The 72,089-nt window shown below is 35.6% G+C and overlaps 1 non-coding gene across 1 annotated transcript; it reads left to right on the forward strand.

Moving 5' to 3' along the window:
* The first annotated feature begins 32,518 nt into the window (after positions 1-32,518).
* Positions 32,519-32,622, forward strand: LOC122100629. Its single transcript, XR_006146222.1, has one exon. It is a non-coding gene; the product is annotated as a U6 spliceosomal RNA (small nuclear RNA).
* The last annotated feature ends 39,467 nt before the right edge of the window (positions 32,623-72,089 follow it).

The following is a 72,089-nucleotide window of genomic DNA, read 5'->3' on the forward strand; positions in this document are numbered from 1 at the left end:
TGCCAAGATTTGGGACCAGCCTGTGACTCAGCATTGAAGAATGATAAATGAGTGATAGTGACCATGCCCCAGAGGTATAGTCTCACATTCTACAGAAGGATAGAGAATATGGAGCCAGAAACTTTGACAACACCTACAGTATAGGTACTGTGGTCTCCCTGGAAGCAGTGGCTGGCTGCTAGGTGTCCCATTAGGCTTCATTTATTAAATGGCAGAAAAGGATGCTATGTTCAAGCTTCCGGCTCAGACTTAGTACAATTCAAGGCTTGTCCCAGCTTGCCCAGGTTGGAGAGCTGGGCATGGGCAACTTGCTGAATGCTTTTCATCCATCCATCATCCATCCATACACAGAGACATGGAGTTATTGCCTCTATATTTGGGGTGGGGACAGTTCTAGGTTTGTACTATGAGCCTAGACCCTGTCCCTGAGCTCCTTTCCTCAAAGGTAGTGCTCAGCCCTTGAGCCACAGCCCAATTCATGTTCGTTTGTTTTTTCCCTGTGATCTCTTAGAAATAAGAATGTCTTGGACTTTCCTGTCCTGGTTGAATTCAAATTGGCCTTCTCTATATCTCAGCCTCCTGACGAGTTAGGATTACAGGCAGGAGCCCGTGACTCCTGGGTTTTTTTTCTTCTTGTTCTTTTTTGTAATCACAACAATCTGAAATCTTCACGCTGTCATTCCAATGGTTTGCATTATAAGTAAACTACCCAAGCCTGGAGTTCTAATGCCAAGACTGCCACCCACAAATTGAAGGTGATCCTGACAAACTCATTCCTATTCATGTGAATGCTAATGGAATGCTATAAAAGTAATAATTAAATTTGCAATTAATTCATGATTCTATTTTAGAATGCCACATAAAAATTATTGGATTTATATCTTCCATTCTAGCACCATGGTATGATTCCCTTAATGGAAGGTTATTGACTAATTTTTAATTAATGCTTTTATAAGTATTCAAACATGATACTTCATTAAATGGAGGCATAATTTGATAATAAATAATTGGTTATTATATATATATAATTTAATATCCTCACATTCCCTCTCTCTCTCTGCATATATATATCTACACGTCTATTTTTTATCTATCTATCTATCTATCTATCTATCTATCAATTCTATCTTTCTATCTATCTATCTATCTATCTATCTATCTATCTATCTATCTATCTATCTATCTATCTATCTCTCTATATTGAGTACTCCTGTGGATTGATCACAGGTCCTCAGAACTTTCTGGCAGCTCAGGTTGCTAGAGGCTTGTGTGCTAAGACTGTGACCCCATTTAAGGATTGGTCATTGTAGGCTATAAGATGAAATCTCAGCATGTCCAAAAATTTATTTGGAGTAAGAAGTCAATTTTGACACATTTTTTTTCTTTTCTGTGAAAGTCCTGGTTCTCAGTATGATGTATAATCCATATGCAAATATATTCTATGTGATATGATGTAATAAAAGATCTGTTATATGTGTAATAATACTAAATAAATAAGGGTAATAAACATCATATGAACTAAACCCATGTATGTAAATAGATCTCATATATTAATATTATTTTTCCAGTGCTGGGGCTTCATTTCAAGGTCTGGGAAGAGGTCTGAATTTCTTGTCTTCAAGGATGGTGAGCCTTTCCCCTTCATCCACAGTGCCACAAAGTTATCCAGACCCTGAGATCAAATACAAGGCCTGCCAGAAAAATAGTGCAAATTCCAAACAAGGGCATTAATATTATTATTATTGTTAGCTGAGCACAGGGCTTGCTCTCAGGTCTTGGCACCTCTGCCACAGCCAACCCTTGGATCCTAGGACCTCAGTTCAAATCTTGGGGCTGCTCCTTTTTGTTCCTTTGTATTGTGACCATCCTGGATGTAAATGACAAGACAAAGAAAGAGTACATGACCTTGCATTGCTGATGTTTCGCGGACTATTAAGGAAGCCATAGCCGAAACTGGCAAGTTAGGTGTGGATGACCACAGTGTACCTTGATAATGACGTTATAATGGAAAAGGAAAAAAGTTTAGATATATTTGAAGCTTTATTTCCCACATTGGATATGTAGTAATAGACAGCGTTGGATTATATACATCAAGAATAACAAGAGGAGAGTTTCAATATCAAGAAATACAATCACATAAACAGGTAGAGACAGTAAAAACCCCAATGTTATTCCTGCAGTCTCTCTAATGTATACTCACTTTTCATGGTGGTATTGTTTTCTTATAAATAAAATTATTTATTTCCACATTTTGATGGACTAAGATGTAGTTTTCAACTTAGTGTGATTAGTTCAAATAACATTCTCATATAGATACTATTCAATAACCAATGTTTTCTAATGATATATTGAAAGAATGCTCAATACAGCTGTATACACATGACATAATTTACCTAATAACATGTTCATATCTGTAGTTGCCTTAAAGGGACACAGTTCTTAGAGCCAGGAGCTAAAATTTATTTTTATTTCTGCATGAAACAATTTGTGACTTTATATCAGCAAACTGAATTTGACTCTTTCCTTATTTGTAAGGTAAGGTGGAAAATGTAAGGACTCTTCACTTTTCTTTTTTCTTGCTCTAGAAGTCAACAAATATATCCTTCAATATTTCTGGTAGATTACATCCATTTACAGATGAGAAATGTAAGGCCAACAGTCAATACTGAGTAAATAATGATAATAGAATTTGTGTCTGAGCTCTTCACTCTGTGTGCTTACAAGGAGAATAATTTGGTCATGGAGAGGACCAATATGAAAATACTATGGGGAAAAAGCATACTTTGTAAATAGTTGTTTTAGGACTAGGTGACCAGTGATTAGTACTTGAAACAGGCTCGTGTCAGGGGCATAAAAAGAAGTACATAGAAATCATATTAGTGAGAGAAATTGAGAAAACCTTCATCATACATCTGACCTAATGTACGGGAATAGAAGGGTAAGGAGAAATCTAAAGGGCTTCTACATCTCTGGCCAGGCAACTGTGTGAGTGATATTCTTGGTGATAAGGACTACATGTGCAAATGATGGATGCAGGGGGAAAACCCCTCTGATAGTTCTAAAGTTTTTATTGAACAGATGGAAAGATAGGTCTGTTTTGACATCATGAAAATATCCACGACCATGAATGTGAAAAACAGTAATAAAATCGGGTGAATTATTAAAGGGAAGAGGTAAAGGAAAGTTCTGACACAAGTGTGAGCAATATGAGCAACAGTGTGAACAATTTCGAAGAAAGAGATAAATAAGGAAACAAAAATGTAATAAAAACAGATTTACGGAAGTAAAGAAAGGATAGAATTTGCAGGAAGGTATTGGAGGAAATATACTATTTGGATATGAAAACTAAAAGGACATAAACAAGTTCAATAAGAACAGTGTTTTGGTGAAAGTCGTATTGATAAAATTTTGGGATATGAATATGAAAACATAAAATTCTTGATCCATGAATTCAACAGATCCTATTGATTTTAAGTGTTGGGAACAAATGCTTTTATCCTGACCTTAGAAGAATTATACAGATATAACTCTCATGAACTTTAATTAGAATTATTTTGCGAATATTTTTGAAGACTTTGTTTAGCCACGAGATTATAGATTGAACTACAGCACAAGTGACCCATGTATCCACATTTGTTTGGGATTTTATTGAAATATCTTTAGAAATGTTTGTTATCTTATCAGCCTACTTACTATAAACGTAGGAAAAGAAACACCAAGTATTTGGTTGAACATACAGCTTTACTGATGTTAATGAAAACTCCTCAAGTTGATTTTTCTTTAGAACAGAAAATGCCACAATAGCCATTGACCCATCATAAGTGCCATACACTCTACTTAAGTCAAGATATTGTTAGAGATATCTCCATACTGAAATAACCCTGTCAATCAACCTGCCAGAAATTATTATATGTAGGAAGTGCTCTTATATACTTCAAGCTTTTATTGAATGGAAGAGTTCAGACATTACCGTCCCCACTAAGATTAAATGCTTAAAAAGGTAAGACATTTTGCTTTAATGCCTTTCTTTCATTTTCTCATACACATTTGCAAGTAAGGAATGATTCTGATGTAATAATAATATAATGGTGACGTGTATCAACACAACATCTATGATCTAGTCTTAATTTGGTTAGTTACTAATTGGCTCCAAAGTTTGTGGATATTTATATTTTTCCTGGGCAAATTGAGCTACAAAAAATGTCCCAAAGGAGCGTTTCAATTCTAGTATCACTGTTTGTGTCAAACTGCTTTACATTCTACATCCTCTAATGTGGACATAGGGTTATACTGTGGAAGTTTTCTCCTCAGAGAGTGAGTACTACTCTATTGCTTAACATGGACAAAGTACCTTCTTACATAGACTGGGTGTGTGCAAACAAGAAGTGGTAGTTGAACCAGTTCTATAAACTGAAAAGGAATGTATAAAAAAGAAGGAAGGCACAAAGTCGAATGTGTCAAGGAAATGCTGAAGTGTGAATTCAAATAATGTGCTCAGGTATGATGGTGTTTTCAAAGTACAGCTTCAGAAAATGTAGTTGGATACCGTGAGGAAAACTGTTTTAAATTATTCTGAGTTAATTTTACAAATAGAAGCCCCTAACTCTGACTCTAATTAGCCAAAACATCATCAACATAGGGACTATTTTCCAAGTGCAAAGTGAGAAAAAGAGGGCTCATTACAGTTAGAGTTCAGGTTGAAGTAATGACAATCACATAACTTTTCTTATGTCTTCTTTATTTTGAAGCATTAAAGTAGGAAAAAGCCAAGTAAATATTTTGCATGTACCTAAATTTAGTGGGACATATTATATTGGTCTCTTTTTTACTTGGAATTTATAGATTATTTCTTTTGTACTCTAAGTTGGGACAATGATTTGCTGTCAGTTATTTTCTTCTCTCTAACATCTTTTACCCTTCCACTGACATAATTTTTATTTAAAGAGACATACTTGAACTTGCAATTCTAAATTCTTCAAAATTATCTGAATTTCTTCATACTTCTGGCAGCCTCCTATATTTTTCTCAAGGGAATAATCTTCACTACCATTTTTGTCCTATTTGATATTGGATTTCTTTCTGCCTAATTCAGTCCAAGATATACATTAGACTCATGCAGATATCTCAACACTTGTACTACCATAAAATCCTATCTTACTTAGAAATCGTGATTTTAGAACATCTGGAGAAGTGGCATTTGTCATGTTTGAATGACCCTAAGTGACACTTACATGCAATCAGGTTTTACACAAATATGCCACTCAGTCGATGACTGAATTGACAAAATATGATATATACACACACAGACACACACACACAGACACACACACACACACACACACACATATATATGTATACATACACATATATATGTACACAGTGGAATTCAATGCTTCTAATTCATAAGGAAATTGAAAGACTTGCAAAAATCCTACTAAGTAAAATAAACAAGACACAAAGAAACAGATTCCATTATTTCTGTCATTTGCAATAACTAGGAAATGTCTAGGATAGTCCTAGCAGATGAGCAGAATGTATCAATAGCTATGTATATATAACCATATAAGATGATGCTGAGCAAAATGAGGTCCTAGATATGGAAACAGAGTTTTTTCTTTGTCATTGTTCTTTTTAATGTACTATGTGATTTCTTTTTGTTTTTTGTTTTTCCCTATGGTTTATCCCCTGCTGTATTTGATTTCAGTATCCTGTGTATTTTATATACATTTATCTTAATTTGGCAAGGGAAGAGGAACAACAAAATGGAGAGACAAAGGACAAACCAATACAATAGAAATACTCACAAGACAACATATTGGAAATTTACATTACAACTTCTGAGGGGTATGAGGTGAGGGAAAATTGTGAGAAAAATGAGGGAGGGGCAAAATGTTTGACATATTATGTACTCACTACCTTACAAGTACTGCAACCCCATCTATATATCACCTTGACAATAAAATTAAATTAAAAAATAAGCTACAAATAATTTCACTGTAATGCTATAGTAAATGTCATTCTATGTGTATTAACTTTTTTAGAAAATGAACACTATATGGCTTCTAATTTGAATTAATTACCCCTTTTCAGAGGGTCATCAACTTGAATGTTATCTAAGTATACAATATTTTCACAATATATCTGCCATAATTTTGAAAAAAACATTATTTTAATACTGCCTCATACTAAACAGAAAACAGTTCAATTCTATGGACACTCCTAACTTTTAAAACTGAATAATTGTAAGAGGATAGAATATACGTGTTCTTCAAAATTCCTATGACTACTATTTATTCATTTTCAAATTCTGAACATGCCATACCAGAGACATTCAAAACAGTACCTATTTGCATTTTATTCAGTTCTGCAATAGATGCAGTTTCCAATGGGGCATTGCATATTTAAAAGAGAACAGAAAAAATAGCCACATTCTGGTAGAAGATAAAACTATGAAGTATATATAATAATTAATTCCTCAAGAGCACACATTCGTTCATCAAAGTAAGTTATTATTTCTATGACAATCAATCCCAAGGTTTTATGCCGTAAAGTCAAACTAGCCTAACAGGTTCCAACATGTAAGGTGCACCTTAAAATCCCTAAATTCACGTCATGACTAGCTTATCACTATTGTGAAAAAGTATTACACTTCTCCTAATGGGATGCTGTTCCTTTGGTGGAAAGAATGCTACACTAAACTTTTCTGCATCTCCTTTTCTCCCCAATGGTATTCTTGAAATCCGAACACTTGCAAATATTATATATACTTAGATATATTTTTTATCTATCATAGACATTCAGGAGGCTAAGATCTGAAAATTATGGTTCAAAGCCCACCGAGGCAGGAAGGTACCTTAGATTCTTATTTCCAATAAACTTCCCAGGAAAAGCCAGACACAAGTGGCACTGAGGTTCAAGTGAAAGAGCTGTAGCCTTGAGCAAAAACAAGCTCAGGGATAGTGCCCAGGGCCAGAGGATAAGCCCTAGGACAAACCAAACAACAACAACAAAAAAATAAAAACAAATCCCAAACCTAGCATTTTTTATCATTGTATACAAAGGTACATAATTAAGGAAATTTCTTCCTGTGTTAAGTGTAGGTAGAAAAAAAAAGATGTCACACAATTACACTCTTCATACCATGTTATACTAAAGTCTCAAAAATTGCTCTTTTTCTAAATTTATAAATTAGTATCATCCATTTGTTGGCAACTCTGTCTAGATTATCACATTATCATACTATATGTGAACTGTTGGAATTATCTATTAACTCAGTTCTAATTATATCTCACTTGAAAGAATATTCTAGGCAAATAGAATGCCAGAATTATTTCTGAATTTGCAAATTAAATCTTTTACTTGAAAAGAATTTTGTAATATCCAATAGAATATGAAATTACAAAGAAAAATATTTATTTTAAATCTAAATTCCAATTAGCCAGGTCTACAAATTCCTACATTAGAGGAACTTCTCTGTTTCTCCATGCTTAACATTTTGTAATCCTTCATCATTTCTTTGGAATCCAACAGAATGATACTTACTTTTTCAAATTTTTGGTTGGAAATCATGAACCATCTAGGAATATTCTGTAATGAAGAGAGCATTTAAAACACAACTGAGGATTATATATGAGTTGCATTTCAATAGGAAACTTGACTTCCCAAAACATAATGACAAACTTCCCAAGTCTGTATTATGTTCTTCTTTGGTTTGTTTTATTGACACGAAATTATACTACCTGGTCCAGGGAAGGTATCACTTTGTAATTCCACTCCTGTCTTAGTCTGAGTGCTAGAATTCCATACTTGTATCACATTGCCCTGCTATAGTTAGATGGTTTATTTAATCTAGAAACAGACTAGCAATTCTGAATTTCTCTGATGATCTTATCCACTAGACTGACTGCTCAGGATGTTTATGTACAATTTAAAAAACATGTTCTAACATTTAACACAGGATATTAATATTATCAGATGCATGTGCAGTGGTCTCTGATTCATTCCTCCATGGATGGATCTGATCCCTTATGATAACTTGATTTTCTTACTATCTCTGCGACCTATCTATGTAATATTTTCAACCTTTTTTGGGGAAAGTTCACTTAAGGACTTTTTTTATGTTTAGTTTTTTATATTGTGAAAATACCATACAGAGGGGTTACAATTACATTGGCAAGGTAATGAGTACATTATCAAGCATTGTTGCCTCCTACTTGACGACTTTCTAATATTAAAAATTATCACATGTTGTAGTCTTCCTCAGGACAAATTTTCTATCATTTTCTAACATTTATATACATTCTGAGAGTTGTTGCATATATGTGTTTGCACATATAAGTGCTTCTGTTTGTATGTGCATGTTTGTATGTATGTATGCAAAAACCTCAAGCTCTTATTCAGCAATCTTGCTCATAACTAGTACTCCATCACTTGAGTAATTCTTCCAATGCAGCTTTTGGCTGGTTAATGATAGGTAGTGTCTCAAAGACTGTTCTGCCCAGACTGGATGCAAACTGAACTTCCCAGACCTCTTTAAATTCTTAGGTTTTATTTTTACAGGAGTATCAACTTTTTAACTAGAAACATTTTTGTAAGTGTAAAGTCTAATCTGTAGCACAGATTTTTAACACAATAATTCATATAAAGTTAGATGAACATACACATTACATATCCTGAATGTACATTGTTAGAAATGTGATCTTAAGCCTGGTGCCAGTGACTCAGGCCTAATCCTAGCTACTCAGGAGGCTGAGATGTGAGGATTGCAATTCAAAGTTTCCGAGGCACTTATCTCCAATTAACCACCAGAATACTGGAATTGGCGCTGTGGCTCAAGTGATAGAGAGCTAGCCTTGAGCTGAACAGTGGAGGAACATTGCCCAGGCCCAGACTTCAAGCCCCACAACCATCAAAAAAAATAGGAAAAGGAAAAATGAAATGTGATCTTAGCAACCAGTTCATTGCTAGTATAATTGCTGCTCTCTCAACATGATATTATTTCCAGTTAAGTCCATGCTCTTATATCCGACATTCGTTGGAACCAGAATTATTCTTCCATTCTTCTTTTTACAAATTTTCATGATTAGCTACCATGATTTAGCCCTGGTAGATGAAAGAGAGTGGCTTCATCCTTCATGTTCCACTTAGTAGTAATGTCTCTCTATATCATTCTCATTAATCAACATACTGGTCTTAGCATTATTGTTTCAAAGTTGTCTTATATGCAAATTCTTCTAAAGTGGATTGAACCATTATACTTAAACACAGAGCTTCTCTTTCTCCTATGATTCCTATTGTTTTTCCTACTGTTAACTTATGTACCCTTGGGAAATAATGCACAACACACACATTCACCCACAAAATATATTTTTGAGAACCTTCTTCCCACTTAAAATTGGTTTTAATTTACAGAGCATTTATGAAATTTGAACATAATGTGCTCCAGGAAATGGTTTTTCACGCTTTTAAAAAAATAGTGTGCAGAGGGGTTAGAGTTACATAAGTAAGTTAATGATTACATTATCTATCAAGCATTGTTACCTCCTCTTTTGTTTTTCCCCTGCCATCCCTTTTCTTCTCACAGTCCCAACTCCCCCCTCCCTTCCCCAAGTTGTAAATTTTCTACATAGTGTCTTGTTCATCTCATTGTTACAATGGGTCATACTGTATCCATGTTTCAGCATTTTGTTATTTACCTTCCCCTCTCCGTATTAGAAAAATGTATATGCAAGGTACAGGTCAATGACATCAAATACAGTGAAAACAGGGGTATACCGTGGAGGAAGAAAATAGAAGAGAAACAAAAAAATCACATAGTATATGTTAGATACATTAAAAACAATAGCAAGAAAGAAGAAAACAAGTTTTGTCCCTATCTTGGGGTCCATTTCACTTAACATCATCTTATATGACCATATGTACTTAGATAATGTTTTATAAGCCATTTAAATATCATATTTCTCCTTACGAATTTTTTTCTGAAACACGTGTTACCTCATGTCCAAAAATATACTTGAGCTATTTCAGTGAGGCCAGAAAACATTCATTTTAACTGGAGAAGCACTATAGATTGTTAATGGAAGTAAGTGGAAAGAACTGTTACTGCAAGTGGAAACTGAATCCAAAAGAGGAATTGAACATAGAGAAATGAAAAATTCCAATTATTTTGTGCTGTCCTTTTACTGTACAAGAAAAGAATAGGCTTGAAGTAAATTCTATCCCTGACTTCTTGGAGTGTGGTTGCTCTTTACTCATATAAAACCTTTCTGTAAATTTCTAGTTGAAAGTATTACTAAAGAAAGGCCAGAATAGGAAAAATGGAAATAACAATGAGATGTACCAGAATTTATGTTGAAAACAAACTTTACAACTTTGGAGGGAGGGGTGGCAGTGAGGATGGGGAGGAAAGGGGAAGAGATGGAAAGGGGAAACAAAGGAGGAGGAAACAATGCTTGATAAGAAATGTACCCATTATCTTGGTCATGTAATTGTAAGCCTTCTGTACGGTATTTTCACAATAACAAAAAAGAAAAAGGTGAAAAACAAAACACTCAAACAAAAAAAGTGTTCTACTGCAAAGAAAGAAAGAAATGGTGGTTTTAAAGTGTCTTGTGCATGGATATTTCCCTCCTGAGATGATTCTCTTGTTGCAGAAGTCAGTTGTCCATTCCTTTAGTATGTTCCTGAGTTCTCTATAGTAATAAGGATTCCAAAAAGCAGGATCCAGTAAGTATGATCAACAAAATGATCCTCTTTTCAAACCAGTGTTTTAAGGAAGGTCCCAAAGAAATATGTGGGGGTTTTGTTTGTTTGTTTGTTTAGTTTGTGCTGGTTGTGGGGCTTGAACTCAGAGGCTGGACCCTGTCCTTGAACAGTTGTCTTTCTTGCCCACTTGCCCCAATGCTTGTACTCCACTGCTTGAGACAAAAATCCACTTCTGGCTTTTTTGGTGTTTAATTACAGATAAGAGTTTGACAGACTCTCCTTAATGGGTTGGCTTTGAACTAAGATTGTAAGAAAGCCAACTGACATCAACTCTAAAGACTTCTCTTTTGAAACAAGAAATATTAGATGAAGTTTATTATAAAGATAATATTTGACAATTTTAAAAGAAGAGAATACGTTCAGTAAAGAAGGCATATCTTAAATAACTCAGCAAAAGTAGGTGCACTGAATCATTTTAGAATTATATTTTTTTCTGCCTGGAAAGATTACTGTTGACCTTGTTGTTCCTTTTGGGGAAATTCAAAGTCATATTTGCACATTTTAGTTGGTTGTGGGATTTGAACGTTTATCCTGGGTGCTGTCCCTAAGCTATTCAGCTCAAATTGAATACTCTACCACTTTAGCTTCAGCACCACTTCCTTGGTTTCTGGGGGTTAATTGAAGATAAGAGTCTCATGGGCTTTCCTGACCAGGCTGACATTGAACCACAATCTTATGGTCTCAACTTCCTGAGTAGCTAGTATTACAGGCGTGAGCCACTAGTGTCTGGCTCATATGTCCATTTAATGCACTTAATGACACTATGAAGACAAAGAATGGAAATTTGAAGCAAAGGATGACATTGCAACTTTTCAGAAAAATTGAGGTAGTAACAAATAAGTCCTCCTTTTGCATGTTGTTTCATTAATGACTCATGAGCTATGAGACTCTTACATTACCATCCTCCACTGTCTGTGTATGTGAATATAGTATCAGATATTGTTCATATAAAAATAGAGAAAAACTGAGATTTTTAGAAAACAAAGTAGATCAGCTATAAAAGAACAGCATAGAAGGATATATCATTTATCACACAGAGAAATAGCCTAAGAGATTTAGAATTCTAAAGGCAATGAGGAATAAGCCTAGTTGATAACAAGTTCTTCAATAACCAAAAATGGTTCCCTAGAAGAGTTTCTGGTATGCGTTAGTTATTATTATTATTTATTCTTTCCATCTGGATTTATTCCTTCTCTTCTGTCAAAACTGTTTTTTACCCTCTGATTGACTTTCTTTTTTATATTCATAAGTTTATTTTTATTGTGAAAATACTGTACAGAGGGGTTACAATTTCATGAGCAAGGTAATGAGTACATTTATTATCAAGGATTGCTGCCTCATCCTTTGCTTCCCTTTACCATCCCTGCCCACGAATTTCCCCCCAATCCTCCCCCGCCTGCCCTGTGCCAAAGTTCTAAAGTTGCAATGGGAATTTTTAAGATGGCATTACTTTTTCATTCTTTTACTATATATTATAATTCAGACCAGGTGGTAGAAAAGGAAGTGGAAAACAATACTAAGTCCAGTAAGGCTGACATTCCTATCACATAACTAAGGAAATATAGTGTTACGAGCTGCAGGACTCATAGGACTGTTGTATGTGACATTATTATGGAAAACACTATTAACAGTCATCTCCAACATCCATAGCATTCTGCTTCCACTTTCAAAGACAAGAGTCAAATATCTTAGCCTTTTTATAGATTGGGTGTGTCCTGGGAAGGAAGAAGGAGGATGTAGAAGGTGATGGTGGAAAAATATGTATATTGGTTCCCTATCCACATTTTTTTGCATTTTTAAAAAGTGCTACTGATGAACTCCCACTTACATCTAATTGCCTATGCTCTCTGCACAAGATGCAGATAAATGAAGACATTTATTCTAGTGGATAGTCACATATATTAACAAAAACAAGTTCTGGAAAAAAAGATAATAGGTAAGAAAATATAAAGTGTTGTCTATAAAATGATTTCCGGAAGTGGCGCTGTAGCTCAAGTGGTAGAGCGCTCGCCTTGAGCTGAAGAGCTGAGGGACAGCGCCCAGGCCCAGAGTTCAAGCCCCACGACCGACAAAAAAAAAAATGATTTCCTTTCCTACCACAACAAAATGTAGTATTAAAATGCTTACTCCAGCTTTCTAGAGATTTTTTGCTGCCTCAGTATGCAAATGTTCTCTAATTCTTGTACTAGCCAAGAATAAAAGGCAGGATTTGAAGATCTCAGTACTTTTAGAAACAAAAGTAAATAATATCTTCCTTCCGGAAGTGACATGTTATGGCAAGTATGATTGATTGTATTATAGTTTCCTTCTTTTTCTTCCTTATGTCAAGTGTTGCATAACTTGGCATGTTACTTTATGTCCTGCTTCAGCTTCCCGTAGGTGAGATTTATCTCTACTCTGAAGTGTCAAGATAGGTCATGTGACTTACTTCAGGTTACAAATATAAACCATAAATGGTGAAAGGGTATATCTAGGGGAAGATTTTTATCTCATTGTCTGTGTCAAACAGCTGACTTGTTTTCAATTAGCTATAAAAATAGCATATTTCCAGAGGGAGTCTTCTTTCAACTTATATACTGGAAGAATATAGCATGTAAAATTGAGGCAAAACTCAAATACAGCCACATATATATAACAGGCAGCACTAAGCTAATATTAGAATTTGATATTAAGAAGTTAGTTGCGGGGCTGGGAAGGTGGCTCAGCGGTAGAGTGCTTGCATTGCATGCATGAGGCCCTGGGTTCGATTCCTCAGCACCACATAAGCAAAAAAGAAAAGGAAAAAGCCAGAAGTGGTGATGTGGCTCAAGTGGTAGAGGGCTAGCCTTGAGCTGAAGAGCTGAGGGAGAGTTCAGGCCCAGAGTTCAAGCCCCACAACCAGACCCCCCCCAAAAAAAGAAGTTAGTTGCTTACCATTCTTATATACCTTTATGATAGTTGACGATAGCACATCAGAATTTAACAAATACTAAACAAGAACTAAACAAATAGATAACATTTCCTGTTTGATGCTATTACATATTTTATAAATAAGCATTCTTCATGTGATCACTTGTGGGGTTATCTTTTTTTCTTTTTTTAGTTTTTATTTATTTTTTATTGTGAAAATACTGTACAGAGGGGTTACAATTAGATGGGCAAAATAATGAGTACATTTCTTATCAAGCATTGTAGCCTCCTCCCTTGTTTCCCCTTCCCATCCCTTCTCAGCATCCCCCACCCACCCTACCCTCCCCCCCACCAAAGTTGTAAAGTTCGTTTTCGACATGACAACTTGTACTTCTCATTGTTGCAACGGGTCCACCTGTATCCTTATTTAAATGACTTGTTTTTCCCCTTCCCCTCCACAAATTATACCGACATCAAATATAGTGAAAGCAGGGGTTATAGTGTGGGGGGGGACATACAAAGCAACAAAGAAATAATCTTATAAATGCGTTAGAAACAAATGCATGAAAGAAAAAAAAAACATTTGAATACAGATCTTAGGGTTTATTTTCCTAACATCACCTTATCTGACCTTTTCGGCTTGACTCATACATATACTAGATATTGTAAATAAGGGAAACCATGGGACCTATGTTTCTTTGGGCCTGGCTTATTTCACTTAATATAATTTTTTCCAAGTCTTTCCATTTCCTAACAATTGGGGCAATGTCATTCTTTCTGATGGAGGCATAGAATTCCATTATGTTTTTAATCACTCTAGAGCATGTATCTAAAATCCACAATCATTATCCAAACCTTGTGGTTGAGATGAGGAAGAACAAAATATCTAGAATTCTCCTTCTCTTTTCCTCTTCTCTTTTTCCTAGTGTGAATTCTCATCCTTTCTCCAAATTCTCCTATTAATAAAGGAAGAATGACACATTGTGGATATCAAGCAAAAGGCTTCACATCAAGAATTTCATTCTTCCAGAAATAGATGAAGTAAATTAGAGTGGCTCAAGGAAGTATAAAAACATGATTTTTTTTCTCTTTCTGGCTTCCACCACAAAGTCTGAACATGACTCTAAATATCTAATAAACCATTTGCCTTGGCTAACTCTTTAAAGCATAGTTTATTTCTCACTGTTTGTTGTCAGTCGTGGGGCTTGAAATCTGGGCCTGGACACTGTCCCTCAGCTCTTCAGATCAAGACTACTGCTCTTCCACTTGGACCACTGCCAGTTTTCTGGTGGCTAATTGGAGATTAGAATCTCACAGGCTTTCCTGCCTAGGCTGGTTTTGAACCATGATTTCAGCTCTCATACTCCTTAGTAGTTAGGGTTACAAGCATGAGTCACAGGCACCTGGCTACATAATTATGTTTTAACATATTTACATTTTATATTTTACATATTTACATATTCATTCATATGTTCTGTAATGATCAATCTACATCCATTAATTTCTGCATGTAACTTCTATTTTTAGTGAGAATTCTCAAAAACTTAGTTTCTGACTGTAATGAAATATCTATTCTTAACTAAAATCACTTTGCTTCTTGTGGTTTACAATTAATATATTTACTTTTATTCATGGATGTCTGCTAATCAAAATTATATAAAACATGAATTGTAACGTGAAAAAAAATCATGGTTCCTGTACTTGTATTAAGAAAATAATTATTCTTTTGTTTTCAATTATATTTCTGTGGGAGTGTGTAAAATTAATTGATTTAGCTGTTAAAATTGATAACAGTTACATTATATCAAGATGATTCAAACTTGTATTTGAAAATTTCACACTTAACACAAATATACTTCAACTTTCTTCTAACACATACTTAAAATAACAGTAAAGCAAAGGTTGGTGTTAGCCGTTTATGTGTAGAATCCTAGAAACTCGGGAGGCTAAAACCTAAAGATTTTGGTTCAATGTCAGTCCAAACAGAAAAAATATGAAAACTTATCTCCAATTATCCAGCAAGAAGGAGAAGATGAGGATGTGGCTCAAGGAATAGAGTGTCATCAGCCATGAGCAAAAAATACAAGGGAGCCCATTAAACATTTAGCTCAAGCCCTAAAAATGGCATATACACACAAGATAACAACAAAAACGTTCTATGGATATCAATAATGAAGACAAAATAGTAGGAAAAATCATGAGAAATGTATAATCAAATTTGAAGACAGAAATCATTTGACAGAATTTTGATTCATGAGAGGGAAAAGTCGCAGTCTCATTTGTACAATCTCTTCGTAATCATTTGCGTTGAAACCTGGCTATTGGGTAATGTGAAAGGGCATATTGGATTACCTGACATAGCAGACATTCCTGTGACTATGCACCATCCCACTCTGCAATCATGTAAAATCATGCTTGTTAATTTAAATAAAACCTCATGTTAGAGATCATTCCACACAGACTGGGGTCCTTAATTTGAGGCTTCAGACCAGTGCTTTTGTTTATAACCATTCCTGTTTTATTCCCCTTCCCTGGTGCAGATATACCTTACTTAGCTGGTACCAAGCCAAGACTTTGAACTAGACCCCCCTACCTTAATTCCTCCTTTCTCCAGTTAAAATTCATTTCACATGCTACCTCTGTCTTAGCATTAGCTGTTTTCATTCTAATCCCAACCAGAAAACTCTTGTATTCATGTCAACCCACTATAAATAACCTAGATAGAAAAGGGAGTAAGGATTTAGTATTGGGTGAGGCTTTCATCTATAGCTTTGCATCCAAATAAATCTGTACTACACTATCTCTTTTTTCTTCATTTCTTTTGAGTCTGACAAATGATTGATTTGGTTTGATGTAATCCCATTTATCCACAATTACATTGGAATTTTTGACCAGTGCCAAGGAGCCCTCCTGTTTCCCCTAACTCTTCCTGTAACAATCTCAAAGTATCTGGACTTACATTGAGGTCTTTGATCCATTTGGAATCAATTCTGGTGCAGACGGATATATAACGATCTAACTTCAGTTTTCTGTGTGCAGACAATTCTACCAGAACTCTTTTTTGAAGAGGCTGTTTTTCTTCCATCCTTCATTTCTGCTTCCTTATCAAAGATTATATGCCAATTTCTGGGTCTTCAATTCTGTTGCATTGTTGGAATTCTGTGCTTTCATTGGAAAGAATGGCATTACCCCATTCTTGAAGAAATGGAAAGCCTGGAAAAAAATGATATTAAGTGAAATAAGCCAGATCCAATTCAATATATGCTGCATGGTTTTCCTCATTTGTAATAACTAGACATGTCCATATATCTACAAGTTAATCCAATAGATAGTAAAAGACAAATAATTACAATTGGACATGCTTAACTAACAGCACTCTAAGCATTCACATGGCAAGAACAAGGGAAGCTATTCTTAGTAGAGGATCACAATGGCTCAGTAGCTCTGTGTATATGATCATATAAATGTTTCTTATTGAAATGAACTCTAAGAATCAATCATATATGTGAAATACATATATTGCTATATAATTTAAAAAGATGTCATAAAATAACCGACTTCTCTGTAAACTTAAAACCAAAATTCTAAGTTTAGAAGATAAAATTGAGGAAAAATTTCAACACATAAACTAAAATACATAGGGGGAAAGGTAGGAGAGAAAAGATAAGATGAAAAGTAGAATAGATAACTATTGAAGAATTCATAAACAATTTCTAAAACTATACAAAAGACCTGCAGGTACAGCTCAGTTGTAGAACTAGACTAATATATATATATATATATATATATATATATATATATATATATATATATATATATATATATTAGTCTCTCTCTCTCTATATATATATATATGTACAAAGCCATGGGTTCAATCTCCATGAAGGCCTAATAATAAGCTAATAAATAGTAGTAATAAAATAATTACTTGAAATAAATACTTTCATATTAGAGAGGCCTGAATCTAAAAACAGTAAACAAAATACTCTCAATTCTTGTACCCAATGACATGAAACTACAAGAATGAAGAGTAAATAGTTGCCTTTTTTATCCTTTCCTTTCCTTTTCTGTTGTCTTCTTTTCTTTTCCTTTGGCACTACTGGTGCTTGACGTTGCTAAGGCTTTAATCACTTTATATTATTTTTCAGGCCAAGCCTCCCTTAAGCAAAGATCTCTTTCCACAAATGTGAGATAACAGGGAAATTACCCTATATCTAGCTTTCTTTGTTTTTAGTTTCTCATGAATTTTCTTTTGTCAGAACTGTCTCATATCAGTCTTCTAAATCTTTGCCTTCCAATTATCAAGCTATATTTCAAGCTTGGTCCCCATTTATAAATGTAACTTCTGTTTTCTATATTTCATTAAGTTTTATTGAGGTTAGTATGGATCTTTATGATCTTAGAAGAACACAGAGAAATCTTTTGAATACTTTTCCAATTTATTTTAATATTTCTAGTATGATATCACAAGTGGGACACTAATATTTCACAAGTACCTTATGAATACTTCAGTTATTTTAATTATTTTCTAAATATATTAAGTCCAATATAATTTTTATCAACTCTATATGAATATACCATATTTACAGATACGTTTCTTTACCAAAAATGTCTGTCTCATGCTTCCCTTTTTGTAATTAAACCCACTACTTCTCATTCTCCCATCCCAAACCTGTTTCATCTTGGCAAACAACACATTTTTTTCTTTCTGACTTCTTGATCATGTAATAACTAAGCTTTTAAGATTGAATTCAAATCTATGGTAGATTATTCCCAGTTATTTTATGCTTTAATATTATACTGTATTCTGTCAAGTTGCTTTTTGTTTCTGTTATTAGAGAATGTTGCACAATTCATTTCCCACTCACTTGAAGAAAGCTTGAATTGATTTCCATTTCTTCGACTAGAGTACATAATGCTGCTATAATCCTCTGTGTTTTGGCTTTTGGGTGAATGTTACATTTTATTTCTATGAGACAAATCCTGAAGAGCTCAATTCCTATGCTCTACTGTGGGTATTTGCATATTCTTCCTTCTAGGAACCTGCCAAAACATTTTCAGGAGTGTCTTTCCCATTTGACATTCCTGCCAGGATCCAGTTTCTCTGTTTCTTGGTAGCGTTCAGTATGGTCATTATTGTATTATGTGAAGTAATACTCATACATGACTTACGATGTCATTTTAGTTTTAGTGTGCATTTATTTGATGACTGATGATGCTTTTCTTGTGTTTATTTTTCACAACATGTATTTTGGTGGTTTATACTTGGTGTTCTTTTTAACATTGTTTTGAGAGTCCTATACAGAGTCTAGATTTGAGACATTCTTTAGGTACAGGATTTGCAAATATTTTATCTTTGACTATGGATACCCTTCATCATAATCATCATCATCATCATCATCATCATCATCACCATCATCACTACTATTACTTTTGTACATGCATGTATGCTCCTGGGGATTGAACTCATGGTCCCTGAGATTTCTTGCAATTTGTTAACAATTTACCATTTGAGTCATGCCGCACTTATAGCTTTTTTGCTGTTAATCAGAGGTAAGATTCTCAGGGAGTTTCTTTTGTGGGCTGCCTTCAAACAGCAATACGCAAATCACAGCCTCCCAAATAGCTAGGATGAGATACATGAGCCCCCAACTTCCAACTTCTATTCACTACTTGCATATGAGCTTTCAAAGACCAAATTATTTTACACTTGTATTGAGTTCTGCTATATCAAGTTTTCCTTTCCTGTAATTTTAATGCCAAATTTAAGAGTGCTTCATCTCCAAAATTGTCGACATCTTTCTTTGCTTTACATTTACATCACTCTTTTTGTTTTATATGCCACATTTTAATCCTGCTTGAAGTTAACATTTGAATAAATTATGTTTAAGTCAATGTTCACTTTTTAATTCCCCCCAATATGGTCTACCTTATCACCACTTATTAAAGAGAATTTAATTCCACCAATGTTTTCTTTTACCCCTTATTAAATATCCCTTGATAATATTTATATGGATCTAATCTGGTGCCCTACAGACCCATTGAGCTGTATAATCTTCCCTTACAAATATAACAATTTTACACTTTCAGTTTTAATATTGGATAGAGAAATATATTCCAGTTTATTTTCTTTGTCAGTGAGCCAAAAATAGCTGGTCAGGTGTTTTTAGAAATTGTCATAAACTTATAAATGAAACTGTGAATCTGGGCAGTGTTGCCTAATGCTTATGATCCTAGCTCCATAGGAGGCTGAAATCTGAGGATTGTGGATCAAAGCCAGCTGAAACAGGAATGTCCGTGTGACTCTCATGTCAAATTAACCACCAGAAAACCAGTAGTGACACAGTTGCTCAATGAGTAGAAAACTCACTTTAAACTGAAGAGCTGAGTGAGAGTGCCCAGTACCAGATTTCAAGCCCAATGGATGACCAAAACAAAGGGGAGGGGACAATTTATATCTTTTTTCAATTGTATCATCCAATCCACAAGAATGATATATCTCTATTTGTTTAGATTTTTGCTTTTATGTTCAGCATTGTATAATTTTCAATGACAGAGGGTGCACAACACTATAATACATTTTGACATGTGTGAGGATAGCACAAAGAAGTTCACAGAAAACAGTTGAAAAATAAGGGGCAATGGGAATGGAGAAAGTCAGAAACAAGTTAATCAGGCCTTTGATCAATATGTGAGTGTGTAAAATATTTCAATAAGATTGCCTTTTACAAATAATATACTCCAATTAATAAATATCTTCTAAAGGCATTGATATTCATGTATGACATAAAGTATAAATACAGATTCTGTGGTGAAATGAAAGATAGATGAGAAAATACATACTTATATTAATTGTGTAAATGAGCTAAGAAATTTGGTCAACATCCTGAGGGCTCATGCCTCAAAGGAATAGAAAGTTATTGGTATCTAAGATAGTAGTAAAATGTTATACTTGAAACAATTTAATTTATAAAATCTGCTTTTTATCCCAAAATAAACAGCATGTAATTAACCGTTTAGTAAATGCAAGTTTGCAATTTTCACTTATCTGCATGTTCTCCATGCATGAATGAAACCAACAAATGAAGGGTCAGAAATAACCAGGTGAATCTGTTTGCATATGTAGTAAATATGTACACAAATGTTTTTCTCATTTTTTATGCATCATCAAATATCTATTTGCAAACAATTTACATTTAATTCTAACTATTCAAAAATTGATGTAACCAAAGGATGTCAATATATTTAAAAATGAATACTAGTATTTATAGTGCTATTAATATTACAGTTTTCATGTTATATTAATTATAATAAATTTTATTATGTATTTTATCAGAGAAATTATCATCCTCTGATTGTGATGTCTGTGGGAGTCCTAATAACAGACTGGAATTAAAATCAAGGACATCTAAATTTGTTGGCTCAAATGAATATTTCTGACAGCAAATAACTCATCGGAGATTATTCAAACACATCAGAAGGGCCTTAGAAAGGCTGTACCACATATAAATGATTACCTATGATGTGATTCAAGAACCACTAAGCAATCATACTTCACTTTGCCATCACTATAATTACTCCCATTTTAAGAAGAATCATTCACATAATTCACATGATATAAACTTGTCCTTAACTTATTATCTTCTATGAAATAATATCCAAATGACGCACCACACTGAGTTAAAGAAAAAGTTGCAAAGTGTATTGGACGATGTAACTCCTTCCAGATACACATGTTGAAAATCTATTATCCTGTCTGGTGACATTAGAATCATCCTTTCAGAGATGACCCTGCAATAATGATCTTGATAAAAGAAGTCCAATATAATTACTCTGCCATGTGAATGTCTAGCAAATAAATTTTAATGAACCAGAAAGCAGGCCCCCATAAAGCAAGGAATTGCTTTGAATAACCATTTTTATAATCAATATTCAACCTTCTGGAGAATGGATAATATACTCCTGATTTTTTAAGTCACTTTGAAATATTCTCTTATAACAGCCCAATGGCTGACATGAAGCAAAGTAGTTTTGATTCTAATTTCACAAATTCTGATAAAAAAGATTCATAATATTTAATTATTTGAATTTTTTCTCCAAACTACCAGGTTAAAAATAGTTTTAAATGTGAATTTAATTGAGGTTCAATTCTCTATTCAACTATCATAATTTTTGAATACTTTTATCTTTAATTATTTGTACAAAGGAGTTGCCATTCTCTGAAATAGTTTATGCATGCAGTGAATCTTGACCAATGTCACCCCTTTTAACATTCTCATCCACATCTCCCAATCAACCCCAATCCTTATGTATCCCAATATTATGTTATGGAATTACTTGCCATTTAACAAAGCAGTTTATGTGTACAGTGTACTTAGAATTGTGTTACCATTTCAAAATCTTCACTCCATTTCACACTACCCTTTCCTTTGTGTATTCCAATTCTGGGCACTATACAAGGAATTCTTGTCTGTATTCTATCCTTTTTCCCTTCAATTTCCTGCCCCTCTCACTTTTCCCCCACTTTCCTCTCCTGTACACTTTTACTGGTATTTAATTTGTTGGGCTTTGACTTAGTCTTTTAAGAGAATTATTGTATTTTCACTCTCCATGGACTCTGACACTTCAGATAATTCATTTGTACATCCTTGCATACCATCCAGTGTGTTTGCTTTTACATTTATAGGCACTTTCTCTGTACCACAAATGAGGAAAATCATGTAACCTAAGTTTCTCTGGGTCTAGTTTATTTCACTTAAGATTAATATTTTGTCTTTCACTTTCGTTAAGAATGGGGAAATATTATTCTTTCTGATGGATGAACAGAAGTACATTATGTATGTATAGCTGTATGTTTGTATGTAAATATATGTATATAAACACATACACACTTGTAAACAGGATTCAATAAAATAAAATATATATAAATTTATATATATATATATATATATATATATATATAAATTCTTGATCCCTTTTTACAATGAGAGGCATGTGGATTGATTCCATATTTTGGCTACAGAAAATAATGCAACAATTATCATGATTGTGCTGGCAGCTTCAGTGTGGCTTTATTTCTACTCTATTGGATAAATGCCTGTAAATGGATTTGCTGGATCATAAGTAGCTCTCTATTCAGTTTTGTGAGCAACTTCCATGGTGTTTCCCAAACTGCTTGAAGAATATTACATTCCTACCAACAGTTTAACAGAGTTTCCTTTGGTCGACATCTCTATCAGTATCTGTGATGGTTCATTTTTTCAAAAGACATTGTAACAGGGGTGAGATGAATCTCAGTGTTGTTTGGATTTGCATTTCTTTTATGGAGAGAGATATGTCTATTTGTCAATTTTCTTCTGAGAAGTTTCTCTTTAAGTGTTTATCCCATATATTAACTGGGTTCTTGTTTATTTTAGGGTTTATTTTCGTTGGGTTTAATTTTTTATCTTTAAATATGGGTTATGTTTGAAAACCCTTGTCTGATGCTTAGGTAGTAATAATCTTCTTCCAGGTGCCTCAGTGGTAGAGCACTTGCCTAGCATGCATGAGGCCCTGGGTTCGATTCCTCAGCACCACATTAGCAAAAAGAAAAAAAAATAATCCTCTTCCATTCTGTTGTATTAGAATGTGCCTCTAATTCTACAAGTAAACACACTTGGAAGGTAAAGGAGAAACCATTACACTTGGACATGATAAATTATATAGGATTCTAAACATTTACATACTAAGATCTAAGGAGGATGCCCTTTGGAGAGGATCACAAAGGCTCAATAGCTATATCAATATTATCATATAAAATAATGTTCATCCAAATGATCTCCAGGAAATGGATATGTAAGGTTTTATTTATTATTCTGCTTTTTCCCTTCTGCCTTCTGTTGCTGTTTTCTGTTTCTGCAACTTAGGTCGTATATGTCAGTTTGGAAAGGGCAATAGGGAACACAGACATAGTGGGACAAAGAGTCAACAAATGCAGCAGTGCAACTCAATAGACACTACATTGAAAATGAACTATACAACTTGTGGGGGAGGGAGGTTGGAAGGGAAAAACTGGGAGAACATTAGGGAAGACGTGCCACTGTTCAAAAAGAAATGTGCTCATTATCTGACTTATGTAATTGTAACAATTCTATACATCAACTTTACAAATGAAAAATCGACTTCGTAAACAGGCCTCAGTAGCTATACTAATATTGGATAAAATAGGTTTTAAATTCAAGTGGTATGAAAGTAAAAAGAGACAAAGAAGGACATTAAATATTGATAAAGAGAACTATCTGGAGATATAACAATTCTAAATATTAATGCCCTGAATCCTAGAGATCCCAAATTCATCAAACAAATGCGAATTGACATAAAAACATGCATACATCCAAACACATTGTTGGTTGCTTGAACACATCATTCTTACCTCTGGACAGGCCATCCAGGTCAAAACTTAGCAAAAAACTTCAGAACTAAATAACTGCATTGACAAGCTATACCTAACAGATATCTACAGAATATTTTACCTAGCAGAGTCACAATATATATTTCTCTCAGCAGCCCATGGAATGTTGTCCAAAATAGATCATATCGTAGATCACAAGGAAAATATGTGAAATTCAAAAATAAAAATGAAGTTATTCCTTGCATCCTGTCAGAACACGATGGGACCAAATTAGATCTCAAAATCAAAAGGCATCACAGAAAATTGCGAAACTCACAGAGACTGAATAACACATTGCGAAATCATCAATGAGTCACTGAAGAAATATGGAGGGAAGTTCCAGCATTTATGGAATTCAGTGCAAGTTAACACACAAAATTCTACCTCCTCTGTGACACAACAGCACAGGTAATACTCAGAGGAAAATTTATAGATTTGAGTATGTGAATTTCCCGTTCTTTTTGATATTTCAAATGGCTTGGAAGTAACATAAGAAATAATTCAAGTTGTTAAGAAAATTTAATTTAGAATAAGGAAACAAATAAGAGTCAACTCCATAGCATAACCTTTAGGAAAAATTAATTAAGAATATGGCATGTCCTTTGTAACTTAATATTAGACATTAGGGCAAATGTCAGAAACACTCTACAAGAAGCAAACAGAAGTCTTTGATAAGGTATATTAAAGACAAGTAATTTCACCTACATTTTGTATTTTATGACAGCATATTTTTGTTTGCTAATCAGAGAAACAAAAATATTTTTAAATATGATATGAAAAATGCATCATCATGAGTGAATGAAATCAGGGAATAGATAGCTCAGGAGCTGGGTGGTTCTGTTAAATATTCTCCTTTTTTAATGATCAGGTGTTTTTGCATGTTTGGAACTATAAATGTATTTTATGTCTGGGCAAGAATGTTTGATTATTAGATCATTGTCTGAGACCCAATATCAGGAACCTAACTCGAGTTAGAGTGGTAAATATATGTGTGTGTATGTGTGTGTGTGTGTGTGTGCTTTTGTGTGTGCGTGTGTACATGCCTGCAAGCATGTATTTAGAAGGAAGAATCTTCTTTCCATCACGATATATGCTTAATTGTATTAGTTATACTACATTAATGACAGCAGATAAAGGTAATTAACATTTTATGCCATATGTTTATGTCCTATGATTGCATGAACAAACTAAAAAGTTATGTTTGAAGTATGAGCTTTATGAAAGATCAGCTGAAAGTACAAACATTTGCAATCTTGAGAAAGATATCAATGGGAATGATTTTATTGTAGACCAATTTTAGACAACAATTGAAAGGATATGTAATCCAATATGAAAATGCAATATTTATTTATCTTTCCTTAGCTACACTATTCTATAAATTTGTAGGAAAACCAGTTAAAGTTGTGGACTGATTCTAATGTAAATAATATACTGTGTTTATGTAGAGAATTTGAGTATCCATAGTTTTAATATGCCTGTGGTTCTAAAACCAATACCTTATTGATATTGAGTGATAAATACAACTTCATATAAGTACAGAAGTTTTCCTTGTATCTTTTTAATATATATTTTTATTGTAAAGATACAGTACAGAGGGGTCACAGTTACATAACTAAGGTAATGAGTCCATTTCTTACTGAATATTTTTAAGCCCTCCTTTGTTTTTCCCCTCCCATCCCTTCCCTTTACACCTCCCCAACCCCTCCTCCACCATCCCTCTGATAGTGTGTCTTGTCGATATCATTGTTACAATGGGTCAATCTGTATCTTTTCCATTTATTTAAATGAAGAAATAATGGTTTGATTTAATCTGATTCTACTTGTGTAGACAGAAATAAAATCACTCGCCAAGTTCAAAAGCACATAAATGAAACGCACATCATTTTTTGTCAATTGCTTTAATTGTGTTCTACATATTTATTGACAGGTTATAAATAATTTTCAAATTTTAATACATTAAAAATACTTACTTTTTTTCTTATTTTCTTGGTCAGGAAATCAGCAAGACCTCAGTCAACATTTCTCACATAGGACTTTTCACATGCGTTGGTTAAATGTTGGCCTGAGCTCCAGTCTTCTGAGGACTCACTCATGTGCTTAGGAAATGATGCTGGCTGTTGGAAAAGAGGTCAAGGAAGGATGCCATTTAAAGCCTTATAACTTTATTCTATACCAGGATATTCTCCTGCTGCTTTGGTTGTTGAGAGTGTCTACAAGAGCAAGCATTCCATGCGAAGCAGGGAGTCAGCATATGACCTTTACTTACTGAGATTACTGATTAACTTGCTATCACTTGTACTGAACTTTGCAAGTCAATTTGTCAAAACCTACCAGTTTTAAGAGATAAGAGGAGTGGTAAAAGAACTCTTAGAGACAAATACATCTTCAACATATTTTGTTCCAAGCATTCCATCTAAGGCATATTCAGCAAGTAGTGAAATTTGTGTTGGCTGTGACTATGTGTCTTTCTCCAGGTGTGCATGTATACATGTGTAAATGTATGTGTGTATTTGTGTATATAGTAGCATAAATGTGTACATATATAATGGCATATACACATATATATGCATATACAAATATATATATATATATATATATATATAGTGCATATATATGAAATGTTCAGTGACTTAATCTCTAGTTCCCAGCACGTTGCCATTCTCACAAAGTGTTCATGATAAACTACTATGAGGATCTGTGCTCTATGATGGGCATCCTTTGTAGTTACTTCCCCCATTACCTTGTTTTTCATCCCTGTGAACAACTTCGGTCTAATTTCCATAGGATAGATTTGTTTTCATTACATGTATTTCCTTACTGATAATAAAATAAAAATGATGTTTTTAAAAGAAAAAGGACATTTAGGTCACAGGTTAAAAGTATCTTATCTGTCCCAATGATTCCTATGAGATAAAATATATAATACTTTATATAAAATATATAAAATTTATAATAGTAGTAAAAGTGAAAGGGAATTCTTGTCATTTAGAATGGCAAAGAATAATATCACGTCACTGTTACAACTCTCGAAGAATGCAAGGATAACTGATGGTCCCTATCATGTTCCCCCAAAACCAGTGGATAATGAAGTATAATAGTAGACCAGCAGAAATTCTAAGTAGAAGACATGGAGCCAGAAAGAGAAAGAGAATGAATGAGAAAGAAAAAAAGACAGAAAAATATCATAATACTGAAAGTGCATAACAGATAAGCAAGAGTTGTATGAGAATATTCATACTGCTATCTTTAGACCCTAAATGTACATTTGTCGGTATCTGATGTATGATAACATATCTACATAAAATGTAAAGTGATTTTGATAAAAAATAAAAATGACTAAGAAGAAATTATAAATGCAAAAACAATCTGCACAGAAGCAAACTCTCAGAGATATTTCATGACTTTGAAAAGGATAAAGTGGCCGTAGTTAATATAAATTTCGAAGTATGACAATTCACAAAAATATGAAAAGAGCTGGGTGCCAGCCCAGGCAGGAAAGTCCATGAGATTCTCATCTCCAATAAACCACTAGAAAACTGGAAGTGGCTCTGTGGCTCAAACGGTAGAGGGGTCGCCTTGAGCTGAAGATCATAAGGACAGTGCCCAAGCCAATAGTTCAAGCACCATATCAGACTATAGATAGATAGATAGATATAGATATATATTCATATTCATATATTTTATTTTATAACCCAAAGCAGAAAGCAAAAAATTTTTAGATTATTTTTTAAAACACAGTCTCTCAGAATCTGGGAAGGTTGCTCAGTGGTAGAGTACTTGTCTTGCATGCATGAGGTTCTGGGTTTAATTCCTCAGCACCACATAAGTAGAAAAAGATGAAAGTGGTGCTGTGGCTCAGGTGATAGCAGTAGCCTTGAGCTGAGGAAGAGTACCCAGGCCCCGGAGTTCAACCCCAATGATCAACAAAATCAAAATATAAAACAAAACAAAACAGAGTTTCTCACATTTGTGGCTTCAACTCTGTAATACCGCTGCTTCAGCCTAGGGCTAAGATTTTAGGTGTGGACATTTATCAATACTCCTGATTCACACTTTACTTGAAGATTTTTTAATACACATTTTGTTCTTAAATTTCCTCTTTATAAATTCACATGCACCTATAAAAAATGGTTTTGCCAACCCAGTAACCTTCTCAAAGTATCTCCTGATGATGACTTACAAAAAGTTGTATTATGTTACCAGGGAAACAATGCTACAAATAAAGAAAGCCAATGATTAAATATTAATGATTAATAAAATAAAAAAACAAAACAATTACCAGTTTTTTCAGTATTTGATGGTGTACTACATATTAGGTTTTACTATTTTCTCATATTCCTGTATATTTAAAACTGGCTAAGATTATGATGTTCAACAAGAGTTTTATAGGCTATGTGTAGTCTTTAAAGTTACCCACTAAGATGACTATGACTCATCTCCTGATTTTTATATGGCTTATATCATCATTTGTTCCTCGCTAAAATATAAAGTAAGGAAGCCCTAAAGTTTTAACATAAACTGTGTAGTTAACAAAGTCTTAACTCTTCACTCGCCTTCTTTACCCAAAGACTTTGCAACTTCTCATTAGTAAAGTTTCTGAAAATGAACATACTTAGTAGTATGTCTGCTACCGTCAATCTTAAATACTTTATAGAAAAGTTTTATGACCTGCCAAACAGTCCTAATTATGGCATATATAAGCAAATTCCCAAAATTAAATATATTTAAAACTTTAAAAATTTTAACAAACCTTACCACTTGCTGCAGTGTCCATTAAGACAGGTGCTTGTATAGAATAATTGAATTTCTCCTCCTACACATCTCTTGAACAATAAATATCTGGACTTATTTTGTTTTTGTCATGTCAATCTTGCCTTTATTCTTACATGGTTCTAAAATATCACGACTTGCTTTTTGATGAATTGTCTAGTTTCAGAAAATCGTACTTTCTCTCAAATCTCACATATATCCAAAGGCATTAATTGTTCGGGACTTTATCACACTAGATAGATCAACTCGGCAAAAACTCAACAGAGAAACTACAGACCTTAACAATTGCATAGATCAACTAGATTTAACAGAAATCTATTGAATATTTCACCCAACAGCATCAGCATACACGTTCTTCCCAAGAGCACATGGAACATTTTCCGAAATAGAACACATTTTAGGTCACAAACCAAACTTGTAAAGAAACATTGAAATATTGAAGTTATACCTTGCATTCTCACAGATGACAAGGAAAAAATTGAACTCAACACCTAAAGCCACCAAAGAAATTCCTGTAACAAGTGGAGCCTGAACAACACACTGTTGAGCCACCATTGGGTCATGGAAGAGGTTAGAAATGAAATTGAAGTGTTTATGATATTCAACAAAAATGAACACACAAACTCCCAGCTCCTCTGGGAGAGAGCAAAGGCAGTACTCAGAGACAAGTTTATAGATTTGAGTTCCTACATCAACTAACTGGAGAGATCTAAAACCAATAATTTAATGAGACATCAAGCATCCTTGAAAAAGAGCAGCATGATAAACCCCAATCCAGGAGATGGAAGTAAATAATCAGAATTAAATGAATTAAAATCCAATAACAACATAGAACAAATAAAAAAAAAAAAGAGTTGTTTCTTCGAAAAAATTAACAAAATTGAGAGACGGTTAGCAAATCTTCTTAGAAAAACAAGAGAACACACCCAAATAAACTCAGAGAAGAGAATGGAAACATCACCACAGAAACAAACATGATTCATAACATTATAAGGAAATACTTCTCAAAACTTTATGCTAATAAGTTTGAGAACTTGGCAGAAATAGGCCTTTTCCAAGCAAATATGGACATGCCGAAACTGAAACAAGATGAGTCATGCCATCTTAACAGGAACATATCAAGCCTTGAAATAAAAACAGCCACAAGAGACCTCCCATCTAAGAAAAGCCCAGGACCAGATGGTTTTAGAGCAGAATTCTACAAGGCCTTCAAAGCAGAGCTCACACCAATACTCCTCCAACTCTTCAATGAAATAGAAAGAGAAAGTTCACTACCAAACTCATTCTTTGAAGCCATAATCACCCTCATCCCAAAACCAGGAAAGGACTAATTAAAGAAAGAGAACTATAGACCCATTTCTTTGGTGAATATTGATGCAAAACTTCTGAACAAAATGTTGGCAAATCGACTTCAGCAATTACTCCAATAAATTATACACCATGATCAAACAGGATTCAATTTCAGGGATGCAAAGCTGGTTCAATATTCACAAATCAATTAACATTATTCATCACATCAACAAGAACAAGGATAAGAACCATATGGTTATCTCAATAGATGCAGAAAAAGCATTTGACAAGATCCAACACCCCTTTATGATGAAGGTTCTGGAAAAATTAGGAATCCATGAAACATTCTTCAATACAATAAATGCTGTATATGACAAACCTACAGCCACCGTTATACTCAATGGTGAAAAACTAAAGCCAATTCCTTTAAAATCAGGAATAAGACAAGGATGTCCACTCTCTCAACTGCTCTTCAATCTAGTATTAGAATGCCTAGCTACAGCAATAATACAAGATGCTAACATAAAGGGGATCCAAATAGGGAAAGAAGAAATAAAACTCTCCCTCTTTGCAGATGACATGATTTGTATTTAAAGAATCCCATAGACTCCACTCCCAAATTACTCAAGCTGATTCAAAACTTTGGCAAAGTAGCAGGGTATAAAATTAACCTTCAAAAATCAATGGTTTTTATGTATGCCGATAATGAGAAAAGAGTGGCTTGAATAGCAAAGTAACTCCATTCATAATAGTCTCACAAAAAATGAAATATCTAAGAATTAACTTTACCAAAGAATTGCAGGACCTCTATGATGAAAACTTAAAAAACCAGAAAAAGGAAATCAAAACAGAACTTAGAAAGTGTCAAAAAACTCGCATGCTCTGTGATTGGAAAGATCAACATCTTGAAAATGGCAATACTTCCCAAGGCTATCTATAAATTCAATGTGATACCTATTAATATTCAAACTTCATTCTTCAAGGAAATAGAACAGGCAATCCAAAAATTCAAACGGAACAATAAAAAACATGGAGTAGAATAAAACGATATTTAACAGAAAGAACAGTGCTGGAGTAATATCAATATCAAATTCCAAAATCTACTACAAAGCCATAGTAAACAAAACAGCTTGGAACTGGCACAAGAACAAACCTCGGGACCAATGGAATAGAATTGAAAACCCAGAAATGTACCTACAGACCTGTAGCCATCTAATATTCGATAAGGAATCTAAAAAATAGAACAGAAGAAAGACAGCCTCTTCAGTAAATGGTGCTGGCACATTTGGTTAACTACTTGTAGAAAACTAAAGATAGATCCTTATATATCACCCTGCACAAGAATCAACTCCAAATGGAACAAACACCTCAGAGTTAAAACGGACAGTCTGAAAACATTACAGGATGCAATAGGAGAAACTCTAAGTCTCCTTGCACATCCCAAAATTTTCTTAATAGAGACTCAGAAACACAATAAATCAAAAAAAGTTGGACTTATTGGATTGCATGAAATTGCAGAGCTTCTGCATGGCAAAGGACATAGCTAGCAAGATCAATAGAAAACCCACGGATTCGGAGATCTTCATTAGCCATACAATGGACAAGGGTCTCATATCTAAAATATGCCTAGAACTCAAAAAACTATGTTTTCATAGCATTATTTACCATAGCTAAGATATAGAACCAACCCAGATGCCCCTCAGTGTATGAATGGATCAAGAAAATGTGGTATATATACACAATGGAATGCTTTGCTTCTATCAGAACGAATGACATTGTCCCATTTGTTAGGAAATGACAAGACTTGGAAAAAAATATGTTAAGTAAGCCAAGCCCAAAGAAACAGAGGTCCTATGGTTTCCCTTATTTGCAATAACTAGTATATGTCTGAGTCAAGCAGGATAGGTCAGATAAGCTGATGTTAGGGAAATATACCCAAAGATAAGTATTCAAATGATTTTTCTTTAATCCAATTGTTTCTAATATATTTATGAGATGATTTCTATGTTGCTCTGTATGTCCCTCCCCCAAGGTTTAACGCCTGCTTTCACTGTATTTTATGTTGGTATAATTTTTGGAGGGGAAGGGAAAAAATATCATTTAAATTGGGATACAGTTGGACCCATTGCAACAATGAGATATACAAGTCGTTATGTCGTAAAACGAACTTTACAACGTTGATGGGGGAGAAGATCAGGTGTCAGAGCTAGTGGGAGTTTGGGAAGGGAGAGGAAGGGGAAACAAAAAGGAGGCAACAATGCTTGATAAGAAAGGTATTCGTTATTTTGCCCATGTTATTGTAACTCCTCTGTACAGTATTTTCACAATAAAAAGAAAGAAAATGAATTACACTTCATATATAAAAAATGTTCTGTGCTCAATTCAGTAGGAAATACACTAACATTGGAACAATACAGAGAAGATTAGAATGGCCCCTGTGCAAGGATGACATGCAAATTCTTGAAGTGTTCCATATTTTTACAACAGGTGCTGGAGGGTATGTTGACAGAAGGGAACCCTACCGAATCCTTGGTGGGAATGTAAACTTGTTCAACAACTTTGGAAAGCAGTATGGAGGTTCCTCAAAAGGCTCCACATAAAGCCCCCCATGACCCAGCAATCCCACTTTTGGGCATTCACCCAAATGATCACAAACAAGACCACAATAAAACTAACAGCACAACTATGTTTACTGCAACATTATTTACGATAGCTAAGGTATGGAACCAATTCCAATTCCCCTCAATTGATGAATGGAGCAAGATAATGTGATAGATAGATAAATAGATAGATAGATAGATAGATAGATAGATAGATAGATAGATAGATAGATAGATAGATAGATAGATAGATAGATAGATAGATTGACAGATAGATAGATAGATAGATAGATAGATAGATAGATAGATAGATAGATAGATAGATAGATAGATAGATAGATAGATAGATAGATAGATAGATAGATAGATAGATAGAGTGATAGAGAGATAGAGAGAGAGAGAGAGAGATAGAGAGATAGATAGAGAGATAGAGAGATAGATAGATTCATTCTATGCCTCCATCTGAAAGAATGACATCACTCAATTTGTTAGGAAATGGAAAGACTTGGAAAAAAACTTATTAAATGAAGTAAGACAAGTCCAAAGAAACATAGGACCCCTGCTTTCCCTTATTTTCAGTTACTAATATATGTCTGGGATAAATAAAAAAGGTCAAAACTATGTGCATATGACTAGATAAGATGATGTTAAGGGAAATGTACTCCAAGATATTGACACAAGTGGTTTTTTTCTTTCGTTGCTATTGTTTTTAATGGACTTACAATGTATGATGTGATTTTTTTTGTTTCTTTATATGTTCCTCCCCCACATTATAACACCGGTTTTCACTGCATTTGAAGTTGGTGCACCAATATCTTATATATATGCTTCTCTAATTTGGGTAGGGGAAAGGTAAAAACACAATGTTTAAATAGGGATACCGTTTGACCAATTGTAACAATGAGATGCACAAGACATTATGATGAAAAATGAAGTTTATATTTAGGCAGGGTGGGAGAGACGGGGAGGAGAGGCTACTTGTGGAGGTTAGAGAGAAAGGATGGTGGGGGGAAATAAAGGAGGAGGTAACAAAGCTTTTTAGGAAATGTACTCATTACCTTTCTCATGTAAATGTGACCCCTGTTACAGTTATTTTTCCAATAAAAATGTATGAAAATGATCTGAGAAGGAAAAGTTTATTTTCCCCATTTTCCCTATATAATATCGTTAACAAAGAAATTAATGCAAAACACTGACATGAAAGTATTTTGCAAAAGTGTGTGTTTGTGTGTGTGTGTGTGTGTCTGTGTGTCTGTGCACGCCCGCGCACATGTGAGTACTCGTGCATTTGTGTTGGCATGCTCAGAGTTTGAACTCAGGACTTCAAGGTCTTGCTAGGCATTTCCTCTCTAGATTGATGAGGTTCTATAAAAGCTACATCACCATTCCTGGCTCTTTGGTAGTTCATTAAAAGTTTTGAAAAATAATCTTATGAATTTTTTTTTTGCTCTGATTGTCTTCCAACTGTTATCCACAGATCTGGTGCTCCTGAGTAGATATCCCAAGTAGACAGGATTACAGGTGTGGCCATCCAGCACAAGGCTTTAAAAATAATTTTAAAAGTAGTAAAATATTTACTTCACGGGAGCCTGTTTTATTATCTACTAATTTTAAAGCATTTTGCACTGATTGTATGTGAATTCATTTCGCTTCTGGATTCTTAAAAACTGTAAGTGATGATATTTGAAAGTTTTATTACTTTTTAAAAAGGAAACGAACTATGGGACAGAAGAAATTTGCCCCTCCTTGGACCTCAATTTATGCGCTCAGTTCTGTGCATGATAAGCCAATGTCACCAAAACAATCTGGGTTGAAGACAAAATGTAACAGAAAAAAATAACCATGGGCATTGCTATGCTATTATTTCTTGGATAACATGAATATTGAATTGAGAGTGTAAGAGAATGGAGAGATTTTACTTATCATTTTGTATTGCTGAAAGACTGTTGGAAACTTTAACTCATTTCCTTCCTCACTGTGTGTCTTTGGGCCATACAATTCGTGCCTTATTTACAATTTTTCCCAACATTAAAATGGCAATAACATTAGCATTAAAGCAAATTTTATCTTAAGAATTAAGAAATAAAACTTGTGAAATACTTAACATAAAATTCTATGAATGAGCTTTGAGTTTAGCCAGCAGTTTTTTAAAATACTAAATAGAACGCAATAAGTATTACAGAAACCATTACATGTAGTGAATAACCAGATGTAATGTTATCTATTTACCATGCTCTTCTTCGAAGGAAGCCAGATGGATAACTTCCCATGCTGCACATCAAGTTGATTATCTTATGTCTTGGTAGTTTAAAAATATCAGGGACAGAATCATGAAGTAATGTTGTAGATTGAGGTTAAGTCCATATAAAAAAGTACAAACCTGATAAAACATCAACATATCTCAGCAGTATATTGTTTTTTACATCATTTAAGTTACATTGTAAAGATAGGGAAAATCTAGCAGAATGAATTCTCTTTTTGATATATTTTCATAGGTCCTAAGAAGGATGAACTCTTTCCTCACTCTTGTAGAGGAATCATCAGATGAGAGGAAATGTATTTTTTTATTTGCTTTCTTCCATTTATTCTTCAGTTTGAAATCTGAACTACATGAGTCTGAAAGAAGCTAAGGGAAATTAGACTCGCAGGCTTTGGAAAGAGCAATCAACATAAAATAAATAAAATACGTATAGCCTTGTAAAAGGTACAACTAAATTGAGTTATATAGTCTCAAGTGTAAACAGAAAACGATTTAAGCAATATCATGTTATTAAAAATTGAAAAATGTTAGGAATTTAATTTTTTTCCTTTCTACTATATTGAATTAAGTGTTGATTTTGTATAGAGAGATTAAAGATGAGATTAACAAAAGTTCTGAATAGACCTGTTTTCCAAAAATCCCTGAAAATCACCAGTGCGTTTACAAAGTTGGGTTTAATACCACTTCCATGTTGGCTTAATGCTTTGTGAACAGAAGTCATTATAGAGAAATGCAATTCAAAATTACTATGATACTACTTCATAACTATTAAAACTAATCAAAACATCAAAGGAGTCAGATGTGATGGTAAAGGCTAGTAAGTGCAAGCAGTTAGGAGGTTGGAGTAAGAGGATTTGAGTTTAAGGCCAGTCTGGGGTACTGCACATCGTAAAAACCTGCCTTTATAAAAACTCTAAAGGTAATAATGTTGGTGAGAGTGTAGAGAAATAAAATTTTCTTCACTCTTGTTCAAAATACAGGTTAGTATTCTCATTGTAGAAAGTAGTATGCAGTTTTCTAAAGAAATGCAAAGTTGAAATATCATCTGACCCACCAATCATATGATTATTTCTGTATGAGTAACTCTTAAGTATATCTGTATTTCATTGTTATTCACATTATTCACATCAACAGCCAAGATATAAATCGAAGTTAAGTTTTCAACTACAGACTAATAAAACAACTGTGGTACATGAACAAATATATTTTTCTGTTTCATCTTTTAAATAGCAAAATACTTCTCCCATTAGCCACAACTTACAATGACTTGAAAGATGTATTCTAAATGAAGAAAAACGTTGTCTTCTGATCTTTGTAAAACCATACACACACACACACACACACACTCACACACACACTCACACACCCCAACCTCAAACATTAAGAGAGAAATTTTTTAAAAAGTAAAGCAAATGAGAATTGCTGAGGCATTTAGTTTACAATGTAGAAGGTAGTAGATAGACGGGATGACCAAGTGTAGAGTTGTAATGTACAACATGAGGATAAAGGAGACAACACTGGCCTTACATAGGAATGAAGCTACGTAAGTCGGAGTTGCTCTTCCTAGTAGAGGTTGCTCTTTTAGTTGTTCTTCCTTCAGTAATGGATAAGATGAACATAATTCTTTAAATATGCCTGCCTGCAGAAATACTAACAAACAATATAGCAATAATGTTGTATGCTCAGCACAGAACAAAATGTCAAATCAAAATGCATGCTATTATCCTTGATGTAAACTATTACAAATAAGGGAAACCAGGGGACCTTTGGTTCATTAAGTCTGGCTTACTTCACTTATATTTTTTCCAAGATTTTCCATTTTCTTTCAAATGAGGTGATATCATTCTTTCCCATGGAAGAATAGTATTCCATGTGTGTGTATGTGTATGTGTATGTGTGAATGTGTGTGTGTGTGTGTGTGTGTGTGTGTAGGTGTGTGTGTCACATTTTTTGATCCATTCATCTACTGAGGGGCAACTGGGTTGATTCCATATCTTAGCTATGGTAAATAATACTGTGATAAACATAATTGTGTTGGTAGCTTTAGTGAGGCATTTTTTGTGGTCACTTGGGTAAATGCCCAGAAGTGGGATTACTGGGTAATAGGGAGAGCATTATTTTGTACATCAAGGGTAATCTTAGTAGATGAGCAGAATAGTTCAATAGCTATGTACATATGACTGTATAAGGTGATTCCAAGTGAAGTGAACTCCAAGATATGTTTTTGTTGTTGTGGTTCTTAATGTGTTATGTGATTTCTTTTTATCCTTTTGTGTTTTCCCCACCTATAGTTTATCCCATGTAGTCACTGTATTTGATTTGATACCTGGATATTGTAAATATGTTGATCTGAACCAGGGAAAGGAAAGGGAAAAAAACAAAATGGTGAGACAAAAGGGGAACCTATGCAACAGTGATATTCACAAGACAATATGTTGGACATAATCTTGGGGGTGGTGGGGGGTGGTGTTGGGAGGGAAGAGGGAAAAAATGGGGGAAAAGATAACAAGTGAGAAATGAATTCATTACGTTACTTACATAACTATAACCCCTCTGTACTTTACCTTGACAATAAAATTTAAAATAAAATAAAATAAATGAGAGCATCAATACAGGAGATGGGAGTGGGAGAAATACTATACTATACAAAGAAGAGTAGAACAGCTATGAGAGCAGTAATTTTACTTTAATATAGGAAGCAATAAACTAGCATACAGATTTTCAGATGTCAGTCACTAAAAATGGAAAACAAAATGCACAATCAGTAGACCAAGAAAGATAAAATAGAAAACTAAACAATTAAGGTGAAAGAATGACTTGGATCAAGAATATCAAATGACACAATTAGGAAACAAATAACAAGCTAGTAAGTTTAAAAAATATTGCCCATAATTATAGTAAATGTTTTTTACATCACAATTTGTTAGAACTATAATTCAAATCATAGTTTAATAGTATATCATTTTAATAATAGGTGACTTATTACTGATTTCTTAATATTGAATATTTAATATATAATTTTAGTAGCTATAGAAAAGAAGAAAGTGGGAGTTTTTCTACCTGCTGGATTTGGCTCCCTGCTGTGTCTGATTGTCTCCTGGGCTGAGGGAGGCTGGGGAATGGGCGAGCGCCGCACTTACCTTTCCTCTGACCCCTTCCGTCTTTTGTGGGACAGACGAAGACCCAACATCTGGCGCCCAACATGGGGCACGAAAGGAAAAGATACCGGCCGAGGCTAAGTGGTCTTTTAGGGTAAGTGAAACCCTAAGTATGGGTAATGCTATATCACAAAAGAAGGAGGAGGAGGCAACATTAGGCCTAGAAAGAGTACAGGAAGACTTGGAAAGTAAAAAGGAAAAGGAAAAGGTCAAATTCGACCGGGAATGCACTATCTGTGCATGCAGGGGTGGAGGCAGCTACTCAGGTGCCCTGGACGGTCCTAGGCCCCCTCCCTATTCCCCTGATTGGAAGGGAGGTACAGCACCCTACGAGACCTGCGAGAGGGACTTGCAAAACCTAGACCCCTACCACATGGAGGGACCAAGGGCTGAGGAAGTAACCTACTCAGAGACCTCCTCTGGAAAGGAAGGGCCACCCAAGAGCCCAGACTCTCGGCCACAGGATTTGCTTCCCCAAGCGTATCCGGTCAATGTGGCATCAGGGGCTAACAGGCCCTTGGAATGGTATCCATGGGAAGCTAAGGATCTTAAAGAGCTCCGGAAGGCGGTGGCGGAGGATGGCCCAAACTCTCCCTGGGCCCAGACCACTAGTTCTCAGTTTATTAAATGGTGTGCTTTCTTTAAGGAGGAATGCAGAGTGTGAGCTGAGGTTAACCGGCAGGCTCAACCAGCAATACCTATTACTTATGCCATGCTAGCAGGGACGGGGGAAGGGTACTCCACCGGCGTCCAACAGGCCGCAATACCTGGCCCGTACCATGACCAGGTGAGGCAGGCAGGACTTGCCGCGTGGTACAAACTAGATGATGGGCCTACTGAGTCCCCCATAGCAGAAGTGAGACAAAAACTGGGTGAGCCTCTACCTGATTTCATAGACCGAGTCCAACAGAGCGTTCACTGCAAGCTGCTGACAGGGAACCTCCGAGATCAGTTTGTAAAGCTGCTGGTCTGGGAAGGGATGAATGCAGACCACTGCATGGCCTGCATGGGATTGAGAGAGAGTTCCCTGAGCAGATGGGTGGTGGCCTCACAGGATGTGGGAACGCAACAGCATCAGTCCCAATCACTAGCTTTAGCTTTGCAGGCTCAGGCATCTACAATGACTGAGGTCATTACTCAGGCTCTGGCAGCCCAGAGCCAAGGAACCCCAAGGCCATTGGGGAGAGGGACTTGTTTTAAATGGGGGCAGGAGGGGCACTTTAAGAGGGATTGTTTACAACAATCCCCTGCCAACTGGCCCGTGGGCAAACTGTCCCCTATACCCTGCTCCAGGGGCAGGGAGGGATACAAGTTTGGTTTAGATGGGAAGTCTTTAAACTTGGGGAGGGGCATCCTCTAGCCCCTTTAACTCAAGGAGGAACCCCCCCTGCTGTGAGGCCCAGGCAGCCTCATGGCAGGGCTACCCAGGTCCATTGGACCGTCCCCCTGGTGGACGGACTCCGCCTTAAAATGAGTATTCTCATAGGCAGAAAGAGGTTTCACTGCTTAATTGACCCTGGGGCAGACCGAACCATACTCAGGGAGGAGGAAGTGTGCCTGGACTGGAAGTTTGCACCTGGGCCCCCGATATTGGGGGTAGGGGGCAACTCCCAGACCAAAGAGACGGTTGCCCTTATGACATGGACTAGCCCAGATGGAGAACAGGGAAAGATACGCCCTTTAGTGGCAAAGAACCTCACTGCCAATTTACTAGGGCAAGATATGCTAAGACAAATGGATGCCGTGGTCACTACAGACCATCGAGCATCCTATGATGATATCCTGGATGGGGAAGAAGCACAAAGGCTTAAACAGGATCTAGAGGGAGTTAAGGAAGGGGATTTTTTTGACTTTCATAATTACAGAGAAGAACATAGGGGACCCGCTCGGGTGCACCTCCAATCCTAAAGGCCACTGCCCCCCCCCCAAGTACCTCCCATTAGGTGGAAGCCAGGAAGCCAAATCTGGGTGGAGCAGTGGCCATTGACCAAACCTAAACTTGAAGCCCTCCACTTTCTGGTGGAGGAACAGATAAGCCTCTGGCATATCTGCCCTTCTATAAGTCCTTGGAGCACACCCGTATTTGTTATTCAAAAAGCCTCTGGGGCTTGGCAAATGCTCCAAGACCTAAATGAAAGGATGGAGCTAGTAGGAACGCCCCTAAAAGGCATGCCCTAGACTCCTGCTATACCTTCAGAATATACTTTGGTTGTGATTGATATTAAAGATTGTTTTTTTTCTATTCCTCTGCATCCAGATGACTGCGAGAAGTTTGCTTTCTCTATATCTTCTCTTAATTTTTCCCAGCCTGATCGGAGATTTGAATGGACAGTGTTGCCATAGGGTATGGCCAATAGCCCACCCTTCTGCCAACAATACTTGGCCACACTTTTAGGGCCTGTGCTGGGTTCAGATACCTCCCTTGTCTATGCCTACATGGATGATATGATTCTGGGGCACTGAGACCCAAGCTGCCTGGAGGGCCTTCTGGCCCAGGTTCTCACCATATTAAAAAAGAGGGGTTTTTCCATAGCCCTTAATAAAATTCAAAAGGTAGCTCCTTTTAAGGTGCTCGGGACCCACCTTACCTTGACTCAGGCCAGCCCCCTTAAGCCTTTGCTGGATATTCCAGCCTCTCTAACCTTAACCCAACTTCAGAGTCTTTTAGGGGAAATCAATTGGCTGTTGCCATGGGTTTCTGTCCCTAAAGATAGTCTTGTGCCCTTATTTGCCCTGCTAAAAGACAAGACACCACAAGAAGTTATTACAATATAAGGAAATGCTGGCCGTAATTATGGCCCTTCAGGACATTCAAAAACCCTTTAATTTGTATTCTGATAGCCTATAAAACAAAAAAGGGGGAGTTAGCCCCCATATACAGTTACAGATAGCTTTGTTTACCATTAACATTTTAAATTTTTCAAAAGGGGCAACTGAATCCAGGTTTCAGAAGCACTGGGGATAACTAAACCCTAAGCCCCAAGTGAAAGTCAGGTGGAAGCACCCCCTGACACAACAATGGAGAGGACCTGACCCCCTAGTTACTATGGGCAGGGGATTTGGATGTGTTTTCCCCATAGGGGAGTCCGCTCCCATTTGGATCCCTGCCAGGAACCTTAAATTTTTACCCATTTCCTCTATACAGGAGGATGCCCAAGAATAAGCTAACCAACAAGGAAAAAAAAAGGCCATGGCTGAGGCTTGTGTTTTAAAGACAAAAGCCAGAAAGACAATTATTAACCATCCCCAAGGGCAACCAGCCCATGAGAAGCTCTTGTGTTCTCTAACAATTGCAGATGGCTATACTCCAGCTGTTGGCTGTCCTGACTCTCCCAATCCTGTGAATGTCCCTATGGAACCTGCATCAACCTCAACAGGTGACCTGGGCAGTGATCAACACTGGCAATGAAGAAATCGTCAGGAGCACCACAAGAGAAGCTGTCCCTTTGACCTGGTGGCCTGACCTTCATTTTGATCACCACCCTATGGACTGTTTTAATATTTTTGTAGGAGTTAATTATTTTAATGTTACCTGCTTTAATTGTTCTTTTACTAATTGCTTGTATAGCAGCATTGAATCCATACTTATTGTTAAACAACCACCTTTTGTTATGCTTCCAGCTTAGATCTTGTCCAACCCCACAGACAAATAGCTGGATTAGAACAATCCCCACCTCTGGACTCTGAAGTGGCAAAGACTCCTATGCCATCCTTCATTAAGGTTAAAGGACTAGTAGTGACATTTCCTGGCCTGGTAATGCTTTTGCTGATGGTTTTTTCTATGCCTTCCTTGCATTATATGTGCACTGCAAAACTCTTATGAGCTTAGCCAGCCAGTTACCAAGCTCCAAATGAATGAATTTCACCCTCCCCCCACCTAGAGGAATCGCAGCCAGAGATGGGTAAGAGGGGGTGTCAGTCTGACCAACCTCTAAGACAAGGCCTTCAGCTTTGCTCTGAAGAAGTTCCCGATGACGGGTAAGGCAGACATGGTGATCCACCCATCCTAAGACAGGCGGGTTCACTTCTTTAAACAAAGACGGGGGGGGGGGGGGGGATGATGTTGGGAGCCATTGGGAGCTGACAGTAAAGCTCAAAGGTCATCTTGACCCCTGTGCTAGCTTAAAGGCACGTACTAGGAACTGGCTTACTTAAAAGACACCAGGTGCCCAGGAATTAATTGAACTGCTTTGGACATTTCTAACTGTGGTGGGACTGATGTTTATTACTGTGCTAGGTGGGTCTGCCATTAAAACAAAAAAAAAAGGGGGGAATCTGGAGCACATGGGCAGCCAAGATGGCGCTGGGAGACAGTAGAGTGGGCAGAGCCCAATTGATCTGCCAATCAGTGCCTAACCAGCCCGTGAAGGCTCAGGTGAATGATAGGGTGTGACCTTGACAGTGATTGGTTCCTCTTCCTCCCTTACCATTCCACCCACCCTTTTTGACTTTAAAAGGGGCTGCTCTCTGTTAATAAATGAGTTTTTCTACCTGCTGGAAAAAAAAAAAAGAAGAAAGTGAAACTAATTTTAATAATATATTTCATGAATTGAAAAATTGAGAAGCATTAAAATTTAAACAAATAATATATCATTATTGTTTCATTTCTGTGAATTAATGTAATATTTCAAAGTGTATCCTACACTTAGCGCTCATCTTAACATCAAATAATAAATTATTGCACATGACTCTTTGTATTAGATGGGAGGGTTCAGCACTATGGTAAAATTCACACCACATAGTACACGAGGGTATGACTCCTCTCATATCACTTAAGTTATAGAAATTTGATTTCTACTTGCATGTTAAATTCCTGTCTAGGTGACATTGATAAAATTATATACAATTATATAAATGAGGAGTATTTCAGATGATAGTTAAAAGTCACATTAATTAATTAATTTTTTTATTATTTTGAACCAAATAAATATTTATAGGGAGACTGAATTTCTGAGTAGATAATGGTGTATGTGTGCCAGAGTATACATTGTTTCTACAATTTGTTTAATTTTTCATAAGGGGTTAAATGTATAATATTGGATATATAAAAGTAAACTGAATGTTTATTCCATTAGTATTTTGCCACTTGTCTAATCCCAATATAAATTATCCATGTGTTTGAAGTAATGAAATTAACAACAGATATAAGCCAGGTGAATCAGTCTGTAGTAGACAAGTATTTTCCCCTTTATTTTGATAGTTAGTCCTCTTTTACACGACGGAATATTCTTGGGAAAAGGTGCTCCAGGCTGACCACGACTGCAGAATATTATGGTTTGATCTATCAAAAGAGAAGGAAGAAAGGGGAACCTTCCTTCAAAAAGTATGCTCCAAGGGATATGATCTGTTCTACGGTGGTGACTTGGAAATGAACATCTTTCACAGTCAACCTTGAAAAGCCACCTTGATAGATCATTTCTGTAAGTGGTTACACAGGATCATTTATGTCTTTGCAAGGAAGCCAGATTGCCTCATTTTGTGACAATTAAAACAGCAATTTAGTCAGCTATTCTTTGTACCCTTAGGAGAAAAACCCCTTGACTCTAAGCCAGGGAATCACTGGGGCCAAGAGAAGCTATTACATTGAATAGTAATCCTAGATCTCTTAAAAACAAAAACTAAAACCAAAAAAAAAACAACAACAAACCCACAAAACAAAACAAAACAACAACAACAACAAAATTCCAGTAAGCACAGCCAGGCAGTGCTTCCATCACAGCGTACATGAAGTCAAGCAAAAAACAGAAGCTCAGAGTCATGTAGCAGATAACTAAATAATTTTATGAGGCAGACTGAAATGAGACTCGAGAGAGTCTGAAAGACTAATCAGAGAGACTAAAATTGGACACTCATTGATTAAAAATAGAATTCCTTGTAGAACAAGTAAATCATAAAAAGCGTGTGTATGTGAGAACAAGACAACAGACCAAATTCCAGAAATGCACATTTTCTTAGAGGTCAGCTTAATGAATTATCAATGGAAATCTTTGAATTCTTAAATATTTGACCATTTGTGAGTAAAGGCCAATTGCTGAAGAGAAAGAAAATGTCATCACTCTGTTAGGAGGTCCAATATCAAATTAGGAATAATCAAGTACATATTTGTAATAAAAAGAGAAAAATATCTTTCCAAATGAGGGTTTCATTTGTTTTAATGTAACAGTTCTTGATTTATGTGATAGCCATTACCATACAATTGATCCAGTCTCATAGCTGAATTGATATTGACTGCAGTATTCTCACATGAAGGTAAAGAGAAAATTTACAAATGTCTGATGAAATAAGTTGAGAGTGAAGTGTTCTAATAGTGATATCTGAGGTTTAGACAAAGGTGAACAGGTGGATTTTATTTTCTAAAAATCCCCCATTTTTAGCCTGGTGCCAGTGGATCCCAGCTGTAATCATAGCTACTGAGGAAGCTGAAATCTGAGGATTGTGGTTCAAAGCCAGCATTGGCAGGAAAGTCCCTGAGACTCTTATCTCCATTTTACTACAAGAAAACCAGAAGTGGCACTGTGGCTCAAAAAGTAGAGCACTCACCTTGTGTTGAAGAGCTCAGGGACAGTGCCCAAGCCCAGACTTCAAGCTCCTCAACAAAAAATAACAACAAAAAAATCTCCCTTTTCTTGGACTGCCTACAACTTTTCCTGATATTCAACAAAGAGGCCATTTTATCACCCACTACATTTAAGTCCTATCCTAGCTACTGTAATACAATGAATTGGTACCTTATATCAAAAGATTCATCTTTGCAAAAACAAATAATAGCAGTGGTAATTTTTTTCCAGTCCTTAACTTTGGGCCTGGGCCCTGAACATGGTTATGCTGGTAGCTTTAATGTGAGCTTGTTTGTTATTTATTGGATTACTGCCCATGAAGGGAATTACTGGGTCATACGTGAGATCTATATTTAGTCTTTTGAAGAAACTTCATACTGCATTCCAGAGTGGTTTAACAAGTTTAATTTCCCACCATCAACGTAATAGAGTTCCCATTTGGCTACATCCACGCCAGCTTATGCTATTGTTAGTTTTCTTGATAATAGCCATTCTAACTGGGATGAGGTAGAATTATAGTTCTCTTTCTTTGGTGAGTTCCTCTCTGATTTGGGAATGAGTCTAATTCTAGCTTCATAGAATGTTTAATAATTCCATTTACCTTTCTATTCCATTGAAGACTTAGATCTGTGTATTGTAAGTTCTTTGCAGGCCTTAATTTCATGGTTCATTCATTGAGTCCTAGATTTTTCCGATATGGGAAGTAGTTTATTGACATTTCATTTTCATTACTTCTTGTGTGTTACTTCTTGGTTCAGATCGAGTACAGGAAAGCATTAATTTCTCTAGGATTCTCCAGGTGATTGGCATAAGGTTTGCAAATACCCTCTTATAACGTTCTCAATTTTGCTTATTTCTGTTGTGATATCTCATTTTTGTCTCTAATTTTCTCTATTTGGGTGAGTTCTCTTATTCTATTTTGGATTTTATATTATGAAGGTGATATACAGAGGGGTGGGTTACATTTACATAAGTAATGAGTACATTTTTAAGTGTTATCTTTCCTTATTTTCCTTATTTTCTCCTGCTTCCTCCAACCCCGACAACCCACTGCCCCAAAGTTGTAAAGTTCATTTCTAACATAGTGTCTAGTGTATAGCACTGTTGCTTTGGTTAAACATTTTCCCGCCATTTCTGTGATTTTCCTTCCCTTCCCCAAATCATATTAACTTATGTATAAGAGAAAGGATACAGAAATCAAAAACAGTGAATACCAAAGGGTAAAACTATATATACATAACTAAAAACAGTTCACTATACAATCATCTTGTATCCATTTTTGGAACTCATTTCTATAAGCATCATTTTATATGGTGATATGCATATAGCTATTAGAGTTATTGTGATCTTTCCTAAGAATATCCTAAACACATTCTAGTTTTTCCAAATGAGTAAAAACATGTACTCTTATGTTTCTTTTGGGCTGGCTTGTTAAACTTAACATGTTTTTAAGTCTTTCCATTAATTAACAAATTGGGCAATGTCATTCATTCTGATGAAAGCATAGAGTTTTGTCGTGAATATATACAAAATTTTCTTGATCCATCATTGCTGCGTCATAGGTGAGCACTATTGCGGAATCTCTGTACTTCTTCACAGATTATTTGAACAAGTTTAAATTTCCACCAATAGTGTACTAATGTTCCATTTTGGCCACCTCCCCTCAAGCCCAGCATCTGTTATTATTAGTTTTCTTCATAATGGTCATTCTAACTGGCGTGGGGTGGAATCTCAACGTTACCTTGATTTGCATTTTTATGGCCAGAAATGTTGCATATTCATTCATGTGTCTATTGGCCTTCATATTTCTTCTTCAATTAGTTTCCTCTTTAAATCTTTATCCCTCTTATTAACAGGGCTGTTGTTTCTGTGAGGATTTGTTTTTTTTGCGGGGGGGTTAACTTTTGGGGCTTTAAATGTATTTGAGTACCATTACCTGTTGCAGAGCAAGTAAAGATCTTTATCTGCTGGCTTTCTATTTATCTATCTATATAATTTCTCTTCTTATATTTGGTAAGGGACTCTCAAGTCTGTTAAGTTATTGAAAGATACAATTCTGTTTTGTTGATTCTTTTTAAGTTTTATTTTGTCTCTAGTTATTTTTGCCTTAATTTTTTATTTGTTTCTGTCTACTGCTTTGGGTTTTGTATTGTTCCTGTTTTCAAGGAGCTTGTGGTACATAATAAAATATTCATTTGAGATATCCCTAATTGCTTGATGTAGGCACTCAGAGCTATAAATTTTCCTCTAAGTACTGCATTTACTGTATCCCAGAGGAGCTGGTATTTTGTGACTTCCTTTTTGTTAAATTCCCCAAAATTCCAGATTTCTATTCTAATCTCTTCAGTGTCCGACTGGTCATTCAGCAACGTGTGGTTGTCTTCATGGGTTTGAGAATTTTTTTGCTTAAGTTATGTAATTCTAAGTTTAATGTGTTGTGGTCTGACAAGATATGAGAATTCAAATAATTTTTCTTTCAATTTGGACAGAATTTATGTGTGAAATAAGATATGTTCTATTTTGGAGAATCTTCCATGAACTGCTATCAAAAATGTATATTCTGATATATATTCTGTAGATGTTTGTTAGGGCTAGGTTGTCAATGTAATTCTTTAGGTTTTCAGTTTGTTGGTTGAGTTTTTCCTGGATAGGCCATCCATGGATGACAATGATGTGGTGAGATTTGTTTTCAGGTTAAGTAGTATTTGTTTGATGAAGTGGGGTGCTCCAGGATTCAGGGCTAATGGAATTGCATTTATTAATATGTAATGTCTATTCCTACTAATTTCAATTTGAATTTTATTTTATCTTATGTTAGCAATTCGACTGTGGTCTGTTTATGGTGTCCATTTGCTTGAAAATTTTACTTCCAATCTTTCAGTTTGAGTATGGGTTTGTTTATGTTAATAAAATGTGTCTCTTGTAGGAAGTAGATGGATGTGTCTTGCTTTTTAATGCTGCTATCTAATCTATGTCTTCTATTTGGAAATTGAAGTCCAGTGATATTGAGAGGTAAGACTGTGAAATATCTGATAAGTCCTGCTATGTTATACACCTGCTCTTAACAGCTATGCCTCATCTACTCTTAATATATTTACCTTATTCTTTGGTAGGGAGCATTGTATATAACCAGTTACTGTTCTTGATCTTCTCTATGTAAGATATATTTAATTAACTTCTATACTGCTGATTTGGTGAAGATACATTTTTTTCAAATTTTCTTCATCATGAAATATTTTTATATATCCTTTAAACATAAAGGAGATTTTTGCTTGGTAGCAAGTTCACGTTTGGTAGTTGTTTGCCTTTATGTTTGACATGTATCATGCCAAGCTCTGTTTTTACCATATCAGCTAAGAAATCTATATTTATTATGACTGTATATCCTTTATAAATAATCAATCTTTTCACTATGGCAGGTTTAAAAATGCTTTTCTTGATCTTTAATGATCTTCTAATGGATTATGATGTGGTGGTGGGCTGTTCTGTTCTGGAGTTCTCTGTTTGGTGTTCTAAAAGCTTCTCTTCTCTGAATGAGCTTCTTTGGATGTTTGGCCTGATCTCTGCTAGAATTCTGTAATATGTTTCCCATGCATTTAGTTTCCTGCTCTTCTCCTTCTTGAACCTGTCTCCCCCAAATTTGATCTTCTGAGTCTTCAAGTTCTGGCAAGATCACTTCTTATTTCTTGGATTTGTTCTAAGTGATTATTTCCTGTTTCCTATTAGACCTATTCTGTCTTTGACTCTGGAGATTATCTTCTATGTCATCTATTTGCAGTAGATACTTTCTACTTTGTTTTTGATTTCCCTGTCTTCTAATTGGTCATTTTTCAGAGCTTCTATCTCTTTATTAAAGCTTTGTTTTAGGTCTTGTATGGACTTTCTTTACATCTTTTCTTTGAGTGGAGGGGGTTGGGAGGGTTGATTTTTCATATGTGTCTTCTCTTATATCTTTTTTTTTTGGGGGGGGGTGTCCGGTCATGGGGTCTGAGCTCTGGGCCTAGGCACTGTCCCTCAGCTCTTCAGCTCAAGGCTAGTACTCTACCACTTGAGCCTCAGCGCCACTTCTGGCTTTTTTCTTTTTTGCTTCTGTGGTGCTGAGGAATCGAACCCAGGGCCTCATGTATGCTAGGCAAGCGCTCTACCACTGAGCCACCTTCTTAGCCATTCTCTTATATCTTTTAAGTAGGATCCATTTTTTCCTTGGACTCCCTTGACTTCCAGAATTTATTAAACATTTTGTTTGTAGTCTCCATGAATTATTTTACTAATCTTTGGTTGGTCTCATCTTGTTCACAAATTTCCTTGTAGAGGTTTTGTATCTTTTCATTAATCACATTGTTTAGCAGTATTTGTAATGTATTTTGAAAACTATCTTCTATGTTCTTGATTGGGTATTCTAGTGCCTGGTTATTTACTGTGAATTATACTACCTTGACATCACTTTTCTTGTATTTTTGTGAATCGTTCTCATCCATTTGGAGGATTTATTTTAAGGGATCTACGATATTAATAGGTGATTCTCTATGTTCTTGGTTGATTTGCAAGATGTTGATTTGATATTGTGTTGTGATTTGTTTTTCTGGAATTAGGTTTTTGTCTAGACCATTAAGTGTAGGAATAGAAATCAGTGTGGTGAGATGTTCTGATGTTAATACTTGTGGTTCCAGTGACAGTTCTGACTGTCAGTGCTATGGTGAATTGTGTCTGTGTTTGGATGGGCTGTCACTGTTCCTACTTTTTTCCCATGTGGCATTTTTATTTCCACACTGCAGCTGTGCTTTTCAATATATTAGCCAACACAGTCACAGCAATCACCTGCCTGCCTGGTCAACTTTTCATAAATTTCTGTTTTCTTGTGAAGACAATATAAAATCTTCTTTTGAATTGTGTATCTATATATAATTATAGCTGACTTGATGTGATCCTCTATAAGTGGAGTACCTGGTAGGACCCTAAATCTCTGTTTCACTAGAGAGAACTAGGGTAGTTTTTTTGTTATTATGCCATTGTTTTTCCTCTTCCTCAGATTTATTTCATATATTGTTGATTTTTTCAGGTAATTTAGGATTGTGATTGTTGTATCAGATTATTTTTGTTTTGCTCTTTGTGTTACTGTGAAATAGTGATTTCAGGCTTGTTTGAAGAGGCAGAAAGAATATGAAATGTATGTTACTACATTGAAAGAAAGAGAGTAGGCATTTTAAACTATTTGCTTCAGGTAAGAATTGTGTTAAAAAAATTTTTTCACATCTTTCTGTCCTCAGAAATTTCAAGTATGTAGCACATGGTATGAGTATGCCTTAAAAGATACCTTATGAATAAAGTTGGTATATAATTGTTGGCTTTGATTTACATTAAATCTAGCATGTCATTCTCTATGTCCATCTAAATTCAAGTGTCTTCAAACGGTCTGTATTTAAATATGCAAGCAACTACCCAGGAGATTTGAGAATTCATCTGAGGGATGCAGTCTAGCCCAGATCCTGCCTAGACCATCCTGCCTCCACTATGGAAACTGGACTCCTGTCTGACTCCATCACACACAGCTGATTTTTGATATAAGACTGCTTTACGTTTACAAATTTAAGACTCTTGTGGAACACTCTCTGTAAACTTTACACAGCCTGACCTGAAAAAGCCAGCTATGTTGTTTTGCTTTTGAAACATATGTAGGCCAGGAAAGCCTCTTGTAAACTTTGTTTTTCAGGTTTCACAGGCATCCAAGCTATGCTGAAACTCTCATCCCATCTATTGAGTTGTGTCATTGCAGTGTTCTGGCAAGTATTTGTTGATCAATTCTTGACAGGGTGCATGTAAGCTATGCTTGTTCCCATTGATCTCCTTGTTGCTTTAATTGGAAATATTAAAGGGTTTTGTGGCAAAGATTGCAGTTCAAACCAGCCCGGCAGAAAATTCCCTCAGATACTCTATCTCCCAGCTAACCAGCAAAGAGCAGTCTGGAAGCTGGCTCAAAAATTAACCATCAAAATACTAAATATGGCCCTCCAAGTCAAAGTTGTAGGACACTAGCCTCGAGCAGAAGTGCTCAGGGAAAATGCTCTGGCTTTGAGTTCAAAGCCCATATCCCAGCCACAAGCACCTAGACCACCGGACAAGGTGGAAAAAAGTAGGAGGAGATGATGTCACATCAGCCACTTTGTGCCTGCCCTCTCAGAATTAACCAGAGCCAGGAGGTCAATAGAAACAAGTTGAGAAGCTTGTCCATCTAATGTCCATATCTGTGTAACTTCTAACTGGACAGGAATTTATATTCTTGCCTTTGTTACCTGCTATTTATAGGAAATGATCAAGCTCTCTCACCAGGCCCTTATCTACTCCAATTCAGGTCTGGCTTCTGACTGGTTTTCGACCCATGATCCAAATGGAATTTTTCTGGCTTATGTCCAGGGTGTGTTTTCCTGTATCACTCGTATCTAGTCCTGCCACCATGTCAGCCTTTTGGCTGATGTCAGCATTTTCAACTTTCTCTCTAACAGGATAACAGCCCTCACTTAGACCTGGGACCAAGTCAAGGCCATCCTATTACTGCAGGCAACCAGAGGCTTTGGCTTAGACCCAGCACAGACCTGGACCTGAAGGCCCCGGCCCCAATGACTGCTCAACATTCCCATGCCAGCAGGACTTTGCCAGAAATGACCACAATGACCTCCACCTTTTATACTCCAGGGTTTAAAACCATTGGAATCTGCTTTGTTCTCATAACTTAATGATACTTCACTCTCAGCCCAATTCTTTTTATGTTTCCAAAGATCCTATATGAAGAATAGCCTCTCCCCTCTTTGCCCTATCATTTTATGTATCTAAAGATGGAATAAGAGGGATTGACCCCCATCCTATTGTCCTAGGCCAATACAGATTCCAGGCAAAATTCCAGGTATGTTTGAATTCCTTTGAAGTGAAGGCAGGGCAATCCACATAGGCCTAGCTGTAAATATTCCATTGTGGGCCCAACTGAAAAGCCCCCACCTTTTTGACGTAGGGGTTTTTCAATAACCTCTCCTTGCTCAGACCTCCTATAAAAACAAAAATCCTGTCCCAGATCCCTCACACAACCTTCAAACCCTTTGGAATGGCTATGCCTCTCGCTGTTCCTTAATAAACAATCATCTCCCATTGATTATTGAGTCTGTCCTATACCTTTTCCATTTTCCTAATAAGGACAGTCTGTATTCTATGATCCTGCAGAGAGAAAATTAGGTAAACATTCTTTTATAGCCTTCTGAATAATTCTGATTCTGCCCACATCAGTTATCTATCCAGACCTGTGCCCGAGTGAGAGGATTTTAAAAGAATTAAGTGATTTAAAATTTAAACTTAAATGTAGAATAAAATTAGTTCCAATGCATTACATTAAAATATTTATAAACACCTGAGAAACCTAAAGGTGTATAAGATTTTTTTATTGAAAGTGAAGGGATAGTGGGATTTGGTTCTCTATATTTTAAGCAATTTGCAAAAAGGATTGGCAAAATAAGATTTACATTTGCAACAGGCTTGACACATTAAATTTTGCATATTGAAAGGAGCACAAGCCTCAGTAATATGTCAAAGCTATCCTTTTATTTATTTCTAAAGATTTATGCTTCTGCTCTCTTAATATTAAAACTTAAAAAATTAATTTTTAGCTAGTTGTGCAAAGGAGTTTCGCTTCATCATGTCAGTGTTGAATAGAGTATATGTGCATTTCAATACATCCGGATCATTGTCAAACTTTCTATTTTTCTTCCTTCCCTTACGCCAACCCCATCTATTCCTTCAGGTTTCCTACTTATATTCTCACATGTGTATGATTGTATTAGTCCACCATTTCCCTCTCCATTCTTATGCCCTACTCCCCTTAAGCCCAACTCTCCCTTTTATGTCTTGTTTGAACTTCATGGTATTTTGTTAAATATCTCTGACTTTGGGATTTGGCTTTGGGATTGCCACATCCTCACTTCCATGTTTGGCCTACATAAATGAGGAATTTTCTCCACATTACTAATATCTGAATGGCTGAAATAGGTCTCCTTTACTATTCACCTTCAGTCCTAAATTCAGAATTGGAGCTTTTATCCTTCCCTACGCACTGAAGATGGAAGGAAAATAATTTCCATGCTCTTCGCATTGTGCTATCCATCATGAAAATCCATTGCTTATCACTTCAGCAATCTAAATTTAAAGTCATGTTTTCTGCATCATATTCACACAGTTTAAGTGAATATCGAGGGTAATTAACCTAGTATTGAAAGTTTAGGAACGGTCTTCAATTTCTGATGATAGACAATTGAGTAAGTTTGATTATACAGATTCCACTATGTAGTGAGTCCTGTAGTCTTTTACATTTTCAAATAAATTTAGAGTTAGTTTTTATTAATAATTACAATGGTTTTATTTCAGTATTTGAAATGCTGTCCCAATTATTTTACAACTTTCACATTAAGCTAGACTGATCTTCCCTCCCCCCCACTTTCCCCACTACTTCATGTTAAGTCTCCTTGGGCTTTATTATTTGAGAGGCCAAAGGAAGAAAAAACAGAGAGGTGATCATTACTCAGATATCTCCTTCCTCTTCTGTATCTGCTATTCTTGCTGAGAGGAAGACTGGAGCAGGCCACCAGAGTGATGCTTGACTTCACCATACAAAGGAGCATTCCTGGCATGTCAATTATTGTTTCTCAGAATCACTAAAACTGCTTACTCTTGCCTTATCTGTAACAATCTAACTGTGGTGCCCTTGGTGCAGGAGGAAGCACACTAACAGGATATTACCTATAAACCGGTATTTTATATCTCAACTTACAACTATCATAAATATAAATCTTTGGCTACATACATGCAAAGGCACTGATTGTCCAACAGTACCTTTGTGAGGAATACACAATTCTACTCATCTCTCCACTCCTCTCGTCTCCTCCTTTTCCCTTTCCTCACTTACCCTTCCCTACCTTCTCTCTTTGTGTCTCACTCCTCCATATTCATCTTTACTTGCTCTCTTTTCTCTTCTAGTAGCAAGTAATATGGCTTATCAGACAACACATAAATAATTGAATTTTTTTCTCTTTTTTTGTGATTATTTACTCTTGAGAAGTTAGTTCTACAATAGAACCAGTGGCTTACACCTACCTACTGGGTAGCTTCAAATTTGACAATTGATATTCAAAGCTATTCCAAATAAATAAATCTAAGGGATTCTTTCTTTCACTTTTGGTAAAAGGAAGAAGTGAAGGTGTATAGGTGATATAGTCCAAACATTGAGAATTAAAGCCCAGAGCTCAAGGCCAGGAGTTCAAACCCCATTACCAGCTCAATAAAAAAAAAAAATCATTCGTCTTGGAATGGGGATATTTGTCCAAAAATTCATACCCAGGACAATTTTCAATGTCAAAGACTCTTTCACAGGCTCTTTCACATCTTAAACGGATTCCTCTGCTTGATTCACCTTATAAAAAATAGGAGCCATACTTCACATTAAAAGAGCGAGTGAAGTTTCAGAGGAAGAGGGTGGAGGAGAAGCTGGAGGCTAAACAAGCTCTCCCATAGAAAGCAGTTTTAGTGTTCCAGTGAACAGTCCTAGGCTAAAGAATCACACCAAGTGTGCCATCACAGTACAGAAAATTTGGCAAAAGAGGGAAAATCCAGGCAAGGGGACAGATCTGAGCACTTGCCAGTAGCCACAGCTGCAGCAGCAGTGGCAGCATTGGCAGCAGAGGGGGTCAAAGCTTCCAAACCTATGAAGAGAGTCCAGTACAAAGGCAGCAGATGTGGCGGGCGAGCGATTCTACACTACACCAGCAAGAACAGACAAGGAGTAGATATCTTCATCCTGCAGATCACAGACCAGAGACGGCCCAGGAACCAAGACTCTGGCATGATAGAACCCTGACATCCATTGTCCTTCTCAGGGATCAGAGGAGGAAAGGCCACCCCTCACCCCCAACACCGGAGATCTCCATCTTTGATACTGACAAAGGCCTGGCTGAGCAAACTAGCTCCAACTAAGGCCACAAGAGTCATTTAGCAGGTCATAAGAACCTGACCTGACCTGGCAGGCTCAGCTCCACCCAGGTGAAAGTCACCCTGCCCAGGCAGAAATAGCTCTGCCCACAGAGGAGTGATTTTCTACACTTAGAAGAGCCAGAGGCTAACACTCCCTACAGCAGCCTGGAAAAACTGTTGAAACTCAGTAAACATAAATCCTAAGAATGGCTCCAGACTGTGCTCTGTGAGAGTCTCAGGAGCTAGCCCCTCAGGGATAAGCCACTGTAAGCTGAAAGGCCTCAACCCTACCCAGAACCTAGCCTCATCACAGCATCTCCAAACTAGAGGAAAGAGCCATCTCCCTCTTTTGTGACTCTAAGTAGATATCCCTCCCACTGAACTAGCCTGGGAGGAGGATCCCAAAATTGTGGGTAATGTAGAGCATTTTTCTGCCTGCTCAAACAAATTCACTTAAGAAACCAATCAAGCCACAGGAAAACCAAACACCAAAAGCAGAACAGAGACTCCACCACGAGACTGGTTATGGATACAGGGGAGATACATAATCTTTCCATCCCCCCACCAAAAAAAGCCAAAATTCAAAGAACTCTTTTTATAAGCTTTTTTAAATTTTTATATTTAAATAATTGTTTTCTATTAACTTTTTTTCCTCTCATAATTTTTATTTTAGCTGTATATGTGTGTGTGTGCTTTTAAAATAATCTCCTTGGAACTTTTGGTCCTATTTTGTAATTCTTTTCATTTTTTCCCTTTCTTTCTACTTTGTTGGTTGTTTTTCCAGCTGTGATGACTTCAACATATGTGTGCATTTTATTTCAAATTTTTGTGTCTATATTTTATTTCATATAACACAAAGTACAAAAAGACTCAGTGATTTAGAAATTTCCAAATAGAATTCTAAGATAGACACTCGAAATTTTGTTACAACTAGGAATGGGCAGGTCTTCTTAGTGGAGGGGATAACAGAATAACAGGGACATTGTTTGACATGATTTGAATTCTTCCTCCTTTTGCCTCACTATTTCCAATAGTATTACTTCAAAGACTTTATTGGAAAGAAAATAATTTTTTTCTGTATGAACTCAAAATTCTGGTTTAATTGGGACACACTACACTTTCATATTTCATGTTAACCCTAAAATCTTCTTTCCTTGATTTAAAATCACAGATATGAATTTATAATGCTAAAATAGCATCTACGAATTTATATGAAATAGTCCAAACTATTTTCACTTCATGCTATATGTAATATAGAGTGTAATAATAATAGTGATTAATATAGTCTGTAATAATGGACTTTGGGGAAATCAATTACAGTGGAATTTTTGAGATAATAAATAACAGTAAAATTATATTTGATTCTATTTAAAAAACTCACAGTTACATCTAAAAATAACTCATAGTTATAAACTAATGCTGAAAAAGTAAGATTGCTTATTGGAAAAAGCTAGAAATTTCAATAAGTATGTTTTCTTTAATGGACTTGGATCGGTGCTTTAGTGGCTCATGCCTATAATCCTAGCTATTCAGAAGACTGAGATCTGGGGATAATGGTTCAAAGCCAGCCTGGGCAGAAAAGTCTGTGAGACTCTTATCTACAATAAACCAACTGAAAACTAGAAACCGCACTGTGGCTCAAGTGGTAGAGTGGTAGCCTTGAGCTAAATAGCTGAGGGACAGTGTGCAGGCCCAGAGATTCAACCCCACAACCGACAAAAAAGAAATCTGACATGGATTTTTATAATTTAATGATTTTTTAATTGTGAAAATGTGTACAGAGGGGTTTCAATTACATGAGCAGTGTAATGAGTACATTTCTTATCAAGTATTATGCCTCCTCCTTTTTTTTCCTCTAATCATTCCTTCCCATCTCTCCCCCACTCCCACCTCCTGGTCCCCCCTCCGTCCCAAAGTTGTAAAGTTCGTTTTTGATATAAGCTCTTATATATCTCATTGTTGTAATGGGTCCACCAGTTTCTCTATTTGAACAATTTATTTTTCCCTTCCCCTCCCCAAATTGTAGCAACATTAAAAGAGTGCTTATACCATGGGGAAGGGACATAAAAAGCGACAAAGAAATCATAATGTAAGTATGCTAGAAAAAAATAGCAAGGAAGAAAAACCATTTGAGTCCTTATCTTGGGTTTCATTTCACCTAATATCAACTTATCTGACCCTTTCTACTTGCATCAGACATATACTAGCAATTGCAAATAAGGGAAACCATGGACCTCTGTTTCTTTGGGCCTGGCTTACTTCACAATATAATTTTTCCAAGTCTCTCCATTTCCTAACAAATGCTGCAATGTCATTCTTTCTGATGGAGGCATAGAATTCCATTGTGTATATATACCACATCTTTTTTGATCCATTCATAGACTGAGGGGCATCTGGGTTGGTTCCATATCTTATCTATGGTAAATAATACTGCAATAAACATAGTTGTGCTGGTAGCTTTAGTATGGTCTTATTTTCGATCATTTGGGTAAATGTCAAAAAGTGGGATTGCTGGGTCATAGGGGAACTGTACATAGAGTCTTTTGAGGAACCTCATACTACTTTCCAAAGTGGTTGAATATTTTTACACTCCAAGCAACAATGCAATACGGTTCCCTTGTGGCCACATTGCCTCCAGCATCTGTTGATATTAGAGTTGTTGATTATACCCATTCTAACTAGGGGGAGGTGGTATCTCAATGTTGTTTTGATTTGCATTTCTTTTATGGCTAGGGAGGATGAGCATTTCTTCATGTGTCTATTGGCCATCCTTTCCTCTTCAGAGAAGTTTCTCTTTAAGTCTTTAGTACACCTATTTATTGGGCCATTGTTTCTTTGAGGATTTGTTGTTGAGGGGTTAATTTTTTGAGTTCCAGGTATATTTTAGATATGAGATCCTTGTCTGTTGTATGGCTAGTGAAGATCTTCTCCCAATCCGTGGGCTTTCTATTGATCTTGCTAGCTATGTCCTTTGCCATGCAGGTCTGTAATTTCTCGCAATCCCATTTGTGCTACCTTTCTTTATTTGTTGTGTTTCTGGGTCTCTATTAAGAAAATTTCAGCCTCTGCCAAGGAGACCTATGGTATGTGCAATTCTGTCCTGTAATGTTTTTAGGGTGTCTGCTTTGATTACTAGGTCTTTGGTCCATTTGGAGTTGATTCTGGTGCAGGGTGATATATAAGGATCGAGCTTTAGTTTTCTACAAGTGATTAACCAATTTTGCCAGCACCATTTACTGAAGAGACTGTCTTCCATTCTATTTTTTTTAACCCCCTTATCAAAGATTAGATGGCTATAGGTCTGTGGGTTCATTTCTGTGTTTTCACTTTCATTCCATTGGTCCTGAGGCCTGTTCTTGTGCCAGTACCAAGCTGTTTTAATTACTATAGCTTTGTAATACTGTTTGAAATTTGGTATTGATATTCCTCCAGCACTGCTCTTTCTGTTAAGGATCATTTTGATATTCAGGTTCTTTTATTGTTCCATATGAATTTTTGGATTGCCTCTTCGATTCCCTTGACGAATGAGGTTGGAATTTTGATGGATATCACATTGAATTTGTAGATAGCCTTGGGAAGTATTGCCATTTTCACGATCTTGATCTTTCTGATCCAGGAGCATGGGAGTTTTTGCCACTTTCTAAGTTCTGTTTTGATTTCCTTTTTCAGGTTTTTATAGTTTTCATGATAGAGATCCTTCATTTCTTTGGTTAATTCCTAGGTATTTCATTTTTTGTGAGGCTATTATGGAGTTCCTTTCCTGATTTCAGCCACACTTTTATGATTGTTGGTGTACAGAAAAGCCATTGATTTGTCAGGGTTAATTTTATACCCTGTTATTTTCCCAAAGTTTTGAATCAGCATGAATAATTTGAGAGTGGAATCCATGGGCTTCTTTAAATACAAGATCATATCATCTGCAAGAGGGAGAGTTTTACGTCATCTTTCCCTATTCCTGTACCTTTTAGGTTTGCATCTTGTCTTATTGCTGTAGCTAGGCATTCTAATACTGAATTGAAGAGAAGTGCAGAGAGTGGACATCCTTGTCTCATTTCTTAGTTAAGAGAAAATGGCTTTAGTTTTTCACCATTTAGTATAATGCTGGCTGTAGGTTTGTCATATACAGCCTTTATTGCATTGAAGAATGTTCCCTAGATTCCTAGATTTTCCAGAGCTTTCATCATGAAGGAATGTTGGATCTTGTCAAATGTTTTTTCTGCATCTATTGAGATAACCATGTTGTTCTTATCCTTGTTCTTTTTGATATGATGAATTATATTAATTGATTTGTGTATATTGAACCAGCTCTGCATCCCTGAAATGAGTCCTATTTGATTGTGGTCTATAATTTTTTGGAGTAATTGTTGAAGTTGATTGGCCAAAATTTTGTTGAAAAGTTTTGCATCAATGTTCATCAAAGAAATGAGTCTCTTTGTTTCCTGAGTCCCTGCCTGGTTATGGGATTTCGTTTATGATGGCTTCATAAAATGAGTTCAGTCTTGAACTTTCTTTTAAAATTTCTTTGAAGATTTGGAGGAGTATTGGTGTGTGCTTTGCTTTGAAGGCCTTTTATAATTCCGTTGTAAAATCATCTTGTCTTGGGCTTTTCTTAGATGGGAGTTCTCTTATTGCTGTTTCTATTTCAATGTTTGATATGGGCCTGTTAAGATGGTTTAACTCATCTTAGTCTAGTTTTGGCGTGTCGATATTTGCTAGGAGAAGTTCCATTTCTGCAAGATTCTCAAACTTATTAGCAAGAGGTTTGAGAAGCATTCCCTTATAATGCTCTGAATCTTGTTTGTTTCTGTGGTACCGTTTCCATTCTGATCTCTGAGTTTGTTTATTTGGTTGTGTTCTCTTGTTTTTTCTGGTAAGATTTGCTCAGGATCTGTCAATTTTGGTAAGTTTTTCGAAAAACCAACGATTTGTTGATTCTAGGGTTTTTTTGGATTTTAATTCATTTAATTCTGATTTAATTTTAATGGTATTTTTCCATCTACTGTATTGGGGTTTATCTTGCTAATCTATTTCAAGGATAATCAAATGTCTCCTTGAATTGTTGGTTTCATATCTCCTTATTTATTGACTGCTTTACTGGGTCCCAGAGAAGCTGGTAATTTGTATGTTCATTTTTGTTGAATATCATGGACTTTTGAATTTCTTTACTAATCTCTTCCACAACCCACTGGTGATTCAACAATGTGTTGTTCAGATGGCAAAGGACATAGCTAACAAGATCAAAAGAAAGAGCACGGATTGGGAGAAGATTGTCACTAGGCATATAATGGATAAGGGTCTCATATCTAAAATATACTTGGAACCCAAAAAATTAAATCCCCCAACAACAAATCCTCAAAGAAACAACTGCCCAATAAATAAGTGGGCTATAGACTTAAAGAGAAACTTCTCGGAAGAAGAAAGAAGGATGGCCAATAGACACATGAAGAAATGCTCAACCTCCCTAGCCATAAAAGAAATGCAAATCAAAACAACGTTGAGATACCACCTCACTCCAGTTAGAATGACAAAAATCAAGAACTCTAACAACAACAGATGCTGGAGGGGATGTGGACAGAAGGGAATCTTACTTCATTGTTGGTGTGAATGTAAACTTGTTCAACCACATTGGAAAGCAGTATGGAGGTTCCTCAGAAGACTTCACATAGAGCTCCCCTATGACCCAGCAATCCCACTTTTGGGCATTTACCCAAATGTCTACAAACAAGACCATACTAAAGCTACCAGCACAACTATGTTTATTGCAGCATTATTTACCATAGCTAAGATATGGAACCAAACCAGATGTCCTTCAGTAGATGAATGGATCAAGAAAATGTAGTATATATACATAATGGAATTCTATGCCTCCATCTGAAAGAATGACATTGCCCCATTTGTTAGGAAATGGAAAAACTTGGAAAAAAATACATTAAGTGAAGTAAGCCAGGCCCAAAGAAACACAGGTCCCATGGTTTCCCTTATTTGCAATATCTAGTATATGTATGAGTCAAGAGGAAAAGGTCAGATAATGTGATGTTAGGAAAATGAGCCCTTAGATATGTATTTTAAAGTTTTTTTTCTTTCTTTTCTTTTTTCTTTTTTCTTTTTTTTTGGGGGTCCGGTCGTGGGGCCTGAACTCTGGGCCTGGGCACTGTCCCTCAGCTCTTCAGCTCAAAGCTAGCGTTCTACCACTTGAGCCACAGCGCCACTTCCGGCTTTTTTCTTTTTGCTTATGTGGTGCTGAGGAATCGAACCCAGGGCCTGGAGCATGCAAGGCAAGTGCTCTACCACTAAGCCTCCTTCCCAGCCCTGTTTTCTTACTTTAATGCATGTGTTTCTAACGCACTTATAAGATTATTTCTTTGTTGCTTTGTATGTCCCTCCCCCACAGTATAACCACCGCTTTCACTATATTTGATGTCAGTATAACTTGTGGAGGAGATGGGGAAAAACAAGTCGTTTAAGGATACAGGTGGACCTGTTGCAACAATGAGAAGTACAAGTTGTAATGTAGAAAACGAGCTTTACAGCGTCGGTGCAGGGAGGGGGGGAAGGATTGGGTGGGGGGGGCGGGGGGAGGCTGGGAAGGGATGTGAAGGGTAAACAAAGGAGGAGGCTGCAATGCTTCCTAAGAAATGTATGCATTATCCTGCCCATGTAATTTTTACCCCTCTGTACAGTATTTTCACAAATAAAATAAAATTAAATTAAAAACAATGTGTTGTTCAGGCTCCATGTGTTACAGTACTTTCTTTGGTGGCTTTTTCTGTTGAGTTCAAATTGTATTCCCTTGTGTTCTGAGAGAATGCATGGTATAACTTCAATGTTTCTGAATTTGCACTTCTGCCTTGTGACCTAAAATGTGGTATACTTTGGAAAATGTTTCGTGTGCTGCTGAGAAATACGTGTATTCTGACACTGCTAGTTGAAATATTCAGTAGATTGTCTGTTAAATCTAGTTGATCTATGCAGTTGTTTAGATCTGTTGAGTTTTTTTTCTTCTTTTATAAAATTTTTTATTTTAAAAATACCGTACAGAGAGGTTACAATTACATGGGCAGATAATGAGTACATTTCCTATCAAGTATTGTTGCCTCCTCCTTTGTTTCCCCTTCCCATCCCTTCGCATCCCCACCCTCCCCCTAACAAAGTTGCAAAGTTCGTTTTTAGACATAACGACATGTACATCTCATTAACATCCTAACAGATCAGCATTCAAATGCTTTTCAAATGAAACTTTTTCATAGTTGATGAAGTTAGTTTCCAAAAGTTAAATATAATTTAGCTTGCTGTATTACAGGTGACTGATTTGATGAAGAAAGTTGAGAGCACCTACATTAACTGATAGTTTAAATGACCTTTGAGCTTTTTTGTTTTTTGTTTTATTTTTATTTATTGAGTTTTTGCTGAGTTGATCGATCTAGTGGGGATAGTGGTGTCCCAGACTATTAATGGCTTTGGATCTATGTGAAACTTGAGGGAAAGTAATGTCTCTTGGTTAAAATTTGGGTGCTCCATTGTTTGGCGAATAGATATTTAGAATAGTAATATTCTCTTAGAGGAGAGATCCCTTAATTAGTATGTAGTGTTTTTCTTTATATTATCTCACTAATTTTAATTTGAAGTCTATTTTATCTGATATTAGGATTGCAACTTCCACCTGTTTATGTGGGCCATTTGCTGGGTAGATTTTGTCCCAGTCTTTCACTTTCAAAATATGTTTTTTGTTGTTGTTGTTGTTTTCTTTTTTTTTTTTTTAATTTTATTGTGAGAATATCTTACAGAGGAGTTACAATTACATGGGCAAGATAATGAGTACATTTCTTATCAAGCATTGTTGCCTCCTCTGTATTTCCCCTTTCTATTCCTTCCCACACTCCTCCTCTCCCTCCACCTGCTCCTCTCCCCACCCCCCACCAAATTTGTAATGTTCGTTTTTGGACATAATGACTTGTACATCTCATTGTTGCAATGGGTCCACCTTAATGAACCCCTAGATAAGTATTGAAATGTTTTTTTTTTTCTTTTCCTTTCATGCAAAAATGTGTTTGTTTTATGGGCAAGGTGTGACTCCTGAAGGCAGCAGATAGAAGGATCTTGCTTTTTAATCCAACTAGACAGTCTTTGTTAAGTCCGTTAATATTGGAAATTAGGAATGAGAGGTATTCGGGAGTTCTTGCCATGTTATCCACCTTCTTGGGGGTTGCGGCAACTGGGTTCTTTCTATGGTTCTTGATTCTCAGTTTGGGTGCAGTTTCTTGGCCTTTATTGTGGTCTTTTTGATTTTCTATATGACGAAATCTTTTGTGGGGATGGTTTGGTGGAGACATATTGTTTAAGATTTTCTTTGCTATGGAAGGTTTTTATTTGACCTCTGGTTATGAAGGAGAGTATAGCTGGGTACAGTATTCTTGGATGATAGTTGTTTGTCTTTAGGGCATGATATACATCATTCCATTCTTGTTTTAATTGTCTCTGCTGGCAAATCTGAGGTTATTCTAATTTGTTTCCTTTTATAAATGTTTGATCTTATCTCCTTGACAGCTCTAAGGATCTTATTTTCCTTGGTCTGAATTGATCCTGTGGGGATTATAATGTCATGGTGGGATATAATTTTCCGGTAGGGTCTATTTGGGGTTCTTGTATCAGAATAGGCCTATCTTTTTGCGTGTTTAGGAAGTTCTACGCTAGGATTCTTTTAAAGAAATTTCCTAGACCATTAATTTCTGTCTGCAGCTGCTCCTCTAAAGCCATTATCCTCAGATTAGGCCTTCAGATGGTGTATTCCAAATGTTGAATAGATCTATCATATTTCGTGGATTTGTCTTGGATAGTTGTGTGTTCTTTCTCTACAATATCTAGGCTGTCTTCAATCCCCAATATTCGATCTTCTGCATGGTCTAACCTGTGTCAAAACTTTCTACTTTGTTTTTTATTTCTTTTCCTTCTAATTGGTCAGCTTTGATGGTTTCAAATTCTTTGTTGGAGCTTTGTTTTAGATCTTGTATGAATTTCTTTACCTTCTTAATTTGATGGTCAGTATTTATTCTCAAATTTGATTGGTTATGGATTCCTTGGACTCCAATTCCTTCTGTTGGGCTCCATTCACCATTGCATTTGGGGTCTCCCAGAATTCCTTCAGCTGTCTATTTATGAATTCCATGAAAGCCTCGATTGATCTTTTCTAGTCTCATCCTGCTCTCGCAATTCCTGTATTACTCTTTGATTAGCTTCCTCACGTCTTTTAAGGAGCTAGGGGCTGTTTATTTCTCATTATTGTTGATGTGACTTAAATAAATTTATCAGATTTTTCAAATAAAATAAAGAGATATTAAAAAAGACATATTTAATCACAAAATAAAGCTAAAATTTTGAGTGAATTTTTATTCTACTCCTGTTCTCAGTTCTCTTCATATAACATTGAGATAAGCCAAGCATATGTGTAAATTGACACGTATCAAGCACACAGAATTCTGGAATCTTTGGGTTTTGATTCCTATATCAACTTCACCTAGCAAAGAAAATTATCACTTGTTTCATATCTTAAGTAATCTACTTAAAACAAGTTTTATTAATTTTATCAATAAATCTCAAAATCTATGGAATTGATGCATTCTATAAGTATTTGATGTATTTTTTTATTTCCACTGAATTAATATTACATTTATTTTAGTTTCTTCAAATAAAATAATGATACACTTCAGGATAAAACATACCTGTTTTTGATTTTGGTTGTCAAAATGGAACTATTAGACATTTTGAAAATTTAATTTTCAATCCGAACCTTCAAATTTCACTAGGACTTTAATTGTGTTACTTACAACTTTAAAGTTAAAATAAAAGGCATTTTTAAATACAAAGCAAAATTATGTTATCACCTTATTCCCAGAATTGACTTTATGAGAAAATATAATTATATATATATATATATATATATATATATATATATATATATATATATATATATAAATGATATACATACTGAAACAAAGTATGAGATATGGAAACAGAATACTCCTTTTTTGGTTTTGTGTTTGTTATTGTTGTTTATATTTTGTGGTGATTCTGTCTCCTTACTTTATGCATGTTATATCCATTGTATGTCTTCAGGATGTGAGGTGGGCACAGAGCTTTAGGGGAAAAAGGTGAAAAAATGCAGCAGTGGAGTTCATTGAACATTAATGAAAGTGAACTATTTAACATATGGGTGGGGACAGGAGGGAGGGACTCAGAACAAGTGAGGGAACTGAAGACATTTCATAAAAGGAAATGTACTCATTACCTGACTCATGTAATTGCAATCCCTGTATAAATCACCTTAATGATAACAACAGAATAAATTTATTTTAGAAAAGCAATTAAAGCATTGTTTCTTAGAATGCTAGAAGTTTGTTTTGTTCACTGGTTTGAGCTGGTTGAGTCTATCACTGGAAGTAGCTACATTGACATTTATTGGGAGAATTTGTGAGCTACTAGTAGATAAAAGTCAATTATGATTGTTTGTATGTTTTTTGAGACTCTGATTAATTTATTTATTTGATCGAATTTATATTATTTCTGTCTACTGGTTTTTGGATTGGCTTGTTCCTGTTTTTCAAGGACCTAGTGGTGCATCATTAGTGCTGATTCTAATTTGTTGATGTACATACTCAAAGCTATAAATTTTCCTCTGAATATTGCCTGTGCTGTTGTGTCCCAGAGGATATAGAATTTTGTGTGTTCACTTCCACTGAATTCCATAAACGTTGGAACTGACCTCCATATCTCTTAATGTAAGTTTGTTCCAAGTCTTTCCATTTCCTTATGAATAATGGTGTGATATAATTCTTTTCTAATCCATAGAATTGCATGAAACTGAAGAGTTTCTTCATGGCAAAGGAAAATGTTAGCAAGATATATAGAAATAGAAAAGAATGGAAGAATATTTTTACTAGCTAAGCACCAGACAAGGATTTTCATAACTAACCCATATTGAGAGATCAAAAAATTTAAACCCAACAAAAATAGGCTCTCAAATAAACAACAATCTAATTAATATATTGGATAAAGGCTTAAAGAGAATTTCTTAGAAAAAGAAGTTAAATGACAAATAGATACCTCTCTCTTCATAAAAGAAAGGCAAATCCAAACAACGCTGTGATTCATCTCAACCCTGTTACAATGTCTTTTATAAAAACGAACAATCACAGATACTGATAAGGATGTGGCCCAAAGGAAACTGTACTACACTGTTGGTGGAAATTAATCTTCTTCATGCACTTTGGAAAACACTATGGAGGTGGCTCACAAAACTGAATCGAGACCTCCCTATGATACAGCAATTCAACTTTTGGGCGTTTATCCAATAGAGCAGAAAGAAGGCCTCACTGGAGCTGCCAGCACAATCATGTTCATTGTTGCATTATTTTCTGAAGCCAACTATGGAATCTGCCCAGATGCTTCTCATTCTAAAAAAGGATCAATAATTGTATGTGTGTGTATGAATTATATATACATAATTTTTGATCCCTATTTACAAGTATGTATATATGTATGTATGTGTATATATATGTATCTGTATAAATATATATACATACATAATCAAATTCTATTCATCCATCAAAAAGAATAATATTGCACCATTCTTAAGGAAAATGGAAAACTTAGAAATAATCATGCCAAGTGAAATTAACTGGACCCAGGGAAACTTAGGTGGCATGATTTTCCTCATTTCTGGTAGATAGAAAATGCCTATAATCATAAAAGTTAACACACTGCATGGTATGCAAGGAGGTACAAATGAAATATTTGAAGTGTCAGAGTCCATGGAGAGTGAAAATACTCTAATTCCCTTAATATATTAAGTCAACGTCTAATAAAATATATACCAGTAAATGTGTACTACAAGAGAGGAAAGTGGGGGGGGGGGCAATGTGAGAAGGGTAAAAATTTGAAGTGGAAAAGGATAGAACACAGGCAAGAATCCATTGCATACTTCCCAGAATTGAAATATACAAAGCAAGGGGTAGTGTGAAATGGGGATGAAGATGTTGAAGTGGTAACGGAATTCCAGGTGCATTGTACACATAAACTGCTTTGTTAAATGGCAAGTAATTCCATACATAACATAATATTTAGATACCTAAAGACTGGGGTTAATTGGGAGGAGTGGATGAGAGTATTGAAAAGGGTGACATTGATCAAGATGCTCTGTATGCATAAACTGTTTGAGCGAATGGCAAATCCTTTGTACAACAACTTAAAGATAATAAAAATGTTCAAAAAAATAAATTATGATAGTTGAATAGAGAGTTGAACCACAATTCAATTCACTTTTAAAAATATTTTTAACCTGGAGGTTTGGAGAATAAGATTCAAATAATAAAACATTATATGGTATATTCACATAGAGTTGATAAAACTATATTGGACTTAATATGTGCACAAAATAATTAAAATAACTGAAGTATTCATAAGTTACTTGTGAAATATTACTGTCCTACTTGTGATGTCATACTAGAAATATTTAAATAAATTTGAAAAATTATTCAAGGGATTTCTCTGTGTTCTTCTTATACCATGATAAAGACTCATACTAACCTCAATTAAATTTAATGATATCTAGGGAAAAAAAGTCAATTTTAAATGTTTACACTCAAAAATAGTCTGGGTCCAAGCTTGAGATGAAATGTACCTTGCTAATTAGAAGGCAGAGGTTTAAAAGACTGATATCCAGGGCCAGATCTGATAAAAAAAAAATTCATGAGAGACTACAAAAACAAAGAGAGCTAGATATGGTGTAATTTCCCTGTTATCTCACGTTTGTGGAAGCCATAGGTAAGAAATTATTGTTCCAGGGAGGGAGGATTGACCAAAAAGTAGGACCTCAGCTGAAAAAAAGTCTAATGTGGTCAGAGCCTTAGCAACTTCATGGACTAGTAGTGCCAAAGGAAAAAAGAAAAGAAGAAAACAGAAAAGGACAGGAAAAGATAGAAAAGGGAAGCTATTTCCTCTTCATTCTTGTAGTTTCATGTCATTGGATACAATTATTGAGAGTATTGTGTTTACTGTCAGGATTCAGGCCTCTCTAATATGAAAGCATTTATTTCAAGGAATTATTTTATTATTACTATTTATTAACTTATTATTAGGCCTTCGTGGAGATTGAACCCATGGCTTTGTATATATTAATCTAGTACTAAAACTACCCCAGCTCTCTTGTACATTTTTGGAAATTGTTTATGAATTCTTAAATTGATAGCACTCTACTTTTCATCTTATCTTTTCTCTCCCACCTTTTCCCTTATATATTTTAGTTTATGAGATGAAAACTTTCCTCAATTTTATCTTCTAAACTTAAAACTTTGCTTTTGAGATTACAGGGAAGTAAGTTAATTTTGTGACATCAATGAAAATTATATACAGATATATGTATTTCTCATGTTAGATTGATTCTTAGAGTTGATTGCAACAAGCAACACTTTATGTGGTCATATGCACATAGCTATTGAGCCATTTTGATCCTCTCCTAAAAATAGTTTCCCTTGTTCTTGCTATGTAAATGCTTAGAGTGTTGTTAATCATGTCCAATTGTAATTATTTGTCCTTTACTATCTATTGGATTAATTTGTAGATTTATGGACATATCTAGTTATTACAAATGAGGAAAACCATGCAGCATATATTTAATTGGATCTGGCTAATTTCCAGTCTTTCCATTTCCTCAGGAATGATGTAATGCCATTCTTTCCAATGAAAGCACAGAATTCCATCAATGCAACAGAATTGAAGGCCCGAAAGGAAGCCACTCCTATAGGCACATAATCTTTGATAAGGAAGCCAGAATCACAGGATGGTAGGAAAACAGCCTCTTCACAAAAGTGTGCTGATAGAATTGGCTGTACACAGAAAACTGTAGTTAGATTCTTATATATCCCCCTGCACCAGTATCGATTACAAATTGATCAAAGACCTCAATGTAAGTCCAGATACCATTAGAATACTAAAGGAATAGTTAGGGGAAACAAGAGGGCTCCTTGGCACGGGTCAAAACTTCCAAAATAAGTCTGGATAAATGGAATTACATCAAACCAAATCAATCATTTGTCTGACTGAAAAACCACGGAAAAAAGATAGTGTAGCACAGATTTATTAGGGAGTAAATATACAAATGGGAGCCTCAGCCAATTCTAAAGCTTTACTCCCTATTCTAACTAGGTTATTTATAGTGTGTTGACATGAATATAAGAGTTTTTTGGTGGAGATTAGAATGAAAGCAACTAAATCTAAGACAGAGATACCATGTGAAATGAATTGAAGCAGGAGAAAAACGAGATTAAGGCAAGGGGCTGTAGTTCAAAGCCTTGGGTTGGTGTAGCTTAGTAAGGTTTAGATGCACATGGGGATGGGGGTAAAGCAGGAGTGGTTATAATCAAAAGCACTGGTCTGAAGCCTCAAAATAAGGATCCTTGTGTATGTGAACCAAACTGTTTCTATCATGAGGTTTTATTTAAATTAATAGGTACAATTTTAGATTTTTGCAGAGTGAGATGGTGCATAGTTACAGGAAATTTCTGCTATTTCAGGTAATCCAATCTACTCTTTCACAAGTTATCCAGAAGCCAGGTTTCAACACAAAAAGTACAATGAGATTATACAAATGAGACAGTGACTTTTCCCTCTCATGAATCAAAATCTTGTCAAATGACTTCTGTCTTCCATATGTTCACAAAACATTTCTCAGGATCTTTTCTACTATTTTGTCTTCATTACTGATTTTCATTACTGATTTTTTGTTGTTGTTGTCATGTGTATGGGTCATTTTTAGGGCTTGAAATCAATGTTTAATGGGCTCCCTTGAATGTTTTGCTCATGGCTGATGACACTCTATTCCTTGAGCCACTTCTTCACCTTCTCTTTCTTGCTGGACAATTGGAGATATGTTTTCACATTTTTGTCTATTTAGGCTGCCATTGAACCAAAATCTTCAGGCCTTAGACTCTGAGTTTCTAGGATTCTACAAATGAACGGCTAACACCAAGCTTTACTTTACTGTTATTTTAATTATGAGGAAGAAGAAAGTGGAAGTGTATTTGAGGTAAGTGTGCAATTTTCAAATATAAGTTTGAATCTACTTGATATAATATAACTTATCAAGTTTAACAGTGAAATAAATGAATTTTACACATTCCCACAGAAATATAATTATAAACAATAGGCATAATTGTTTTCCTAAGGCAAGTAATGGAACCATAAATTTCTTTCACGTTACAACTCATGTTTTATATGAGTTTAGAAGACTTCCAAGACTAAAACTAAATATATCAATTGTATGCAACAAGAAGCAAAGTGATTATAGTTAAGAATAGATATTTTATCACAGCCAAAAGATAAGACTTTTAGAAGTCTCACAAAAACGATATGTTACATAAAGAAATTAGTCGATGTGATATAGCTTGGTCATTACACAACATATAAAAGAATGTGATTACCAATCCCCATTTCATAAATGATTAAAAATAATTAGGTAGACAGGTGCCAATGTTTCATGCTTGTAACCATAGTTACGAAGGAGTCTGAGAGCTGAGAATCATGGTTCAAAACCAGCCTAGGCAGGAAAGTCCATGAGTCTCTTATCTCCAATGAGCCACCAGAAAACTGGCAGTGGCCCATGTGGTAGAGCACTAGTGTTGATCTGAAGAGCTGAGGGACAGTGTCCAGGCCCAGATTTCAAGCCCCACGACTGACAACAATTAAAAATAAATAGTTAGAAATAAACATTAAAACATATTCTAAAATTTTTAAAGTCATCAATAGATATACTAGTTTATATAAATGTAGAGAAGTGTTTTCTGGTTTTAGTTGTCATTGAATCAACTGTATAAATCAGACATTTCTCACTCAATTCATATTTGTATGTTCATGTACTAACATGCCACAAGTATAATGAACTGATTCGTGATAGGCAGTGCTGTTTTAGTAATCTCCCTTGGATTTCTAACGTTAACCCTTCTACCATAAAATCGATATGCCCTCCAACCTTGTCAGAGATTTCATCTCATTGGAGCAGAAAAGTATATGATATATTCATTGTTTGCAACAACTGTAGCATTTTATTGCATTTCACTTAGCTGAGGAACCAACACATTCAAGTCATCTTAACCATGCCAGTAATAGCAAGATGTCTTCTGAGTTTCTCGGTCTCTTAAGATATGAATTATACATCTATTTTTTTCCTAACATCCTATATCATAAGAAGATCTTTTTGTGTAACACTGTGTTCCTGATTAGAAGACGAGAATAAAGGCAATAATTAAGATATCCAAGGAAAATATATGAAAACAATTAAAAAAGCAATCGCAGACTTCCTGTTTTCACCGGTTTCAATGAGAATATATGTTAAAGTATCACGTTTTGTTATCATTTAAAGAGCAACAATTAAACCTTAATTAGCAGTGAAGAAGGGAACAGAAAACTTTGAAGACAGCTTGACCTTGAACAATCCAACATAAGCTTAATGGATTTATCTTGTTTTTCTATGTAGTTGCCAAAATAATAGAGAGCAACGTTGAAAGGCAGGAAAATACCTAAGTCAAAGGACTAAAGTTTTTTCTATAAAATAATTGTGAGGGTCTGACTCTTTCAAAGTCAGGCTTGCAAAGAAAAAGTGTATTTGCTTTAGTGTGCATAATAAAAAAAATATAAAAAATCCTTTGTTAATATTTTACATATCTTGCCTAGGACTTGTCATGTTGGAGAAAAGGAAAGGTATGAAAATGCTGAAGATGGACTATTCCCCAATATCATTCTTATTTATCAGCGATAGCAATGGGAGTAGACTTGATTACTCTTAGTATCATGATTGTTTACATTTAGAAGCATTATTTGTTGCTGGGTTATAAGCTGCAAACCCTTGTGTCATTTCCTGACAGGAAATGACTTAGAAGAGTAGAAACTATTTTCTACCTATATCACAATCTACAGGTGTAGATTTTGTTTCCTTTGTATCAGGAGATGCATTTTTGTTAACTTTTTTGCACTATCTAGTGATCCTATAACATCCTATACCAACCTAGGATTGCTGTATCTTTACTGGATTCTCAAATTTCTGTTGGAATGATAAGAAGGATAGAAAATTGAGTTTCTGTTTCTGTTTTACGTTTTGTTACTATTTTAGAAAGTGTAACTCAAAATGATGCAATTTATCTTTATAATATTAGGAGACAGATTTCATTTCCATATACTTACCCTAGCCTTTTACATAACTTTGGTACTTAGTGATCCCCAAATGTGAAAATAAAGATAGGGAGCTTCTTATTTAGATATTATTTAGAATTTCAAGACTTCATTAATGCAAGGCCGTTAGTATGTACATCATACATGTGTACAAGG

This window comes from Dipodomys spectabilis, unplaced genomic scaffold (genome assembly GCF_019054845.1).
Source record: "Dipodomys spectabilis isolate Male_0828 unplaced genomic scaffold, ASM1905484v1 ptg000590l, whole genome shotgun sequence".
NCBI lineage: Eukaryota > Metazoa > Chordata > Mammalia > Rodentia > Heteromyidae > Dipodomys > Dipodomys spectabilis.